The sequence below is a fragment of the Fistularia commersonii genome, chromosome 31 (assembly GCF_037954325.1).
Source record: "Fistularia commersonii isolate RoL2024-O1a breed Wild chromosome 31, RoL_Fcom_v1.0, whole genome shotgun sequence".
NCBI lineage: Eukaryota > Metazoa > Chordata > Actinopteri > Syngnathiformes > Fistulariidae > Fistularia > Fistularia commersonii.
Window position 1 is genome coordinate 4,160,861 of NC_141314.1, and position 71,449 is coordinate 4,232,309.

The 71,449-nt window shown below is 46.1% G+C and overlaps 2 protein-coding genes and 1 pseudogene across 5 annotated transcripts; 2 read left to right on the forward strand and 1 right to left on the reverse strand.

The window, feature by feature from the left end:
* Positions 1-8,116: 8,116 nt before the first annotated feature.
* Positions 8,117-54,599, reverse strand: slc36a1 (solute carrier family 36 member 1). Of its 3 annotated transcripts, none has more exons than XM_086139296.1 (13): positions 54,416-54,599; positions 52,932-53,260; positions 48,667-48,798; positions 47,027-47,141; positions 46,844-46,934; positions 45,700-45,788; positions 42,996-43,085; positions 42,547-42,631; positions 41,146-41,373; positions 39,024-39,122; positions 38,167-38,333; positions 35,311-35,480; positions 8,117-10,533 (listed from the first exon to the last, which is right to left on the reverse strand). In XM_086139296.1, the coding sequence occupies exons 3-13, from the start codon at positions 48,701-48,703 to the stop codon at positions 10,259-10,261; spliced, it is 1,446 nt and encodes a 481-aa protein (XP_085995422.1). In that variant the 5' UTR covers positions 48,704-48,798; positions 52,932-53,260; positions 54,416-54,599; the 3' UTR covers positions 8,117-10,258. The 3 variants fall into 3 exon arrangements, with proteins under 3 accessions (XP_085995422.1, XP_085995423.1, XP_085995424.1); XM_086139297.1 differs by having other exon boundaries at positions 48,673-48,798; positions 54,416-54,598; XM_086139298.1 differs by lacking the exon at positions 48,667-48,798 and having other exon boundaries at positions 54,416-54,598.
* On the forward strand, positions 15,457-31,169 carry LOC147215615 (tetraspanin-17 pseudogene; annotated as a pseudogene).
* A 263-nt stretch (positions 54,600-54,862) lies between the features above and the next one.
* Positions 54,863-58,146, forward strand: atox1 (antioxidant 1 copper chaperone). Of its 2 annotated transcripts, none has more exons than XM_086139300.1 (4): positions 54,863-55,019; positions 56,055-56,130; positions 57,055-57,190; positions 57,670-58,146. In XM_086139300.1, exons 1-3 carry the CDS (start codon positions 55,014-55,016, stop codon positions 57,177-57,179), a joined length of 207 nt encoding a protein of 68 aa, XP_085995426.1. In that variant the 5' UTR covers positions 54,863-55,013; the 3' UTR covers positions 57,180-57,190; positions 57,670-58,146. The 2 variants fall into 2 exon arrangements, with proteins under 2 accessions (XP_085995426.1, XP_085995425.1); XM_086139299.1 differs by having other exon boundaries at positions 54,864-55,019; positions 57,664-58,146.
* Positions 58,147-71,449: the final 13,303 nt, after the last annotated feature.

Genomic DNA, 71,449 nt, shown 5'->3' on the forward strand with positions numbered 1-71,449 from the left:
TCCTCATGTTTTCACACCGACAAACTAAATCATGGCCGGCGGTGCCGTGTTTTGGCTCCACCCTCTCGGCAAGAAGGCGCCGGGTTCTCCGGGTTCTCCGGGTTCTCCGGGTTCCCTCACAGGCCGCAAACATGCAGGAGGTCCCTGCTGTAGATCCTACATGTCCACAAATGAATGGATGAGGGAATTATTGTTTGTCTCTTATGACTTGTGAATGAATGAATGAATGAATGAATGAATTGAGTAAAAAGGCAAACATTGTTTTTTTTCTTTCCGGAAAACTTTTTTTTTTAATTTCATGATGATGATTATTCTTATTATCATTATTATTATTATTATTATTATTATTATTATTATTGTGATCATTACTATTGTTATTATCATTTTTATTATTATTGTTGTTGTTGTTGTTGATATTGGTGGTGGCTGTAGTAATTGTTGTAGAGGTAGTCGTAATAGTAATAGTTGTAGTGGCTATTGTTGTGGTAGTAGTATAAGATAAGATAAGATAAGAACAACTTTATTTATCTCGAAGGAAATTGTTGTGCCAGAGTTTCAAGCAAAAATATGACAATAATAGATAATCGTAGGAAGGAGGGAGAATAAGAAATACAATAAAATATAAATTGTCAAGGTTAAGGCTATAACAGCAAGCGTTGTAGTAATAATTGTAGAAGTAGTAGTGGAAGTAGTCATAATACCAATAGTAGTAGCAGTAGTAGTAGTAATTTTTGTAGTGGTAGTCATAATAGCAGTAGTAATTGTTGTGGTAGTAGATGTAAAAGTACTAGTACTAGCTGGTATTCTGGAGTCGCTCCCAGCTGACATTGGGTTGAACTGCAAGATTCAAAGCAGGTTTTCTATGAATCGTTCCCCTTCCTTGGAAACGAACCGGACTTAGTCGTCTACTTCCCGCCTCTCGTCTCTACAGCATGAAGTGGCTAAACGGCGCCGGACGTGGCGAAAACCCCGGCCGCGTTGGTCGGGGACGGGCTTCGACTATCCCGGTTGTCGGAACAGACGGACGTTGTTTGCCGTCACCTGACCGTCATGTAAGAACAAGATGGAGTCGCTCGTTCGCCGCTCCTCCTGAGGCGACCAGCTGCGCCTCCCCCTGAAAGTAAGCTCCGGCTCGACCTTTGACCCCACTTTGATCCCGACGAATCAACACAGCTGGTCAGCCGGGACGGTTTCACGCCTCCGGATAGAGAAAAATATCTGCGTTGCGCCCGTTCTGCCTCACCTCTCATCAAGAACAACCCTCACCGGAGCGACAGCTGTCGGGTTCCTGCGCCGCGACGCGCTGCAGACCGTCCGGCCCGTCGCCGCGGCAAAAGGCGGAGGTCCTATGAGGCCTCGAGTCGGAGTAAGGTGGCACTGTTGCCCGGGAGACAAAAAGGAAAAACAAGGGAAAAGAAAACAGACCGAAGGTGGGGGAAGAACAGAGGAAGGGTGAACTAAAAACGGTTAGCGGTTTGATTCCCGCATTCTCCTGTCTGGGCGCCGTCAGGCAAGACACGATTTCAATTTCAAAGAGCAACAGCTCACGGACGCGTCGACTTACAAGTATCCGAGATACGAGCCGTGGCTCTGTCTTTGTCGTGATCCGAGTTGAGAGCGAGCGGGATGAGCGTTTGACACCGACGTGGCCGCCGCTGTCCGTGTAGCGGTGTTTAAAAAACAAAACAAGCGGAGAAGTTGTTGAGATACCGTGAGCGAGAGCATCGTCTGTGAGAAGGCAGGAGACTTCTGGGTTGATCATTTTAACGAAGAGGAGCGGCGTTCACTCCGTCGCTAAATGAGGTTTTGCCATAACATGTAACAAATAGCGTTAAGTATGTAGCCAGTACGTTAAGTTAAGCAATAGAGGACCAAATGATAAACTCCCCCAGCCACCTCTACCTCCAACGGCATCTTCATCCAATCTTCAAGGTTAATAAAACTAGTTTATTTCTGTACGTTCACTTTCATTTTGTAATACTAGTATTTTAGACATTATTTGATATTTAAAAAGTACATTTTTCTGATTTCAAAACAGGTAACATAACGGGAGGCTGGAACGGATTATAGCATTTCAAGTCATTTTAAAAGGGAAATGTAATTTAATAAGAGCAAATTGAGCCACAAGCTCAGTCACAGAACTAATTAAAGTCAATGTATTATTTTATGTTAGTGGAGATCTGACTTTTTCCTCATGCCCCAAATGTCGCCCCGGCAATATTTTAAGATAAAATTCTGTGTTGTATTTTTAACATTGATACTTGCAAAACTAGCACATTAGCTATCAGCCTGGTCAAAAAGGGGCGGGTTTAATCAGCAGCCATCTTTATCACTGAGCTGCAATGGTTTGGATAATAAAAAATCCCAATCACCAAAAAAAAAACAAAAAAAAAAAAAGATTTCATTCCCTGGAAGGACCGAGACCAAATTTGGAGCTTTGATAAATAAACAAAGACATCATCTGCATAGAGAGAGATCTGACAGTTCAGATTGCCGACTGCTCTCCTTGTAAGAAAAAGTGTATTACATGTGTGGAGGGCCAGAACACACACACACACACACACACACACACACACACAGGCATGCACGCACGTGCACACACACTCACACACAGTCCAAGGTATCTCCCTGGACAAAGCTAGCTTCCTCCGTTCCATGTAGCCGTTCATACCGTTGATCAACCTGTTCTGTTAATTTGAAAGATGGAAGTAAAAACAGTGAGTTGTCTTGGGAACAAGGGTCGTCCGAGGAGCTGAAAGAAACTACTCATCGGCGCTCACTGTTGAAACACTCGAACTCATCACACAAGCAACGATACCCAATTACAACCAGCTTTAGCAACAACCGACGTGTCAAATTTGTGTTTCTACGCTCTGTGCTTAAAGGTCAGGTTGTCCAGCATTTAGAATTGAAGTTGAAAAATGAATGGAAAGCGAAGCTTTAGAGTCCAAAACGCATCTTTGAATGACGAAACCATCAGCAGGTATTATTGAAATTATTTCAACCGGGAATTTTGTCCGGAGGAGGAGGATTCTGTTTTTTTTTCTGTCCCTGCTTCCGGGTAGGTGCCAGAATGGAGCCACGTGGGACAGAGAAGAAATGGATTGATTCATTGATTGATTGATTGGAGTCAATACATCCGATCGCAGGGGTAAGCCGATCGGCCTCCTCATTTTCCGACCCTCTGATCGACGAAGCTTTTGCTTTCTTCTCATTTTCCGTCCAAACACAAGCTGAAGGACGTTTCTTCCCGGCTCCCCCGCTTCCTCGGCGGAGATGCGGCTCAGCGCTAAAGCCAGAAACGTGAGACGAAACACGAAGCAGAGATTTAAAGACGGCGAGTAGAAGGACAGAACACGGAAATCTGTGAACTGAGGAAGACAAGGTGTGTGTGTGTGTGTGTGTGTGTGTGTGTCAGTGGGGTTCTCCCATAGATGACGGGGGGGAACCAAAAAGTCCGCAGGGCATTAGATGACCGGAGCATGAATCTGTCCTCTGAGATTCCAGGGGTTTTTGGAAACCCTCCGGTGGAGTTATTGATCCGGTACAGCTGTCAATCAATCTCTTTCCAGGTCAAATAAACCAACAAAACTATATATACAATTTAAAAAAATTATTTAAGAAAAAAACTTTCGATAGCCGAGTCCATACTTGGCAGTAATTATGGTCCGGTTAGATTAATAAAATAATAAAAATCACAACAATGCAACGTCATTCAAGGATTAGAAGTCTGTAATTGAACATTTCATTATAAAAGCTTGCTCACTGCTGGTTTGCTGTGTGTGTGTGTGTGTGTGTGTGTGTCAAGCAAGAAGTGGGTCAACTATCAATATCAGGTCCACATAGACGTCTGAACATTCACCCTCTCATTTCCACACGTATATGGAAAAACTTGATCCTTCATCCTGTCATTCACAATCTAGACTCGAGAATAATTTTATTTGAGAAACAAATGCCATTGATGTGTTTTTTTTAAATTAAAAATTTGATTTTGCATATGTGCGCAATATGAAGTTATATGCTATACACTAGTATTAAGCTGTTTCATTTTTTTCAAGAAAAACCAATGTCGGCCTGCGACTTTGTTCCAATTTAAAATTTTGGTCCACTGTGAATTTGAGTTTTACATCCCCGATCTCGAGTCTTCAAGGGACCTTTGTGTTTCTGGACTGTTGAGGAGCGTCGCAGAACCTGGAGAACCCACACCGGATTACAACCTGAAATCTTCCTGCTGTGTTGTCGTCGGTCCGACCAGGAAGTGGAAAAAAAAAAAAAAACACATTCGAAACGCACCTCAAATCGTGTCTCCATGACAACAGAGTGGCTTTATTTTTGTCAGTGGTTCGAACCTCAAATCCCCCCCAATTTCATGCCACTTGATGCCAATTTCATGCCACTCCCCGTCACACACACTCACACTCCGCTATCATTGACGTGGCTTCCCATCAGGCCTTCGGGGCGTCGGGATGAAGGACGACTCCGGGGTTGAAAGGTGCCTCTCGTCGGATCGGAGAATCGCAGAGCTGGAAGAGATGGTCGGGTTGAAGAAGGATTGAAGAAGCGCCCGACCCCCCCCGAGGGGAGGGGGGGTCGATATGAAGAAACGGTTCAATACAGATTAGCACGAGAGAAACCCCGAGACGTGACATTCGGCCGGTACCTCCGTACATATTAAGTCTCTGCCGGGGAGAAAAAGGTTCGTCTATCGATCCGTTCCGTCGGCACTAACGGGGAGGAGCCGGCACGTGGGCGCAGATGGGGAGGACAACCCCGAAGATTATTGAAAGGAGCCCCCGAGTCCGTCGTCCGGACAACTTCTGGAGTTGGAACACGGCCCCCTGTCCTGACTCTGGAGTTTGGTGGACACCTGAGCGCCCGCTGCCGACGAAGATGTAGGTCTTCTCTGGAAGTCGGGTCTCCATCCCGGAACCTCGGTTACATACAGACGGAGCTGCTCCACGTCCCCGACCACCTTGAGGTTCCTTGATGAAGTTGAGTCGGAGGTTGGGGGTGTGGAACGGCTCTGCCTCCTGCTAGTTTTTTTTTTTCTGGTCTACTTCACTTTGGGATCGGTCAACTTTAGTTTTGGTTCAGTCTACTTCAGGTTAGCATCAGTCTACTTCAGGTTAGCATCAGTCTACTTCAGGTTCGCATCAGTCTACTTCAGGCTACCATCAGTCTACTTCAGGTTAGCATCAGTCTACTTCAGGTTAGCATCAGTCTACTTCAGGTTCGCATCAGTCTACTTTAGGTTCGCATCAGTCTACTTTAGGTTCGCATCAGTCTACTTCAGGCTACCATCAGTCTACTTCAGGTTAGCATCAGTCTACTTCAGGTTCGCATCAGTCTACTTTAGGTTCGCATCAGTCTACTTCAGGCTACCATCAGTCTACTTCAGGTTAGCATCATCTACCTCAGTTTTGGTCCAGAGACTGAGCTCAAACTGGAGGAGACTGGCTAAAAACTGAAGTAGACTGGCCCAAAGCTGAAGTAGCATGCCCAATACCAAGGTACAGTGGCCCAAAAATGAAGTAGACTCCATAAAAAAGTTGTTGCAGATACTTCTGTGTTGGTTCTCCATCTTCTCACGCCTGGATTCTTCTTCAGGTTCCCTGTCTACTTTAGCATTTTGTTTGGAGTCTCCATGTTCTCCTACTTACTGCTCGGGTTGTTCTCTTCCCTTGGTCCTCTATGTTCTCCTGTTTCTAAATTGGGTTCTCTTGGACATGTTCTCCTCCCTTGATTCTCTCAAGGATCTCCTTCTTCTTGCCGTGATCCAAAAATGGTCAGCAGGTTCACTGAAGGCACTTAGGTGGTCCCTAGGTGTAAATGAGAGGGTGAATGGTTGGGTTTCTCTGTGTGTGAACCCTTTGATTGACAGCTGACCTTTGATTGACAGCTGACCTTTGATTGACAGGGGTCCCCGTCCAGGTTAAACCCTGCCTCTCGGCCTAATTCCGTGTGGGATTGGCTCCCTGCTCCCAGATGGTGGTTAGCACTTTGTTGGAACTTCTGCCTTACTATGTAGCAAACTAGCATGATGGCTATGCTACGCTTGACTGGAAACTCCTTAATTTTATCTCACTAAATGCTTTAAAAACCAGACAGAGAACACTAGAGGTCAACTTGTTAAAATAAATTGCTTCCTGTAACTGTTTGTTATATTATCTGTCAGTAACTTATTGCTGCCTCTTGGCCAGGACTCCCTTGTAAAAGAGGTTTTTAATCTCAACAGGACTTTTTCCTGCTTAAATAAAGGTTAAATTAAAAAAAAATAACTTCCCGTGGCCATTGTGTCTCATGACCTAGATCAAACAAGACAACTTTCACAGCGTCGTAGCTTCATCCATAACACCGAAATTAGCAAATAAACACGTTACGTGATGTGAGAGCACGACATCTGCGTCATGTCGCCGTCAGGACACAGGGAACACCATTACCCGAGCAGAGACACGACAGCCTTTTCGTCGCAAATATTGTTACTTAGCCAGACGTCTTTTTGTGAGGCTGAAAGGAGTTATTTAAATCAAATTAGCCAAAGGTGTGTAATGGCGGGTCGTCTGGGCTGCGCCAATAGGCGGATGGACGGAAGAGTTTGGGCTCCAAACTAACATCCAAACTCAACAGGAAGTGGGCTTTATCTGCGTCCCAATTTCTCTCAGTCTATTATTACCATTTAACAAATGTCTTATACAAGTCCCCGGCAATTAATTTACACAACAGCAGTTTTCTATTTCTTTAACCTTAGAAACGGAAGGCAACCTTATCACTGGAAAGTCATATGTAATAAAGCTGGTATTACTTATATACATACGTATTAAAGGGAACACGGCTGTTCAGTTAGCCCATCCTTCTTGGGGTCCCTAGAGGGGGTGCTTGAGAGCGCTCCAACCTGGGAATTCCCCCATTTTTATACTTGGAGACTTTAATGCTCAAAAAAACCTGGACTCTGCCAGGGTTGCCCTTTGTCACGGATTCTCTTCATAACGTTTAAGGACAGAATTTGTAGGCGCAGCCAGAGCGTCGAGGGGATTCGGTTTTGTGGCCGTAGGACTGAGTCTCTGCTTTTTGCAGACGATGTGGTTCTCCTGGCTTCAGCAGGCCGTGAGTTCCAGCTCTCACTGGAGCAGTTCACAGCGGCCGGGATGAGGATCGGCGCCTCCAAATCCGAGACCATGGTGCTGAATCGGAAACGGGTGGAGTGCCCACTCCGGGTCGGGGGAAGAGGTCCTGCCCCAAGTGGAGGAGTTCAAGTATCTCGGGGTCTGAGCCAAAAGGCAAAGCTCACAATTTAGCGGCCGATCTGCGTTCCCACCCTCACCTATGGTCATGAGGTATGGGTGGAGACTGAAAGAACGATGAGATCGCAGGTACAAACGGTTGAAATGACTTTCCACCTCAGGGTGGCCGAACTATCCTTCAAAGAAAGGGCAAGAAGTTCGGTCATTCGGGAGGAGCTCCAAGTAGAGCCGCCGCTCCTCCGCAGTGAGAGGATCCAGATGAGGAGGCTCGGGCATCTGGTGAGGATGCCTCCTGGACACCTCCCGGGGGAGGTATGCCCATCTGAGAGGAGACTACAGGGAAGACCCAGGACACACCTGGGGTCGCCCAGAGGAGCTGGAACATGTGTTGTGGTAGAGGGAGGTCTGGGCCTCTTTGCTCCGGCTGCTGCACCCAATAGTTACTTGGCGAATCAACCCTCTCCATCTGACCCTATTCTCTGTATTCTCCTCTCCCACACCAACTGACTTCATATCCTCTCTCGCTAAATCTTCTCTTTGGTCGTCCTCTAGACCCCCTGACTGGCAGCAAAATAATCTTGATAAATAATCAAATGAATATTTATAAAGGGAATGACCTGTCAATCAATTGAGTGTGTGTGGGTCTCACCATCATCTTAGTTCTTCATGGCCCCACTGAGGTTTCATCTGGATGTCGGCATGGAAACGAGAGAACGAGGCTCCATCGGCCTCTCCGGTTCCTTCCGGACACGATGCTCCGGACGCTAGAACCCCAGCCAGCTCTCTGTTGCCGATTCCACTCACAGCAAAGCAAAAATGAGACTCGCAGATGAGAAGACTAACCTGAGTTCAGCAGAAAAAACACCCAGAGCATATTTTCTACCACCATCTTTTATTTTCCTGATGAGCTACAGACGGTGAGTTCCTCCAACAAATAATTTATTGATTAAATGGAGAGGTTAGTGAAAGGTGGTGGACTTGCACGTCACCCCCCGGTGGTGACAGAGAAGACGCGTCTCTGATCCTGTCGGGTACCAAAAAAACCACTCGGGTTTTTTTTTTTTTCAAAATAAAAGCTCACAGACAGAAACACATCTCGAACACCGAACGGATAGGAAAAGTGTTTTGATTGTTTGTTTCTTTAAAACTCCCTCTGGATATTTTTTTCTTGAGGAGCCTACTGCTGACGAATACTTGCCCCGAATCCCAATAATACAAAAAAAAAAAAAAAAAAAAAAAAATCCGACGACAAAACAACACCAACTTAGCATTAATTTAGTAAACACATTCCAATGTAAAAACATTAGAAAATAAAATCGACTTTTCTTAACACGGATGGGGAAAACAAAGGGGTGTGTGTGAGTAAAGAGGGTCGGACGTCACTTTGTCCGTTCGCCAGCTTGTCTGTTAAAAAAACAAAAATCAAAAGTAAAAAAATGTGCAAATAACAGTGATCCCTTTTTCCAACGGTGAAATAAAAATAAAAATAATAAAACGCCTCTCTGTTTCATTCATTTGAAATGTGTTTCATTTGCTGGGTGATTTAAAATAATTAAAGAAAAATAAATAAATAAACAAAACTTTAATTTGCAAAACCCACATGAACTCTTTGAAATGAAAAGGAAAAATAACATTGTCCTCTGAATAAAACCCAAGTGATTTTCTTTTCGCCCTGAAATGGGATTCATTTACAGGGTGATTATATAACAAAAAAAAAAGGTAATGGAAAATTAACCGAAAAAATATTTAATTTGCTAAAAACGTCGGCTCTAGTGATAGATGTAGATTCTGTTTTCATTTCACTTTATTGGACATAACTTTTAAAAATCAGATTAGTTTTACTTGGTGCTAGTTTTCTTAAACTGTTTGTGTGTGTGTGTGTGTGTGTGTGTGTGTGCGCGCATGCGATCTGACTGACAGTGGCTCGGCTTCGGACTTTCAGAACGATCGCTCAATGCAAAGTTAACATTCTGACTTCTTCACTTCTAACATCGTCCTTATTTGCCCTTAAAACTGATTTGTTTCTCAGACGGGGCGAGCCGGGGAGGGGAAAGCACGCCATAAGTGTTTGAGTCCTTTACCCCAATAGTTTTTACGGTTAATTGATCATCCATCAATAACTTTCAGCAACCCCTACCGATCCAGGTAGCTTGCTGACTTTTTTTTTTACCAGTCTCCACCGGTTTTCTGTCAAACTTTGCATCTCATTTCATGGTCACCTCGAACAGTTACTTTATGAACTGCTACTTTAGTTTGTTTTAAAAATATAAAATAAAAACGCAATTAAAAAAAAAAAAAAAAAAACGTTTCGGCGGTGCAAAGCTTCTTGGGCGAATCAAATACTTGAACTGGTCACTTCCAGTTCACGTCAGTGCCCAACCCTTCGTTTTAATTTTTTTTTTTTTTATCAGTTCAGATATAATTATTTACAAAAAAAAAACATGGCCATGATGAATGAATAAATTAATGAATTACAGTGGACGAAAACGGTTTGCAAATGGCCGATGCGGGTGGGAAATACTGCGCCGTCTGGCCGAGTAAGGCATAAATCAAAGTGCAAAATAAGGTAAAATAAAATAGGGGATTCCTTTTTGTGTTGTTTGTTTGGTTGGGGGTTGGCGAGGGGCGGGAGGCGGGGAAAGACCCAAGTGTGAGGTAGTTTGAGTCTCTGACTGAAACACCAAAGGTGGCATTTTGTTCAGGCTGTGGGGGGAGAAAAAGGTTAAAAAAAATAAATAAAAAGGGTCGGGGGGGGGGGGGGGGGGGGAATGGCGTCTGTTCTCTTAAAAAGCGACGGGCTGCCCCTGTTTCCGAGATGTCAGCGGAGACGGGCTCCCTCTTGGGGACCAAGAGCCGGGAAATCTGCGTGACGCAGCTGTCAACGCTGTTACCTCGTCTTAAAAACGGCGGCCAGATAAAACATTTAAAAAAAAAAAAAAAAAAAAAAGAAGAATTAAAATCCCCTTCCGAGTCGATTGGTTGGCTTGGTCCGGTTGTCCCGCCCACCCTCGGCATCTTCACTGCACCAGGTAGGAGGAGAAGGTCTCCTGGTGTTTGGCGGCACTGCGGGCGACAATCTCCACCACGGAGATGTAAGTCCCGGTCAGGAAGCCGACCAGCCCCACCACGCTGATGACGGTGTTCTTGGCGACGACCAGCGGCGACAGGCCTTCGGTGTGGAACGCCAGCAGCTGCAGGACGGGCGGGAAGATCAGCGCCAGGAAGCTGCTGCTCACCGAGCCCACCAGCGAGATCACCAGGTCCAGCTCCGGGACCAGGATGGCCAGGGCGCCTGGTGGAGACGGATGGAGAAACAGGGTTACAGGTGGAGCTCCAGGTGTTGCAAAGATACCCATGACACCCCCGGGGGTACCGCGGCATTCACATGGAAAGTCAGCAAGGATCGGACTAAAGCTAACGGCGCGAGTGCGTTTAAATTCCAGATGCCTGGCACAAGGAAGTGTTGAGATTAACTGACACACACACACACATACACACACACCATCCTCAGCTGGCCAAGTCTGTGTCGGTTAGTGTCTCCAGGGCGAAGACAAGCTGGGTGTTCTCATTCTTCTGCGTGCTTCAGACACCGAGGACCAGCGGCTGATAAAAGACTCTTTTCAACCATAATCAATTGCCGCCCGCCGCACACTCACAAAGTCTGTCAAATTAATCTGCGGGGCGGGGGTGTCGGAGGGGTGGAGGGGAGTAGCGGCGGCGGCGGCGTAGCGCCAAGGTCGAACTTTCATGTGACAAGCAAGGGGGGAGCACCTCACAGCGACACGTGCTGAGGGAGTAAACCTGTCACTTGCAACAAAGAGCCGTCGGCGTTGAAGGGGTCCTCTTCAGACTGCGTTTAAAGCTTTCCGCCGTTAAACAAGACGGGCGCCGCCGTCCGTGAGAGGTGGGGGTGAGCGAGGCGGTGCCGGTGGGTAAAGGGAGGGAAGGGGGAAGAGGCGGTGGAAGGAGAAGTCAGGGTATACCTAAAGAAGGAGCCGAGCTTTCATGGCAAATAAAACCCACAAGCGTGTAAAGCTAAAAAGCTCACTGTCGGTCCCCTGAGAGAGCGAGGCAGCGCGTTGATCATCGGGCGGCTTCAAACGGCTGAAGGAGGGCGGGGGCGGTGGTTGTGGGGGGGGGGGAATACTGCCAGCACACTAATTTGGCCGTGCAACCTTTGATCCAGCAGAAACAAAGAGAAAATACTCCACTTTCTTCCCATAGGCCCACTGGGCCTCCGAGCAATGCGAAGCGAGGCTCCCTTCACGGATTGACAAAGATGTTGGGGGGCGGGGCGGCGTCTGAAGGGTTGATCGTATCGGCTGCAAGATGCGCTGCGCCACACCTCCTGACCCCGACACAATCTTTTCCCAGCCTTAAACTAGCATGGGTGGAACAGCACAGCGGAGCATACGGGTCAATCGGACGCAAGTCTGCCGGGCGGGTTGTAAGTGAGTCGAGGCCAGGACCCGGTCACCACAACTCTAGTCGAACAACTACATGCATAGAATGTGGGGTTCGTTTGCTGTGTATGCAGACGATGTCGAAATTTCCCGAGTGATGTCGGGCCAAAAAAAGGAGTTGAACTAAAACCAACACTCACAACCTAAACTTTGGGTTCCACCAGGCGGAACGAGAGGCGTGGAGGGCGGAAATGAAAGGAATCCAGAGAGTCAAAGAGGAACGGAAGAGTTCGGAAAACTGCCTTGTTGCTGGCCATTTAAGTCAAGAAACAGACACCATTCACAATGTCATTTAGTGGTATTAAAATATTGTTTTTTTTTGCTGATACGCTGGGATGTTCACACAACTGATCTCAGAAACTCCAATAAATGGGATGTCACAAAAAAGGAATGTATCAAAATTTCTGAGAAATTTCCTCATTTAATCAATTTACTCAACAGTAGCTAAGATAAAACTGCTCCAAATTTCCACTGGGGACACTGCACTTTTTATTTCTAATCATTTTGATGGTCTCCACCTGAAGAACTCTGGACCCCTTTTGTGTGAAAGGACCCTCAGATCACCTTAAAAAAACGGATGTACAGCTACATATATTTCAAAAAGTACTTTAACTTCCTGTGAAAAGTTGTTAGTGAATAAAAAAAAAGTCTCGATCGGCCGGCTCTGTATGGAAGGTGAGATAAATCCTATGAAGTTGCGTTACATAAATGGAATTTAATTGAACAGCCCTTATCTGAGTTGCACTCTCTGTGTGACACGGAGCTTAAAAAAAAAGAAAATAAAACTTACGATTCATTGTATTGGTTGAATGAGGAGAGGAAAAGGGATAGAATTGGTAATGAGACAACAGACGGCCTGAGCCGACCCGCTCTTAACTCCCGGGCCGCAGCGGGATCTCTCCATAAATCATACAGAGAAAGACTTTCCTGACAAATCAACCATGTCTGACAACACTTGATCTTGCCGGGATCCATTTGATCCCCTTCCCCGGTCGTCGGCCGTCGCGATGCATCAAGGTCTTCAACGGTGGAGGAAAAAAAAACAACCTGTGATGACTTATTGACGGGCTTTGAGGCTTTTAAATTTAGCAAAAGGTGCTAATTCCATGAAGATATCACCGTTCTGATCTGTTTGGGGGAGGGTTTGCCGGTTCAGGTGAAGGGATGTTGGTGCAAAATCCCCACGTGGAGGTCAAGTCGCTATCGGACGACTGAAGGCCTCGCGCTTTTATCTTAACACCCCCCGGCGTCAACAGAGGAGCTGGCAAAGGCCGGCGGCCTTTAAATAAGCAGCCGAGTAAGGAGAAAATACAGGATGGGCTCCAAAGGGGGGGGAGCGATGGGGGGTCAGAACCGCCTGCGGGCAGTAACTGCACCCAACGGACAACTTCTAAATCCACTGGCAGAGGCAGCATCTCGACCAGGTGGAATTTATTACCACAGGATCTACAGAGCGGCAACCTGCAGTCAATTTTTGTGTGTGTGTGTCCTCAGTCAACAACAACATGCGAGAGGCCCCTCATCCCCTCCCTCCCACCACTTCTCTTTCGCCACCTTGCCGCCAGCAAAGGCAGGAGGAGACCACCCTGGTGGGCGGTGTCCACCTCGAAGCCGACTCTCCATTGACTTCCTGGCTGCGTTCAACAAGGCCAGCGGCCAATGAACAGCCTCAGTCTACATATGCTAAAGCTAATTAGTGGAGAGTGGCTTTACTCAGCGAGGAGCCGGCACTCAACGGCAACCCTCAGTCAACTTTGCCGACCAAAGGGATGAAAAGCTAAAAGGAGTGTGTCCTCCGCTTTGCAATTGAAACTGCGGGAGGATGCTGGGACAGGCAAAAAGTCTGGAAGAGAACAAGTTAGTGGTTACAGGAAGTGAAAGTCACATGACACATCCATGTAACCTGACAGACTAATGGTGCTTGTAACATTTCCGAAATCCTGGTGTTGTGAAAACCTCAGTGAAGCTAGCGCCTCGAAACCTCAGAAACACCGCCGGGCTGAAGTAGTGCCTTTCCAGAAGAAACCCTCAATCCTAAAGAAAAATCTTCCAAGGATGAGAAGTGACAGATCGGATTAACGACAGTGTACGTCGCTAATCGGCCATTTGTCTCCTGGCCTCAAGTTTTATTTTCTGGGTTTGTATAACAAGCTTGCGATGGCCCACCGCTTCTGGAAATATCGCTGTGTTCCCAAAAGAATTGGCACTGTAGCGTAACACTAACATACCCCCTGAAATAGTCTGGCTACATCATTTAACATTAGTGGTACAACATCAACATGATGGACACAGAACTGCTTTTTAAAGTGCTGTAATTTACTAACTGTCAAGATATTCCAAACATGGGACGTTTTATTTGGCGCCTCCATCCCATCAGTGACAAACGTGTGAACAATGACAGCGGAGGAAAATAAGTGATAAAACTCCTCAATATGCTGATTTTCAATTTTCTGACAATCTCATTACAGCCAGTGGAATGGATCACCCGGACCAACAGCACCCCCGGCTAATGCTAATTAGCCTGGCACCGGCGCGCTGCCTGCCTAAACTGAAATTCCCCCTCCTGCTCTGCTCACAGTTGCGGACAAATGAATTCACTTTGACACAAACCCTTAACGTCAATTACCCCGAGAAGTCGCTCGGCTAAAAAGGCAGGGGGAACCTGTGCTCCTGAGAGGAATTTAAATTTGCGGGCTGATCAATGGAAGCCCGGTGACCCTAGAGCTAGTGTTGACCCATGCAAATGATGGGAATTCTAATGCACCGTTGGCGCAAAAGCCGTATAGATTGTAAGAGGCGATGCTCCGGTGGCTCGGTTATTAGAGTGGGCGTCCCTCAGAAAGTTAGTGGTTCGATCCGCGACTCCTCCAGTCAGCATATCGAGGTGCCCTTGGGCAAGACCAAGAACCCCAGTTTGCTCCTGATAGCCTGGTCAGCGCCTGGAATGGCAGCTCAACTGCCATATATCTAAAAGGTGTCTTGAAGTTTCTGAACACTTAACAAGAAGGAGAATCTAATAAAGGGGATATAATACATAAAGTTAAGGTATGATTTAAATTTTAAGGATCAGGGTTAAGGCTAAACACAGCACATTTATTTCCAGCGCTTCTTCAAATTAATATTTGGTTCTTGCATTTCTGATCAATCATAGTCTTGGTATGTGCTTATTTATAATACGTCAGCACTGGATAGTAGTTTTTAAATCTTAGGAAAAATAGTGTTGTTCTACAAAAGGTTGTGTTTGCGTCGCCATGACTCATACAGAATTAAAAAAAAAAAAAAAAAATCACCAGAACGCAGGCATTGGTGGCTGGGGCATCAGGGGCTGAGAGCAAAAGTACAAACATGTCCTTGTGGTGCGATTACACACTACTGTCTTTTTGTCTTTTTACAGGGCTTTGAAAGTCCTTGCCTGGCCTTTCCAGCTTCCACTCTCCCAACCAGCGCCCCAAGTTTTTCTTGGATAATTAATCCGGCTGCTGCGGCCCTTAGGACACATTCCAAGTGCAATTATAACCTCTCCCCCGCATGGAGACGGAATCTGCGCCCCATCAATGTCGACAATTCAATTTATGGTTGCTCATGGTTGTTTAAAATGACAAAAAAATGGCAGATAACAAGGGCCTCCATCGCAGCCCTTTCCTATGGGGCTGGGCGAGGATTAATTTAATCAGGAGTTACCAGCTCCTGGAGGGGCCCATTCAATTTGGACCCGCAATTATTTATTCAAATTTCACCTGAGCCCGGTAGCGATGTTCGACTGGCAGTTCATGTCCGCTCCCAAATACACAAGTTTTGTTTTGGAACGTGAAGCCGAGCAATTGGTGTCCACCGGATCCATCCTGGTGGAAAACCTGCAGTACAGTTCTGTCAGAGATTCCAGCAAGGACCCGGAGAGAGTGTTGGCCTCCTGTTGATCTAATGTGTAGTTCTACTTTCTCTCCACTATCCCTATATTTGTCTTGGCTTAGTGTTTTCTGCCTTTTCCTGCTCTGTTGACTCAAAGGATTATACAGATCTGTCACTCTGTGTCTGCAAACTTCAACGCAAAAGTCCAATCATCCAGGATGACTCTCCTTCCGACCTGTTGCTGCAGCCTCCTTCACACCCATCTTGCTTGATCAACTGCATCAGAAATATGGATGACCGCTATTTGGAACTGGGACGCCATTCTGGGAATGCACCTGGAACTCTTTGAGCACTCTTCCTTTCCAATCTGCACTCATGTCCCTTCATCAATGCAGGAGAGTGACCTCCTATCTTCACCAGAGTCTCTGGTGGTTCCCAAGGGGTTGTAGCTTGATCCACTGCAGTGATCTGGCATCCTTTTTCTTCTCTGGCTTCTTGTCTGGCTTTTCCCTTCAGGGGTCGTCACAGTGTATCAACCTTCTCCATGTAACCCTAATCTCTGTATCCTTCTCTCTCACACCAACTACCTTCATATCCTCTCTCACTACATCCATAAATCTCTTTGGTCTTTCTCTAAACCTCCTGCCAGGCAGCTCCAATTCCAGCATTCGTCACTGACGAATGACTACCAATATATTCTCTATCTGTACATGACCCAACCATCTCAGTCTGGCTTCTCTGACCTTCTCTCCAAAACATCTAACATGTGCTGTTCCTCTGATAGACTCATTCCTGATCCTATCCATCCTGGTCACTCCCTCAATATCCTCATCTCTGCAACCTCAAGTTCTGCCTGCTGTCTTTTTGTCATTGTTACAGTTTCTAGTCCATACAGCATCTCTGGTCTCACCACTGTCTTGTACACCTTTCCTTTCATTCTGGCTGATAGTCTTCTATCGCATCGTACCCCTGACACTTTCCTCCACCCATTCAAACCTGCTTGAATCCGTTTTCTGCTTGAACCTCTTTTCCACACTCCCCGGGCATCCAACCTTAGTTATTTCTTTTATGAATAATAAAGCTATTATTGTATCATTTCAGCTGTTACCATGTAATTGCCAACGCTACTGGTATAGGTAGTGAGCTCATTAGTGCCCTTTCCTCATATCCCTCATACCCTCCCCTGTCTGCATCACACTCTTATGCTAGGCTTACACCTTAAAACTTTGAAAAGAGTTTGAAAACACTCGTGTAAAACTATCATCTCACACCAGCTCACATCAAAAGCTACTTTTTGGACTTTGAAGTTTCAGCCTCGTCTCAACGTAGTCTGAGACTAAAGACTAGATCTTGCATCTAAAGGCTTTGCAAATATTTGCAAAGACTCGAGGAAGACTACAACACCTGGTGTCTAGTGTTCAGATTTGTTGGAGCTCATTGGTTGTTTATTCAGTCTTTACAGTGATATAACACAAATATCATTGATATTGTCATGAGCCCCAAGAACAGGCAAAGACTGAGCTGTGTTTGCGGTACAAATGCAAGACTACAGTCTTACACTTAATGACCCAGATGATGAGAGCACGCTGTGACCCACCTAAGACTCAAGATTTCCTTTCGACCTCCAGTTTTTCTGCAAAATCGTACGGTGTAAGCCCGACATTACTCTCTTTCACTTTGTCTTTCTCTATAGGTCTTTCTTTATCTATCCCAGCTGGTCGAGGCAGAAGGCCACCCACATGGTGCTGGGATCTGTCGAAGGTTTCTGCCTGGAAAAACACAATGTTTCCTTGACGAAGTCTCCAATTGCTTGCTCCGGGAGACAATGTTGCGCTCTGTAAGGAACCTCAGAGACTGTGATTCATGTCATCAAGACAACTGCGTTGTGATTCTGTTCCTATCGTCATGACAGTTGTCGCAGAATATCAAGGACAACGTTCAGTTCCCTGAAACAAAAAAAGCCTGCAGTCTGATGTACACAGGCCACCAGCCAAATCCTGCTAGTCTTGGATAAATCGCAACAAGCATGTGCCGACTAGTATTCAAAAATGAATGAATGAATGAATTAATGAATGAATAAATGAATAACATCAGGGGATACCCTTCTACCATGTTGACTACCTCTCTGGAGCAGTGCGCAAAGCTCAGATAAAGGCAATCAAACGCATGGATTTACTGCTGTGCTCAAATCAGTGCCAGACCGGACAAAAGAGCTCAAATTAAACAAGCAGTATGATCTTTTTTTTCTTGAAAAAAAAAAAAAAGGAAGAGTGAACATTTCTCTTTACAGCATTGTTAAGACAGAGAAGACGCTCGGAATATGAAAATATGGCCCTCCTGTTGATTTTAGAAAACAGAGATTTAGCTTTGTATGGCTGGCCAGATTTATTCTATTTTTTTTCTGGACAAAAAAAAAAAAAAAAAAAAAAAAAAAAAAAAAAACCCTGAGGGGGGTAATGAGAGTGCCATGATGTGCAAACACGTGTGCTTGCCAAAATAATGCAGTGGACTGTTTACCTCATGTTCCAAAGCCAACAATTGTGGGAAATGATTGCCCTGAATTGTATGTCTGTGAGGTAATGTATGATAAAAGATGTTTGCCCCCTGTTTAGTCTGGTTTCATGAATAAATCCATACAAATCTCTCCTGAAACTATGATTTTAAAATAATTGACATGGGCCCAGGGCAAAATAGAAAACACGCTGCCAGAGTGAGTAATCATAGTTCTGGGAAAAAGAAGGGAAAACGCATAGCAAGTTATGAGGACAATCTGGTAATGAGCGGGCAGCGGCGGCCTAATCGCAAATCATTTCTCATCACGTCCTGATACAGGGGTGAAGATAACCAACACAAAGATTTTAATTGACTACCTTGACTGAACTGAGAAGAGGAGCAAAGGAGGTTTGAGCCTTGCCAACCGAGATGAGGATGGACGTCTTTGGGATGAGGGGGAAGAAGAAGAAGATATCGGTCTGAAGGCAACAGAGGGCAGTGAAAACATCTCAAATCAAGAAGGGCCCACACTCTTATCTGGTGGTAGACATGGTTCTCCATTCATGTTAAACCCCACCTCTTCCCCAAGGTGCAGCCGAAATAACGCGGAGCCTGTTATATTTGTTTTGTTCTCGCAAATCATCTCGGCATCAAAATCAACTTAAACCAATGTCGGTTTCTCTCGGGGTGGCTGCTGAGAATTCCAACAGCACGAATTATACGGTTCACGAAGCGCTGATCGATCAGCGAGGCTGCCGGTGAAAGGTGAAAATATGGATGAGGCGCAATGAAATGACTTCCGGGACCCTGACAGTCAACTGATTAACTTCTTTGTACACTTGAAGGTGATTGTTTGCCCGGGGTTACGACTTTCCAGTCTCCTTTGGGCTGCCACAGCCAATCACCTGCCTCCATCTCACCCGCTCCTCAGCATCATCTTCTCTCTCACCAAGTAACTTCATGTCCTCTTTCCTTCCATTAATACATCGCCTGCCTGGCAGCATCCTAGTCACACCTTACCCATCACAAACCTTCTCAGTCTGACTTAATCTCCGGAACATCTAACATTCCGCTGTCCCTCTGATGGACTCATTCCTGAGCTTACCCATCCTTGTCACTCCCAAGGAGAACCTCTGCAACCTCACGTCTGGTCAAAATCAAAGATCACGAGGTCATTAAAATCAAAGTACTCACCCTCTTAGACGAGGGTCAGGAACTTGATGTCAAAACATGACCTGACAAAGGCCCGTATGAGCTTTTATCTTCGGCGGGCTGGATTACACCGATGTACATGGGTTCGTCTGAGAGCTTCGGATGACCCAGAGGTTTCACGACTCCTTTCTCAGATCCCTTAATTGGCCACCATTTTCTCTAAGAATCTGCTTCGACATCTGACCGCTCATGTCCTTAAGTCCGTACAGGTCAGGACAGTAATCTGTTATGTTTTTTTTTCCCACAACCTCCATGAAGTCACCTTCTAAGGTCAAAGATGGATGCAGAAGGAAGATACCTTTTTTTTCCTGTTGAAATGTAGAAATACACTTCCAGAAAGGGTTCCCCAAGGGATTGGAGGGGGATTTAATAGGAGGTAAATAAATCTCAAAGCATCAAAAACGATCGTTTTTTTCTGGAAACAGAGGGAATTCAAATCAAAGTTCAGGGCAAGGTAAGATAGATTCTGAAAGAATGGACTTCTTTGAATTGTCTCTATTTTTTTCCTGGCTGACTCCCAAACACCTCAAGGAGGGCTGAGGTTGAAGATCAAAATTTTCGCCTCCAGGGAGGACCAAAAAGCCACGGCAGGTGTCCTCCATTGACCTTGACAAAATCAAAAAGGAGCCCGGACCGGATTGTCTGGGCAAGAGGGCGGAGCCGGAGAAATAACCAGGATTCATCCTTCAAAGATGGAGAGCTGGAGAGTCAGACTGACCCACCAGAGCAAGATCTGGACCAGAGGGTGATAAGATAAGGTTATTTTGTTGTTTAAAGCAAACTATGACTTTATTTCCACCTCTGGCCAAAAAAATGGCTTGCCTTTTGGGATCCACACGTTTTATGTCTTAATCGAAGAGAATCACCTGGTGGATTTCCGTCAGTTGTTTGGCGAATATGCAGGTGCTTTTCAGTGCAATGTTCTGTGTAATGGCCCTTTCTAGAAAAGTTCTTATTCATTTCAAACAATTTTTTTTCAGCGATAAGCCAAGTTTCCTGTTGAGTCAATTAGCAATAAAACTAAATTGGTTCAAAACAAACAGTGGAATCTTTACTTTTGCCTCACACCAGCTGATACTAGTTAATTCGAGCATCAAGACTGGAGCTCGCTGTCTGTTCACGCGCAAACGGCAGGCGGCAAATAAGCGTCTAAAGAGTCGGCCGACAAGAGCGGTCGTCGCTGGGAAGTCTCGTTTTTCTTTTAACTCCCCTCCGCGAGTTTGTCGAACGACCTAAATGATAAAAGTGGGAGAGCTTCCTTTGAACAACAAATGCATTACGGGGTAAGCTCCTCCAGGAATACTACAATGAAAATGCCTGACGATAAATACCAGCTCTGCCTGCAAAGACGGCTCCCATCGGACACTTAACTTTTTCTACGCGCCAAACAAGCGTAAGAATAAAGTAAAAATGGGATCAGAAAGGGACTATTGTCCTTTTCTGGCCTGACATGACACTGACCTGTCGCTACATAAGAGCCCTCGAGTCCCTCTAAAGGTTTTTTGAGGGGAATCTGAAACAACAATATACATTTAAATGACACCAGCACTTCCCAGAGTGTCATCCCAGATGTCCTTTTTGAAGAATAACTTTTTTGTGTCGTCTTTCGGGGAGGGTTTCTGTGAGTTGATGAGCTTAAACAGAAAAAGTTTTAATAGGCATTTTTATGGATATGGCTGTTTTCTATTTGCCTTTAACAGAAAAGAGTTTGCCAGAACAATAAGGAGCCGAACTGCCGCCTTCGGCAGCAGATGAGCAATGGTCCTGTGCGCTGTCTAGTCTGAGGGATTAGATCTCACTTGTGTTGCCACTGGAAGTTCTAGCTCTTGACCTTTTCTGCAATGAAATTTCCCAAAGAGCCCCCCAACAACCTCAAGTTCTTGAGGGACATCATTTTCATTTGCAGACAACGTTGGTGATCTTCGTCCCATTTATTGCACCAAACCAGGGACGAGCCACTTCTAGACAGAAACTTCGAAGAAGTTCTTAGTCCACAGATCTAAGTCCAGCCCAGTCCAGCTTTTAGAGCTGCATTCCCTCAGGCAGAAAAGGACCATGGCAGGAACCGGTGTGACGAAAGAATCTGCAGCATGCTGCTTAAGCACTGCGGTCAAAAACAAACCACTTCGAAGAAGAAAAGACGACGACACGGACATCGTGGAGAGCGAAACTGCCTCAATGTTCAAGTTCGGCATGCCGGAAATAATAATCACAAACTATCAAATGGGTTAAAGTGTTTTTATCTTCCCCTTGCGCTGCTTCGCCGTATGAAGAACCCTGTTAGCCATTAGCTAACGCCAAACTATTTTTGGCCAGACTGTCCATGTTCCGGTGCGAGCCCTGGAAACCCCTCTGTGGCATGGCGGGCCAGAAGAACTTGCCGGTTCTTCAGCTGACCTGCGACTGCCATCATTTTTGAAAACATCGCTCGGCAGTCCCCAAGAAGTATCTGAAAATGGGTGTGGCTTATGAGTTCCTCCAATGCCCATGCCCCAACATTACAAGAGTTCTGATGGAGCGGTAAAAAGACCCTGCTTTGGAGTAGAAGCTGAAATGGTTCTAGGAACTAAGGCCTTAGTTCCTCCGCTGGCCCAGTGCACAAAGAACCGGCCTTGCTCCTGACAAGGTTCCAGGAACTGCAAAAAGTGCCTGCGGGATAAAGGGACTGATCACCAATCTGTAACAACCCTGAATTCCACCTGCGGAAACTCTTTAAGGACCGTCTTACGGAGTGGAATAGGAGACAGGAGAGGATTAAGCCTTAGTCCTCGAGTTCCTTTATTTGGAGCCGCGACAATAGAATGGGCCGGGAAACATGCTTGTCCTTGACATGACGAATAAGAAAAGAAAATGTCAAAACCTCGGGAGACGGAAAAACAAGAGAGGAGGCAGGGAAGGAGCTGGTGGTGAGGGGAGACGGCGTTGGAGGGTGAGGTTGACCTTCCCCGCCCGGTGGACAGCGGTCCCTAAAAGGTCCGTGCTGAAGATGGGAATCCTCGGGGCTGGCCCGCCCGCTTTCAGCCTGGTCTTTTCTTAGCTTGCCCGACACGCAAAGTGCGCTGCGGGGCTTGAATGTCCGGGGCCAGGGGTTGCCGCTTACAGAGCGGGCAGGTTTAAAAAATGTGGCACAGACGCTTGTGTTTTCGGGTGACAATACGATTTACCGCTCGGACGTGACCTTTAGGGGTTGACCGCTCCTCCCCATTATTCTGCAAACGGCCAGGTGAGGCTATCAGGAACGGTTAGCTAATCTTGAGAGGGTGCCGTGATAATGGCAGAGGCACGTGTGGTCACTGCACACTCACGGAGGGCTGATTCGGGATAAAGGATGGAGAAAGAGCGTTCAAGACATTATGTAAGGAGAGCGAAGCAACGCTGAAATTATTTAAACACGATCATTTACTTGGTCAAAGAGGGTGACCTTTAGCGAAGTGGGAACCTCCCGGTGAGCTCAGGGGCTAAATATGGCCGAACCCTCGGGTTCCTGTTAGGTCAAGGTCCCCCGTTTCCTGGCCAGATAAATATTAATGCCACATGATCCATCCGCGATGTGGATAGACTGCGCGATTTGCCAGCTTGGAGGCAGTCCTTCGGGTTGGTTCTCTTACTCACTTCAACGTGACAGCATCACGGTGTGGGAGAGGGGGGCAGAAAAAAAAAGAAAGAAAAAAAAACAGAGTGCGTGTTGTGGAGAAGGTGTCAGACCCATCCGACACCTCTGGGGGGAAGAGGAACACCCAGCTGCACGTTAGCGGATCTCAACAAGGGTTGAATCATCTTTAAAGCAATGTTCCCACAAACAAAAACACAGATGAGTGTTTCTTTCTTTAAGGGCTTTGCTCAAGTGTTTTTTTAATACAGCAATGGCTGAATCCCGAGGTGATTTCCCCGCGAGCTGGTGCGGACACGTGGCAAAGGCCGAACAATGAGGAGTGAATCGGCTCCGCCGGACGCAAAGGTGAATGTGTGCACACATCAAGTTCCTGAAAGGGTAAAAATCTGACAAGCGGTGCAGCCCGGCAACATGCGGCGTGCATTCCCAGTGGCACGCCACCTTTAGACCGTATGCACGCACACACTAAGACAGAGAGGAAACAAAGAGAAGGAGAGGAGGCTCACGCGACGTCCTCACGTCCTCTCTTGTTCCCGTCAACAGCCTAGCAACACACGCTAGCTGCTTGGCTCGTGCCCATGGCCAAGTGACTCAGGCCGAGGAAAGCGGCGGAGCCGTGATGCGGGCAGCTGGCGTAATTACTGCGGCTGGTGACCGAGCAGGAACACTGGGATTTTACCCCCCCCAAAAGGATGGGGTAACGTGCTTGTTGTTTTGAAAACCAGGTTGGGCTTCCGACGAGTCGTCTCGTGAGGATTTTCTCCTGAGATAAAAGCATTCTCCGGATCGCTCTGAAGAGATTAGGTGTTTTAAGTGCGAAAATATGTGACGGTGGCGAGGAGCGGCGTTGCTTTCAAGCGGGTCATCGGTGCAGATGAGTGGTCACGGAGCGAGGGTTAGTCAGAGCCCCCTCCACCACCACCAGGTGAAGGACACTTAATTAGCTCGTCGCTGTCAGCTACACCGTCTTGTGATGCTACTCCTCACGTCGCTGCCGTGATCAGCTGACACGCTGTCGTAATGTCCCATGACAAAAAGGGCAGCGTTAGCAGCTAGGTTGTATCATGAAAATAATATACTGCACAACCACAGGAGTTGTATGCATGTCAATCATTCCTTCGTTATCGATATCGCCTATTCTGCCTTTGCCAGTAGAGCACAGGGCCACAGAAAAGTCTAGAAGGAACCGAGGACCTTCTTGCCGTAAGGCAGATGTGATAACCATGACGTGAACATTCTGTACCGAAACCAACCTTCTACTGCATCGGTGTGCGAACATAAGTGATAAAAAAACAAAATGTTCCAAACCCCCCCACCCCCAAAAAACGAGGCATGAAAGCATGTTCTCAGTTTAGTCTGCCCATGTTCCCTTTTTGCTCAGCCTGAGGGCGAAGGCAGCAGTCACAAGATCGTCGTGATACGGACGCTAGGTACAACTCAGCCCTTGGGTTGGTCATTAAATTTGTGTCCAAGATGCAGCTTCTTTCAGCTTTTTAACTTTGAAAAAGCAACCAGATGCAATGCAGACAGAAAAGTTCCACGAACTGCCCAGGTTGAATTTTGTTGGAGGAACTCCCCTCCCCGAGGGGATACCTTTTAATTATGAAGTTGTAAGAAAACAGCTGACCAGTGACCACAATAGCTTTTCAAAAACTATCTGATGATGGCCAATGGTTGTGGCTTATGAGTTCCACCGATGGCCAACGTCATACAAGTTCCCGTGAAGTTGTAAAAAGATAAATGCTTCGAAGAGCTGAGATCCATGATCCCTGGTTCCTATGCTGTCCCAATGCACCTAGAAACGGCAGAGTTCCTGAAAAGGTCTTAGGAACTGGAAAAAAAGTTCATCATGTGCGGAGGGCGCTATTAAGATTCTGGGTTCATGAGCACAACGATGGCCTGCGGCGGTTGTTAAATTGTGAAAATGACATCGATCCCAGGATTCCTTCCTCCTTGAGATTATTCTCAGGCATTCTGGCCCCGTAACTCACGACCGGCTGATAAACTGAAGCAAGAGGCCCCGTTGAGTTTGAAACCGGTAAACTGACCTTCTCCAGCTCGGGGTCCAGAAAAAAAAAAAAAAAAAAGCTTATTCAGCTTCTCGAAAGGGATTAAATGGCGATTAAATCACCTGTCAAACCCCCAGGAATTTAACAACACTTGGGCCTTGATGGGTCAGGCAACCTCCCTGCAGCTGCCACTCAGCACTCTTTGATTCGAAACTGCGGTAACAACAACCCCCGGTCCCCCCCGCCCGAATAAATTTGTATATATTAGATTCAAACGGAGCCCTCACTGCACACGATCCTGGTGGTGAAATGAAGTGACCTTCTGAATGAGGCGCAAGTTGCAGCGCCGCTGTGAGTTCGCCCCGGGCCCCCATCCCCGCCTTCTCTCCACTCTTATCGCGCTCTTTCAGTTTCTCACCAAAACAATTGACGGGGAAAATGAGTATTTGTTGTCTTAGCCCGCTGCCAGATGATTAATTTTACACTTCTGGCGGTTAAAAGCCCTCATCAGCCACGTCAAAGTAGGTCTAAGCGAGCAGCATAAATTCGGGACATCAGTCGATTCCGCACTTCCAGTGACATTTTCCGCCGCGGTTTGAAAGCCGTTTTGACGCGGCAGATCGTCACCGAGATGATCTGCGGGGCCGACTGATCCCACCGCCAAGACATTTGCAAATGTTAAACAATCAGCGGCGGGTAAACAAACATGTCAGGAGAAATTCACAGGTAAAACAGGAGAAGAAGGACGGGTGCGATTCTGCCTGGCATGGGAAGTATGAGATGTTACACTTTTACGTGCTATTTAAATATCAGAGCAGGGTGTTTGCAGCGGTTCAGGGGCCTCTGGAGTATTTATAAGTCTTCAGCCAGAGAAGGAGAATCACAAAAAAATGAAAAACCAATAATCCAACTCCAACGCGGCAATAAGGCTGTGGAGGTGTTGGAAGTGTTTGATGTGGGTGAACTTCATGAGGTGGTTCTTGTTCAGTGGTTGTTTGCAAAGTGTCTGCACCAACGCAATCGGACGGATTTGGTCTTTCAATACGCCAACCTGAAGCCACCTAAGGCAAAGAGAGTACCAGCAAAAAGACAGGAGTTCCACCACACACCTGTGACGAATATCCCGCAGCAGAATGATCGATGGATCGAGGGGAACGTACAATAACTTTGTGTGTCATAGAAATGCTTTTGACGTGGCTGGATGAAAAGTGAGACGTCCAGGTTACTTCAAGAAAAACACCCTCGTCTGCGAACCCCCTTTCGAGATTTGCGAAACGTCTCCCACTCAGCCAAAAAAAGGGCAATAAAGCTGAGATTGGCGTCGAGACGATCGGGCGCCTTAGGTCCCGCTCGCTGTCTCGCTCATTTTCGGTTCCTGTGACTCCACACCTTTTACTGCTGAATAATGCGGTTAACACATTGTGCATCGAGTCACTAAAAACAAACCATCGCCCGCACCCTTATGTTTAATGGCCCCTTGGAAAGCTTTTTGCTCGGTTTTCCTTTGTCTGCCAAGCTTCACCGATTAACACTTCAGTACAAATACCCGATGGCATTAAGTTGTACGATCTTTTAAAAACTTTGTCCTTTAATGAGGCTCCCCCTCGAAACAGCCTACCTGAGGGTGACAAAGTGGGAAGTTCGCTCCTGGTCTTCTCGTAAGGCATTCGTTAAAACCTAATTTCATGAGAGGGGAGTTTTACTGGGTTCGGGTTGTGACTATTGAGAGGTCATACACAATTATTTCTTGGCCTTCTGGCTTTACCTCAAGATTTGCATCTCCCTTTGCATTCCTCTGCAAAAAGCATATTATGTCTTGAATCCTCTTAATTTGCTCTTGCTACTTCAGAAAAGTGTTCCCCTCCTAATTTCAACTCCTGCTTTTGGTTCTGGGGAGCAGATTGAAAGACCATCAGAAGAGTGATTCGCTCATTGGTTGCAAGGCTTATTTTCTTTTTGTTTTGTTTTCTGTTGTTTTCTACGCCGTCTTCTTTCACGGCGCGATCAGATGAAACCCGCGGCGCCGTGCGGCACGAGCAAACTGGCTGCATAACTTAAAAAAGACAAAAGGTTCTCCCTCCGGGCGGCCAAAGACCACTCCAAGACGAAGACTCTCGGGGGTATTTTCTCCCAGATTCGTTCCACATGTACACAGACGTTGCGCTGCTTCAGCCTCATCTTGCATTCTGATTCAAAACCAAAAGCAATCTCCGCCAGATATACATGTGGAGGCAACATGCGCCCCCCCCCCTCCTCCTGTCCCTCACTTCCTTCATTGGAGCATGCATCAGTTGGGTCCCACTGGAAACGAGCCCTTTCTTGTTGCTACACCACTTCCACATTCAGCACACACTCCGCTCTGCGTTAATGAAACCACAGGCTGCCTTGAAAATGACCCGCAGACATGAAGTGGCGCATGTATGCATTTATTCCCTTTTATTAGCTTATCAACATGCATGTGCAGAAACCTGTGCATCTTGGCAAACTCCATCTGCATAATTCTCTGTAGGCGCCAATCACAGCTAATAAAGGAAATGAAGATCCCGGGGCTAACAAGCACCACAGCTCTGTGACTCCATAACGCTGCCGCGGTTCGACGATGACAGGGGGAAAGGGGGTGAAGCCACGCTGGACTTGACTTGTCTGCAATATTTATGATCAAGAGTGCATAAGACAAAGACTGTGCACAAAGCTGAAATTGAACAGCATGCAAATATTTTCAACGAGATGAAATGAAGTGCGGTGGACAGCACAAAGCACGAAGCTGGACCACTTTGTGCAAATTAGCCTGATCTATCCCTTGAAATTAATCTTAATATTCGCGGCTGTGGTCTCAGCAGTGTAACGGTACCTAAAATGCCCATGTGGGCGAAAGAAAAAAAAATGCAGCAAGACACCGACAATTCAACCAGTCATGAAAACTCCATCTTTGTGTACTCGTCCCTCACGCCGCAGTAGAACGGCCTTGTAGCTTCCTCCCAAACGACGACAGCCAACTATGTACAAAAGAGGCTTTGGGGCAGAAAAGTTCTAAGAACTCAGTTCTAAGAACTTTCTGGCTTGAATTTTATTCTTGGGACTATTCACCAGCAGGGGAACCTTTAGGTTTTGCAGTCCAAGAGACAGTACCACACTAGGGACCAGCTAGGGACCAGCTAGGGACCAGCTAGGGTCCATGCTAGGGTCCATGCTAGGGTCCATGCTAGGGTACATGCTAGGGTACATGCTAGGGTCCATGCTAGGGTCCATGCTAGGGTCCATGCTAGGGTCCATGCTAGGGTCCATGCTAGGGTCCATGCTAGGGAGAGGTATGACATGCAGCTTAAGTATGCACTGCTTCGCCAGTTGAAGAACCCCTCTGTTAGCCAACTCCATACCTATTTTGGCCGAAATGTTGACTTTCTGCAGTGAGGCCTGGAAACTCCTCTGACGTAGCCTGCGAGAAGAGCTTGGACCTCTTCTTTGGTACATTTCTTAGCCAGTTGTGTCCATTTTGTCCCAAGGAATCAGCTGTATGCAAGTGTGCAATCACAGTATGCAAGAACTGTATGGTAATAGGAGTGACTTATGAGTTCCACCAAGCACCTGCATGATTTCCTATGGAACCGTAGTAAGAAATAAAATGATTCAAGGAGTGGAGGTTCATGGTTCCTAGTTCTTATGCTGTCCCAGTGCACAAATAAATGGCCTACTTCTTGAAAGGTTTCTGGTAACTGCAAAAAAGTTCCTTCAGTGCAAAAAGAGGCTCAAGACAACTGAGATAATAAACAACCTTTAGATCCAATTGGAGTCCACTGGAGCTCCGTCACCGGAGGGGAAATAATCAACCGACACGCCGAAACCTCCAATTCGGCTGGTCGCGGCAATCTCATGTTCTAGCCCTTCTTACAATGCGAAAAAACAAAACAACTCTGACGACGGACGAATGCACTGGGGATTGATTTATGATTAAGAGCTTCAAATAGAAGTTTATTCTCAACAACAACAGTTGGTGAGGAGAAGGATTAAAGGCATCGATCAACAACATAACGGTCTGTGGCTGATTTACTTCCTGGGACAGCGTGTGTTGTCCATGGGAACATAATAGCACGTGGACTGCAGCTTCAATTCTCCTTATTATGTGGGGATTGGTCATTGATTTCCCTGTGCCTGCTGCAAACTCAATTACTTCTTCAGTTCCTTGTTTTTGACAAAGTAAGCTGTTTTGAAGGCCTCATTTAGCACGCTCTTAAAGCATGGCGAGAACAGCGATAAGCCACCGCTTAGCTGCAGAACGTGTCGCTGGCTGGCGTCAGTCAGGGAGCCCGAGCGGTACCGACGCGGTCAACTTCTAATTATTTCAGATAACGTCATCAAAGCAACATTGGGGCTCCCGGGAAGGATCAATGGAGCTGTTTCAGTGGCGCTTTTAAAAATCATCTGAGCCACTTGACAAGCTTTAATTATTTAGCAGTTGCCTTTTTTTTGTTTTTTAAAGAGCCACCTCCACATTAATTTTTCACCACTTTTCCAGGTTTAGTTTTGACAGGAACGACAGGAAAAGTTGCAGTCCTTTATGGATATCCTGGGATGTCCAGAACTGAGCATCCGGAGGGAGGCTTTTACTTGGACCTCCACAACTGACTTATTTCAATCTGACTGTGAGCTGATCGCACATGTTTTGGGTCTTCTTGGCACGCACCCTAGGCTGAGCCCAGAACCACTGTGAAGGGATCTTATTTGTGAAACCTGTATCAATCTTTGTTCTAGTCACTTCTTCAACTTTGGCAAATATTTTCACTGAATATTTTCATAGAGTAGAAATAGAGTAGTGTTCCAAAACTAGCTTTACGTATCCTAAATGGGGTTTGGATCTCATGTTCCTCTACAACTGAGAAAGAGGAAGCCGTCATGCCATAAAAGTTGATCCGGGGAGCCATATCCCTGGATAGTTAGGGGTTTAGAGAAAAGTTCTCCAGTCTGCAGGGAGGACCTTAAAAGAGCGCTTCCCAAGATGTCACATAGGGGACACAGGACACCTGTGATATCACAGAGGGGAGGTATGTCCGTGTTAAAGACAACTATCTGATATCAATAAAAGGAACGACTGGTCCAATCACAAGGTTTTAACCATCGGACAGTTTGGGGCTTAGTGAAAAGTTCTCCAGTTTGAATCGGGGGCTTTGAAAGAGTACTTCTCATCATGTCACACAGGGGACACGGACCACCTGTGATGTCACAAATGGGAGGTATGTCAGTGTTAACGCCGACTATCTGATTTCATAAGAGGAGCAACTTGTCCGATCAGAAGGATTTAAATGGTTCTGAGAGGAGATGGGACTTTGACATCAGAGAGCTGTGACCGAGTGTGCCAGTGAACGCTGGTCGCTGCTAAAGACGAAGACAATTCAGTACTCTGAGACGGAGTGTCGCAACAACATAAATGCTGAGTTCTGTAGGGCCTAGTCGTGGACTGACACCATCTGAAAATCCACCAGGAGAAATGAATGAAAAAATTCCATTCCGGGAGACCCTTGTCACCCGCCAACAGAAAATCCCCTTGTATATCTTCAACATTATATTCTGGATAATCGGGGCGTGCTTCCTGGCCACAGCCCTTTGGGCCTGGATCGAGAAGGGCATGCTGGCCAATCTGTCAGCCATCACCAACCTGGGGACGTTTGACCCCTTGTGGTTCTTCATTGTTATAGGATGCATCATGTTCATCGTGGGCTGCGCTGGCTGGGTTGGAACACTGTACGAGAGCACCTCCCTGCTGAACTTCTTCTCCCTGTCCCTAGGTTTGATCATCCTTGTGCAGGTCGCTGCAGGGGCCCTCGCCTTCTTCTACAAGGACCTAATCGGTGATCAGCTCAGCTTCTTCATTAAATACAATGTGAAGGCCTACCACAACGATGTCAACATAAAGAAGCTCATCGACATCACCCAAAAATACTGGTTGTGTTGCGGTGCAGATGGACCCGCCGACTGGGATGTCAACCCTGTGTATGATTGTAACGCGACGATCATCACCAACGAGAGTTGCGGGGTCCCACCCTCCTGTTGCATCAAGGACCCTGCAGAAAAGTACCTCAGCAAGAATTGCGGTCATGGTATTCGGCGTTTACCGCAGAGCGACCAGGAGCAGTACATCTCCAGCAAAGGGTGCGTAGAGCAGTTTGAGAAGTGGCTAAGGCGGAACCAAGTTATTGTAGCTGAGGGCTTTTTCGCTGTTGCGCTTTTCGAAATATTTTGCCTCTGCGTCGCTCAGAACCTGGTCTCTACCATCAAGGCCCTCACAGACGGATAACTACTTGACGTCACATGACTTGAAAAACTACCTCTACCCCATCCCTGGCCAAACCCCATCTCCTGGTTGCCACCAGATAATGACGTCATGGCCGTGCAATGCTAGGAACGCCAAAGAGCTACACAATACCTACATCCTGAGTGAGAAAAATCCAGCAAAAGCTAAATCAAACAGGATGTGCATCAGGTTGAAAAATTAGGATATTCTGATGACGAGGGAGCTACTAGCGCAAAAAGTTTGTCCTCAAGAGGCTTCCACTTTGACCGATCCGCTCGGCTGTTTCGTCCAGAGATGGATTCAGTTTTGCACCAAGTGCCTGCATTTTCGAGCAAACATAAGGACCACGAGGCCGGATCCAAAATGCTTCCTCGGAATAAATTATTGTTGTACCACATGACCAGAGCTGATGGGAGTCTGTCGCTCCCTGACCTGCGACGGAATGGTGAGCCACGAGTGGTCCAGCAACCCAAGCGCGGCGGGAGCCGGTGTCATCGCGGGTCAGACAACAGCCGGCTCCCCGTCACCTCCCGTATGCTCTCCTGTTATTTGCCGTGCGATCTCTGGTCCCGCATGTAGTCGATGGGTTGAGGGGCGGCCGCAAAGTTGAAACAAACTTTGTTGTTGTGTGAAAAGTGCCGGAATGAATCACCGACGGCCGCGTCAGGTTCACGAGGTGTCCCGCCTCTGGCGCCACGGAAACCATCCTGTTAAAAGTTTTCGTTGCGAACACTTCTACTTTGTGTTTTTACTTATTCTCCTCAATGCTTGACTTTTTTGACATCCCATTTTCCGAGTACTTCCAATTGATTTCTTCACTTCTTTGGAAACGCCGGCACCCGTTTGCGATCTCCCGACTCGCTTCACTGTCCGAAGAGGTTCATTTGAAACCGTGTCCTGAGAACCGGCTTCTTATTGTCAATAAAACAGTGAGAAATGCTTTCCTCGGTGTTGGTTCTGTGTTCTGGAAGACCTTCAGTCATCCAGGTAATGCGGTTTCCTGATAATTCTGATCTAAAGACAACCTGCTCAACTCAAACAACTACGTAGCGGAGTACAGATTCAAGCGACTTCTGTTTGCAATTCAGAGCTTTCCAGTAGCTAGAAACACTCAGCACAGCAATCTAATCTCTGACCATTTTCTGAAGTTCCCCTCACACTCATTCCCACCACTTGGTAACTTTATGCCTAGCTCTCACTCGGGTGTTCTGCTGCTCGCTGGGGAAACTCGCGCCTTCGCACGTGGACAATCGATAACGCGACATGCATCCCCCCATCATGAATAATGCAGCGGCTTGTTTGAAAGGTAAATAAAACGGTGCTTTTCTGTGCTTAGTGTTGAGGGGGGGACGGGGATGGTGTTGGTGATGAGGAGGGAGCCACTTTGTATGTGCCAATGTTTTTCTGCTACACCGCAGAGAGTAAGAGAGAAAGAGCGAAGGTGAGCCGCTGCGCTGCATACCGACAGCGAAACGCTATGTTGATATTGTCGAGCCGCAGCAGATAAATCAGTGCTGGAGAAAAATTGCTATGTTTTTGTTCCACCTAATATGGCTGGGGGGGGGAGGTGGAGATGGGGTGGGGGGTGCGGCTAACTCCACTTGTCAGGAGCCGCCGCCAACATCTGTATCACAGGACGTATTTCTGCTGTTTCTCTATGCTGAGGAAAAAAAACAAACAAAACAAAAAAAAGGAAACAACTTCCAAGGTCATTTCAAGCAGGTGTGGCGAGTGAGTCACGAAGAAACTCGACTGGGAAACTTTTAACGCCTCGATAAAGATCTTTGAACGGGAAGAAGTCGACCGACCGACCGCCCGCCGACCTCGACGTGTCCCGGCGGCGCCGTGCCAAATCACAGCCGTCTTGACGAGGACGGCGCGGTACAACCGCGGACGCAGAATGGAAATCAATAGCAATTGGACTGGACTGGGGTGGGGGAGTATCGGTGCTATTAATAGGCCTCGTGCAGCTATTTCAGGGAAGTGTTTGCTGCTGCCTGAAATTGAAAGAGGAAGGACAACAAATTGGGATGATCTGTGTTTGTGTGTGTGTCAAGTGGGCACGTGGCTGTTTAAGATAACGGGGCTCACGTGAGACGCTGCTACGTCAGCGAGAGTTCCGAGCTGAGGGTCTTGCAGAAGATTCCCCCCATAGCGTCGGAAAACACTTGCAGAAACATGCTCACCCCCCACTTCAAGATACAAAAACATGATAAACCACCGGGACCGCGGTGGTTAAAGAGCAGCGTTCCCTCACGGTCAGCGGTTCCCGTCAGATTTCCCTGAAGCGAATCAGTCCAGTCTGATGCTGCCTTGGTTCAAACAGAAGCGGGCTGAGGAAACTGAAAAGCAGCACACACTTGACTCTGCTCTGTAGAAAAACTCCCTCACTGAGGGAATAAAAGTCAGGGTTTCATACCAGAAAATCAATTACTGAATTAAAAGAAATTATAGTTATTTTGATGGCCGGACATTCACGTAGTGATTTCACTGAATTAAACCCCGTGGAAGAGATGATCGAGAGAATCCCAGTCTAATGTGGATGTCACAGTCGCGGCTAATGGCTAGCTTTGCAAGCACTTATCACTCTAAAGTGTGTGTAACTGTCAGAAAATAATAACAACATTAACCTTATTCCCTGTATCCACCTCTCTCACACCAACTACCTTCATATCCTCTCTCACTACGTCCATAAATCTTCTCTGTGGTCTTCCTCTAGACCTCCTGCCTGGCAGTTCCAATTCCAGTATCCGTCCACCAATATATTCATTATCCCTCCCTGAAGGGAAAAGCCATAGAAGAAAAAGAAGAGGTGTATATGCATGAAGCTGGACACCGAGATGATGCTAAAGTTCATGGAGCAGGGTTACCTGCTTGATTGCTGGTGCTAATACGTCACCATTCGCATTACTCTTGCTTGTGGAGGAAGGACGGGGTATTGTCACACTGTGCTACTGAAATTATTTGCTAAAACCCTGGCTTTTCTTGAAAACCCTGTATACCGTTTTTTAAGGCTTGGTGGTTACTTGGACTGCAGCAGAATCAAAAAAAAAACACTGCTGCATTCAGCAGATCGGGAGTACGGACTAGAGTCTCTGCTTTAGCTAATTTTCACGTCCGTTCAAAGATTTAAACCAGCAACCCACGAGCAACCTCTGATCTTAGGAGCTCTCCCCTGGCGTGTGAGTGTGTGTGTGTGTGTGTGTGCAGTAAGTATAAAACCCTTATTAGCAAATAATGGTATTAGTCTGTTAGACGCTGCCTGCTTCTACATTGTGAGACGCTTGTCATTTAGTGACTACACACACACACACAGGTTGATAACCCTTCAAAGTGCCTCGCTGGTGTGCCGGCTGTCGCTGCTCCATTTTCCGTTTAAACGAACCTAATGAAAAATACAATATAAGAAAAGGAGGCCCCCTTCAGAAGTACGCTCCAAAGCTCCTCAGCAGCTGGGGAAGGCAGCGCTAGGCAGAAACCAATCTCCCCTTTGGGCCGGGGTATCGGGATAAAGGCGCTAAATGTCACCGCCTGGGAGGCAGTCGGACTAACGCCGGCTGGAGGAGGACAGTCGTAACTGACGTGAACCTGCATAAATATAGAATTCTGCCGGCGGACAGCGAGGGCTGATTGCAGCCAGCGCCGCTTATGGGCAGGGTGTGAGGGAAGGGAGGCTGTAACCGAATGAGTCCAGAGGAAGGGGAGTGACGCAGAGCACGTATTGGATTGGATTAGATTGCTCCCTCTGGCATTTCCTACATCCTTTCGCTGATAAATGTCTGTTCCGGAGGAGGCGGTCGCTCGGGGTGAGCCGGCGGGACTCGTCTCGCTAATCAACTCAACGCGTCCTCAAAGGGCAGAAAAACACTGCGTCCATGTTTCCGTGGCAAGAACGGCTTAAGAAATGGTGTGACAACTCAAACACACACACGCACGCACGCACACACACACACACACACACTCTGCTGTGCCCACTCTGACCAACAAGGGCATCCAACAATGAGCAGAATGTTGCAGGAGACGTGACCTGCTGTGGGATCTTTTGCAGCACCAGGGTCTAAATCGCGTTCACCGATTGTTATCATGGTAAAACAGGGTGGAAGCGGAAGCGGCTCCCTCTGGCGCCACCGCAGCTGCTACTTACACGTGAAGATGACCAAGACGGTACGGAGCAGTAGGTCCACAGCCCTCTCCCACCTCTCGGAGACGCGGGCCAAGAGGGGCGGGATGAGGATCTCGGCGGGGACGTAGAACTGCAAGGCAAAGGTGATGAAGATCCCAAAGCAGTAAAGCAGCTTGACGGCCTGGTACGTCCTGGCGGCGAAGAGCGGAGAGATAATCACAAATGAGAAAAGTGGCGTCTGGAAATCACACAAGAAGACTTCCTCATGAAAAAAAAAAGTCCATTGAGCCAATTCCCTTTTATAAAACCAAAAGAAACATTTCAGCCTGCAAGGAGAACATCCACTTCCTTCGGTTTTCGTATATATATTTGCTTTTGAAAGGCCAACGCTCTCCTAGATTAGCAAATTATCAATTAAGTCCTAATAGTACGAGGATTTTTTTTGGATCCATTTTTGGCCAAAATAGGTGTGAAAAAATACCTATATACAGTCCCTCGTTGTGTTACGTTCCAGAATCAGCAATAAAATTTTAGATATATATATATGTGTTTGTGTGTGTGTGTGTATTTATATTTAATGTATCGTTTATATATTTTAAAGCGATCGATGTGACCATCGACGTGAGACAGACACAGTGAGATGATGAATGCAAACTATGCGCAAGAGATGCCGTGAATGATGCTACAGTCACTGGGCAAATCAGAGCCCAGGATACAGAGGGAGGAAAGTGTGTGAGTGTGTGTGTGTTCCATAATTTAGGTGTTCCATATTTAAAAAAAAAAAAAAAATCAAGATATAGCAAGTGAAAATCTGTAAAACAATCAAGGCTGAAGGTTTGACCTGAGGAGGAATGACGGTTGTGAATGAGAGTGACCCAGGGGGAACGTTGAGGCTACAGGGAGTGGAGATGAAGAAGGTGGAGGATTTGAAGTATCGGGGGTCAACAGCTCAGAGCAATGCAGAGGGTGGAGAAAAGTGTGTGCGAGCAGGTTGAAACGGTTGGAGAAAAGAATGAAAGGAAAGGTGTGGAAGATGAAGTTGATGTAGAGACACGGAGGAAGCACAGCTGGAGGCAGCGGAGATGAAGATGTGGAGTGAAGAGGATAGAGAGGATCAGGAATGAGTCCATCGGGGGGGACAGCACATGTTAGATGTTCTGGAGATAAAAGTGAGACTGAAATGATTGGACAGAGGAGGGATGGTGGAGATCTGGGTAGAAGGATGCTGAGGTTGGAAATACCAGGCTGGAGGCAAAGAGAGGAGGTTTACGAACGGGAGGAAAGAAGACGGGACGTTAGTCGGCGTGATGGAGAGATTCAGAGGAGAAGGTTAAATTGAGGGAGATGATTGGTTGTGGTGACCCCTGAGGGGAGCAGCCAAATTAAGATATGTCAAATAGCAATCTTAAATATGCATAAAATTAAAATACAGAGATTTATAGGCACAGTTGAAAGAAGTCTATTAGCTATGTGAGCCCCCATCCTAAATAGTAATTTCATGTAATGGCAAAAGGTGGCCTGTGCTTCTTCAAGTCGACCGGTTGTTGTTATCGCTGCGGAAATGTCCCCAGGAATTTTGCGGCCCTTCCACTGCTCATCGCTCCCTATTTTCTGGGTAAAGGATTTGGGCCAGGGGAGGGCTGTCCGGGATGGACCATGATCAAAGATTCATGTGAAGTGGTTTATAAAAGAAAAAGTGCTTCATTGTGATGAATGAGAAGGAGGACTAGAAAATATGGAATGAAGTCCTGCCTCACAGAGAAAGGTGCTAAAAATCCACTGACTTCTCTCCAGGCTCTTTTCACCATGCGCTGCCATTGTACATTGTACATTTTGTATATTCCCCTGGGTAGCATCTATGTTTATTCCTCACCTGCCCACAGAGGTCTGATTTAAGGATTTGCAGTCTGTGGATTTAACTAAAATAATCTCTTTCATGATCTCTTATGAGCAATTTATTACCCACAGACTGATATTAGCAGCATTCTTCATCTTGGAGGTGGCTTGTTGGGTCTGAAGATGCTTCTTTGGAGGGAAAGCCTTCTCAGCAGGGTCATAAAAGCTGCTAAATGTATCAATGCCAAATGGAAACTAGTACAAATGTGATGTACTAGTTTTACTGGCAGGTAGAGTCACATGGAGCCGCTGCACCGGCTGGAGGCGCTGTGACTTGACGTCACCCATTGAAGACAGTGGGGCCACAGACGTGCACGTCTTTTCAAAGATATTTGACCTTTTCCAGGACTGTCTTACCCCCCTTATTTTCCACATGTTTTCCACGACTATAAAATTGGTCAATCATGTTCCAGGTTTTCCAGGACACATGGGAACCCCGAGTCCACATGTGGCCTCTAGATAGTCAGGTGACCCAGCCGGGTTAAACAGCACCTCTCACTACAGTGTTAGCTGGAACTGTGCGCAGAATTTCAGGTAGACTGGATCCAAGTATTATTTTTAATAACGGGCTGATCTCTTAAGATGATTTTCAGGACTTTTTGATTTTTCAATGTTCAACTAATCCATTAATTTTAGGGTGATTTCATGATAATCTGTTGGTTAATCGTTTGGAGTTCTGAAGTAAACCTTAGCACTGCGGGATTCATCGGGGTGAGATGCTAATTTCTAGAGAAATGACAGCCTCGTCCTTCGTTCTACTGACACCTAGTGGACTGGGAGTGTACTGCAGACACTCCGCCTTGAATCTTCAGCGAACTTTAAGCTCCATTCGCAAGTAGGGGTCCGGCACTTTAGAATTCCTCATGAGGGCAAATCTCCAGATAAAATATCCAGGTACTTTTGGTGGAAGTGCACTCTGAACTACAGTTCTATTCCACCCTGAATAAAAGCTGGCTTGTGGCTCGGAAGGCGCTCGCTCACCAGCAGTTGGGCAGGTTGAGCGTGATGCTGCCGCCGATGTTCTCCTGGAAGCAGAGGTACCCGATGGTCCCCAGGCTGATATAGAGGAAAGTGACAATACCCATGCCCACGTACAGGACCAGGGTGAAGCTCTGCGGTCGCTGCATCTTGTTCTCCAGAGGAAGAACCTGGGGAGACGCGCAGACACAGTCGGGGTGTTAGCAGGAAAGCGGGAGACGTGTATGTGTTCGTGATTTGTCTGCCGTCCAAAGGAAGTGAGAAAGCAGACTGAATTTACTGTGTTCCTTTTTGACAACTCACGGAGTCACCGTCTCGCCAGCGGGGCCACGGCGGAGGCGGAGTCACGGATTGTCGGCGGCGCCGCTAACAGAATACCAATGGCGGGATTTAGAGGACTTACGGCGGGTGCGTATGTCAGAGAACACACTGGAAAGAACAACCTAACAGAACTTCTTTTGCCGTCAGAATATTTGGTGTTCTACTCTTTTGCGGGAAAAGCACAAAAAATAAAGACAATCCAAGTCTGCTGACACACAGTAAAGGAAAAGACACATAAAAAAAAGGACAGGGATTTTATACTTTCAAATTTATCTTTTGCTTCAGAGCAACTTTTTTCTTTTTTTTTTTTTTTTACTTTTTTCATATATAGTTTTCGAACGAGAAAAAAAATGAGGAAAAACGCAAAACGTTAGTGCAAACCAGAAAACCTTTTTAACTCATTTTAAGATGTTTAAGTTGGTTTATTCTACTGGTGATTCTCAGATTCCATAAAATAAATGAGATACATTTTTGGAAGATTATGTCAAAATCGTGTGTGTGTGTGTGTGTGTGTGTGTGTCATGTGGTCGGACACGCACCACTCCAATCCCTTCAAAGGCAAATATGGCCGTCCCGAAGAAGAGGGGGTAATCCTTGGCCCGGCCCACTTTGGGCAGGTTGATGGGGTAGGTGATGTTCTGTGAACATAGAAACGCAACTGTTAACAGAGAAAATGTCCGACTGGCCTGGAATGGGGTGCCGACCTGGAATGAGGTCGCTGACAGGATTGGCTTATTTCCTATTCTTGAAGCTTCTAAACTCATGGACGTCTTTGGAAACCTCTCGAGTCAACCTCAAGGATACGCTGACATTCTGAAAAACCTGATGAGGAGCTCTGCCCCCTCCAGTCGATGAAGAACAACTTACAGCATGACGATTGGCCATGACTGTTCACACCTGAGATCCTCTGATATCTACATCATCTACATTGTCCTCCTCCCTGAGTAGAGACTGTGTGTCCTTTTGCAGTTTTAAATCGAGGCGCAACAGTCAAGTCTCAGCTGCAAGTCTCGGGGCGGCTTGCCGCAGAGGGTTAGAGCGGTTGTCCTTGGAACCAAACATTCACATTCATGGTTTGATTCCCGACTCCTCCTAGCCTGTGTTGTTGTTGCCGAAAACATACCTCTTCACCAAGCACTACCCCACTAGTCACACTTGACGATGACAATGACAATTGACAATAAATGCATTTCTTCTTCTCCTGAGATATTTATCAATACCACTTGCTGCCACTCGGGGGCAGTGTCTGTGAAAGCCTGGTATCTTTGTGACGAGCATATGTGCGTGTTTGAGCGTCTCCGTGCTAAGAAGGGTAGTAGCTGCTATACATGAACCTGTTCGTGTCATCATGGAGAAAGATGGGGACGAAGCTTCAACGTTGCCAAGAGGCTCCGCCTCCTGGTCACCTGATCAACGCGGCAGGAGTTTTAATCCGAGAAGGAACAAAAGCAATCGCGGGCTGCTTTTCCAATCGAATATCCCGTCCGCTTCGCTTTTCCCCGAGAATCCTCTGCTGCTGCGACTCATCAGCCACATGGAGACACCCCTTTAACTCCACTGCATGTCTCCTCAGAAGGGATTCCAATACCAGAGATTGCTTTTACTTTTGCTCAGTTCCTCGGGAGGGCATCGTCCCTGCAGCGGCGGGAGGCCCAGACGGAGGGGGAAGAGGAGGCGGGGTGATGAAGGTGCGGGCATCCGCAGAGCAGGCAATCTGGAGACTCTGTCACCGCCAGTTGGGCTGTTATCCATTACAACAGGCAACACAATCAGCCTGGAGGGACACAGGTGGCGGCGTAGGGGGCCGGGGGGTCGCCGCAGGAGGTGTGAACGGTGGAGGGGGGGGGGGGGGGTTGGGGCGAGGCTGTTTTTACGAAACCGAATGAAATTAGGATCACTTGGGGGTTTGAAGCCGGACAGGAGACGACCGACCTCGGTGACCGATGATGGACAGACAGGAGGAGAGAACAGGAACAGTGAGTAGGAGGAGCACATAGGAAGAGTGAACACAAAGAACACACTAAAGTTAATATGAAGAGTGAATGAGTGAATAAGTGATCAGCAGGAGCACTAAGAAGCAAACAGGAATAGTATGCAGGGAGGGGAAAACATGAATAGTGAGCAGGAACAGTGATCAGGAGGAGCAAATACGAAGAGCACACAACGGGAGTGAATAAGAAGAGTGATCAGGAGGAGAGAACGGGAATAGTGAGAAGGAGGAGCAAACAGGAGGAGTGTGCAGAAATCGGGAGGATCACAAAGGGGTCAGGGAGGGCGGAGGCGTCTGACCACCGTCCGTCTGCGACTTCAAACACCGTCTCTGTTTGCAGATCAATCAATCAGCTGATTCGGAATCGGAAGCCCGGTGATCTGTCCGTTAAACGACCCGATCGGCATGTCGTTTCTCCACTTCCAGGTGGACAAACAGGGTTGTTTGGATGTTGACATTTGGTTGAGAGCAAGTCACCACGTCGGCATCGGCATTGCATTTCAGACCCTGTTCACCTGCTGACCCAGACGCCAGATCCTTTCCCAAGTTGTTACATAACAGGAATGCGAGGTCTCAGAGTCGATGTTGTGATCCCATGCCGCGACCCTGATTTCGAGCCTGATTTTCTCATTTAAGCCGAAAACAAAGCATGCGCACGCACACACGCTCACCGTCAGGGAGTAGAAGTAAATGAGCACCAGGCTGGCTGTCATGACCAGGTTGGCCACCAGGGACAGCGGCGCCAGGTACTTGAGGTTGGGGGTGAAGACGAGCAGGACGAAGGCGGGCAGGAAGAAGAGCATGTAGATGCGGGAGTCGAAGCTGGGCACCAGGACCTGCGTCTGGTTGGTGAAGTTCACCTGGCAGTTGAAGGTGGTGCTGTTGGCCGCTTCCACCACCTGGAGTTGCGTGGAACATGGGAGAGCAGTCGGACGGCCATGGGGTCAGAGGTTGGCATTGACTCCAAAAAAACTCCAAAGTGAGAACTTTTAATCAATTAAGATCGCATTTAAACAAATCAATTAGTCATTTTTTTCTGTCTCCCAAACCAAACAGCTGGAGTTTCCCTGCTACACAAGGGTGATCTCAGTATTTCTGTATAGCACCCTGGGGATTTAACAAAAAACAAGGAAATAATCAATCAATTAATCAATATTGATCGCCCAGAACTGTGTCTTTACCCACATCATCATTTCCTCCTGCCCCTGAACCTGTCTCTTGAACATTAATAAAAATGTAGTTACACCCCCAGAACTGACTGATTATGAAACTATTGATCCATCAACTAATCGTTGAAAGATCTTAGAAAATAACACACACACACTCTCTGGTTTATTCTCACAGGGCAGCCGTAGAGAAAGGCGGATGGCGTCATCTAGTGGTCAGTGGAAGTACTACACCCATTCGGTGCTCTGAGAAAACAGTAGCTGTTTCAGCCTCATCTAGATGTTTTTGAAGAGAGAATTGAGTGTGAACTGAGGGTGCAGCAAGAAGGAACTCTTTCAGCTTCCTATCCCCATCCCCTGGTACCAAAGACATCAGGGGTCAAAAGTCACGACTCTTTGAGTTATGATATAAGTTCCTGTGGTCGGAAAATGGATGAAGCTGAACATCCTGGTGGCACTACTTTCTCAGAAATCCTCCTGCCACCAGCGACTTTGACTTTCGTTTTGCCATAAAATTATTCCAATTTATTTAGAATTGATTTCTTTGGCCAATAAAAACATAAAGACATCAAAGATCATTTTCTGGTGGTTGCAGCTTTAAATATGTAGCCACAAACTAGGAACCTAGACTGCCCCTGCCAGCCAGTGAATCAGCCATGGACATCGCCATGAAAACACAGCCATGCGTCCAATTTGGTTTTTATTGGCCCACGGTGGTTGTGGTGAGCAGGAGACGACTGGGCCAAAGGTCAGGGTGATGGACAACGTGGCAGTGGGTTAGAATCTGACATTCTGGATTTTTATATCTTTATATTTTTAGAACACTGTGCAATTACCACATTGTCGATTTTTTGTTCCCGTTTGAAAATGAATATTTGCACGTTTGTGTCTGAGAGAGATCGGTACCTGCTTGATGTTGTCACTGAGGAAGACGAAGTAGACGCAGCAGAAGCCCAGCTGGGTGATGATGAGGAACAGGTTGACCGTCCGTCTGAGGCAGAGGAAGGAAGAGAGGAAGACATCTCAGACCAAACCAACTGGGGTCAGACAAATCAAGTACTCTGAATCCCACAATGCCACAGTGTGAGTCCATACGAGACTTTTGCTAGTTTACATTTTCAATAAAGGGAAATCATTGAGAAAAAAAAAACACTGGTACGATTGCTAAAAATGAGCCGAAAAAGGGTTCACATAAGATTGAAAAGAGACATGTCAGATTTTATCTGAAGCAACTGAATGCGGCATTAACATTCATCCTACTTATCCTACACTCAGACTGAAGAAGCACACACACACACACACCACAATGCAAATTGCTGAGGAAGGGTAAGAGACGGAAGCGGGCCTTTTCTTACTTTCCCCACTGCGAGTGCCTCCTGAGCCAAGACACGTTCTCCATGCTGTACTGGACGACCTCGCCGTAGGTCAGCGAAGGCCGATTCATCCTGAAACACAAACACAGAGAGGCTCTTTTTTAATTAGCTCTGTAAAATTGTGGAGAAAAAAAAAAAAAACGATCAAAAAGTAAATGTTGGGCAACATTCTCCTTCCACATGTCCAGATATCAGACCGATAGAGCGATATTGTGTGAACACAAGCACACCCAGTGCTGAAATGTGAGCAGCCCGAGATTGGGGGGGTTTAATGTTGTGAAAAGATAAGCTGTCGAGATAAGGAAAAAAAAAAAAAGACAAACAGAAAAAGAGCTCATGCCTCCGGCGGGCGGAACAGGTGGAGTCAGCGAGTGACAGATGAAGAAGAAATTGAGGAGCTGATAGTAAACATAAGATCAAAATCCCGACATCAAACTGATGGTGTGTCTTTATTTCCCCGAACCACAAAGGGAAGGATAATTACACTTTTGCATGCTAGCCTCTGCCGCGTCGAACTCCAGCGATCAGCCGGGTACCAAGATCAGACCAAGATGGGAACGACAACAATTCGTCAAAGCTGAAAATGAAGGCAGGGGCACTGAATGCAGCTGCAACCCGGAATCAGTCCTATTTTTTTTTTGTTTCCATGGTAACTTGGTAATCTATTCCATTGGTGCACCACGACATGCATTGTGAGTTAAAGCCCTGTTAATATCACCGAAAACAGTCTGGTTGTTCTGAACCCGGTCATCGAGGTGCTCAGCCCTTCTCTGCGAGTTCTCTCCACGTTCTTGTGCCCGGATTCTGACGTCTTCCTCCCACATTCCCAAAACACTCAGCAGGTCCATGGAGGACTCTGAATCGTCCGAAGGTGTGAATGAGAACGAGTGGCTGGATGTCTCTAAATGTGCGATTGACAGGTGACCCATCCGAGTTAAATCCCTTCTACATTGTTGGGTTTGGCTCTATCCAGCCCTTGGTGAATGAAGGAACGAGAGAGGATGTTACCATAAACCCTCTGAGCCCTCCCGCTCCAGAAACACCTCTGATCCAGACGTGACTCTGAGCCCGGAGGTTATTTTTGACCGAGGCTCCTCCATTCCAACTCTCCATTCCAACTCTTTCTCTCTCCATCTAATCCTCTTAAACGTGGCGGTGGGAGGCGGGGCTCCCATGTGTTCCCACAGGAAACAGGAGAGGAAAAGGACCATAGACGTTTATATCCATTGCTTTTAATAAGTATAGACCGCGGTGACCTGGATGGAAACACCAGCAAGTCCTCATCAGTTTAAATCCTACGGGAGCCAGTGGCTCTTGGTTTGGGCTTTGAAAAAGTCGGCAGCGAGATTAAGCCCAAAACTAAAGAAAGAGGCGGAGTTCCCTGCCCGGTTTACAGCCCGAGGCCTTTGCTTATATAATCCATACCATAAAACTCCAATAGATCATTCACAGCTCCGCCAGCCGGATTATACAGCAGGAACAGGAGGAGATAAATAAAGAGCACGGCTCACTCTGGGTTCTCTGTCTCTGAAATAAAACCTTGAAATAGTTAAAACCTTTCAGAGCCCGCCGACGCTGTCACGGGACGCAAACGTTGCCGGGGAGGTGTAGCCGGCGGGGATAATCCTCGGTGCTGTGTTGAAAAGAAAAAAACTAAACAGATTTAAGTCTTAAAAGAACTCTTACAGCAGCGACAGATTATCTAACAAACAGCAAATAGATTGTGATGTTCCTCAGGGTTGGGGTTTAGAGCCTGCTCTTTCTGAGAGCTCTTTTAACTTTTAAAATCAAATCCAAGATTAATCAATCTCTTCGATGGCTATTATGGACTCATGTATTGATAATCTATTATGCACTTCAGCTGGTTTTCCAGATGTTAGCCCCTTTCGGTGGTCCCTTACGGTCTGAGGGAATGCTAAAACTTTCCGAAGGACGAAACTGGACTGGACACTTCTTACAACAACATTGTTAAAACTGTTCTGTCTGAAATTGGCTTATATGTCAATTCTTGTGCAAGACTTGCTTCAAGAACCTTCACATTGTACGTTTGACTTTGCGTAATTCAATAGAGATCTCCCTGCCAGCGTTGAATATAGTGGGTTCATTATGTATCTGTCTGTTTCCTCTGGTCTGGCATCACCGGGTGAGTCTTCAATGAACCTACTGGCTGTTACCTACCTACTGTGGGAGGAAGACCGAGAACTTAAAGAGCACCCAGGAGAACCCAGCGGAGAACCGGACCAGCGTTCTGTGAGCTGACGGTGCTGAGCGTGATACCATTTCTGTGATTTATACCCTCGGGTTCTTCGAGCTCCTTGAGACAAAAGGCTTCCTGTTACTTTGTGATTTCTCCTCGGGCCAAAAATGTTTTGGATCAGTCAATTTTTGAAGCTGCTCTGAGCTAAAAAGAAATCTCCCCCCTTGGAAATGATCTCCTCGTGACAGCCTTTCATCTGACGTGTTCTTTTTTTCTCTGAAATTATCAGTTAAAAAAAGGGGGCCGGATTCCATCAAGATCAGGCGGCAGAACTATTTCCTCTGTTCTTCAAAACTTCAAAAATGCCACGTCACGTTCACCGATGCCATGAAAATTCCTTCGTGACTGTGGCGTCTGCGCGAGTCCGCAGGACAGGCGTGAACCGCCGGCGACGCCTGGAACACAGGAGGCGGAGGGGCGGGTACTCACTTGGCGCTAAAGTGGTGGGAACATTTGACCAGCAGCCGCATACAGTGGACGGCGATGACTCCCATGCAGAGCAGACTGACGGGCCCGACCTGGACGGGGGAGGGGCAGATGGACGTCCTCTTAACAGGGTGTACCCACAAGACATCGTTCCACAGAAAGATAAAGGCCATGTACAAAAGTAACAATAGAAACCAAGAACATGAAGTCAAACCTGATAATCATGTGTCATCATATTAAAATAGAGATTGTAACTGAGTACACACACTGGATGGATTTAAATACATAGTTTGTTGCCTGAAGTATTTTAACTTCATCTGGTGACAGAGGGGTGGTTGAAGTACTCACATTCCAGTGGAAGTCACAAAAGTAGTACCTGTTGTTTGTATCTCGAACTTTCAGAAGAAATACAATCTGTTCCCAAGTAAATCTAGGATTTCACAAAGCATCACCGGACACTTTCACCCTGTAAGAACTTTCTGCAATTGGATCATTTCTTGGTGCATTTGGACATCAGAAGACCTCGGCTCTGAGGACATTTGCTGTTTTATGGTTCCATAGGAACTCATTGGTGCTCGTTGATGGGTGGGAGTCATAAGCCGCGCCCATTACCAGGCACCACTTACCGATTGCAGGGGGACATTTTTAAGACCTACTGTGATGGTTCTCTACTGCTCAGCTCCTTTCTTGTGACAGTATGGATAGAATCGTCAAGAAATGGAGCAACAAATAGGTCCAAGCTCCTCTGACCGGCTACGCCAAAGACGGGTTTCAGGGGCAAACAGGGTTCTTCAGACAGCAAAGCAATGCAGAAAGAGGGTAAAACACTTAAACCCGCCATGAAGAACATGAACCCTGTTGCAGCTTCGCTCTCCATACTGTCCGCGTAGTCTTCCTCCTCTTCTTTGTGTCGGTTTGTTATTGTGTGTGATGCTAAAGGCGCAAATGGTACCCATCCGTACGGTGGCCCCTCACTGCCTGTCAGGATGCGAAACTAAAATGTTCCCCTGGAGGAGGCAAGTTCCTGGAATTATATTTGCACTAAAAAGTTTTCTGTCCCAAAGCAGCTAAAGTTGCTTTTCTGCTCAGTGTAGTTTTTGGGAAGTTTTGCGTTCATTCTTTGCAAAGGGAGCAGTCGGACACCTACCACAAGGCCTGCATTCTTGACAGCCAGAGGGAGCCCCAGGAGACCCGTCCCAATGTTCCCCTTCAGCAGGTGGATCAGAGTCTGGAAAAAACTGACGGGGAGGAGGAGGAAGGGAGAGAAAAGAAAGAATCAAATGAAATCCTCCCTTCCTTGCCGAAAGCAGATCTTTTTTACGTCACATACGAGGTTCCCGTCCGCCCGCCAATCCTCTCGTAGTTACGCATTGGCCTGGACGGTCCTGGAGGGGACGGACACAGGGCGTCCATTTCTGATGGATTCTGATCGGAGAAGAGGGAGCCTGGGGAGGAAGAAGAGGGAGGATGGGGAGGTCAAACCCCTGATCTACTGTCATCCCTGATATTGCATTCAAATCAAAATAACGTTTGTATTGATTCAAAGTAGAACATGCTACTTTTTAACACAATAATAAACAAAAACAAACACTACCAGTACCAGTCGCCCCGCCACCGACTCCTATAACAGCCAGAACCGTAGATCACTTTTATGTGAAATTTAAAAGTTGAAAAATAAATAAACAAAATTAGCAAAACAAAACAGTTGGCAGAAGTTTTACTCCACTTTGATGTTCCCTGTTTCACCCTGAATGTCATCCTGCTTTGTAAACACAAATCCCGCCAAGATGGAGACAGACGATTTGCCGTGAAACCCCTCACTGGGGACAAGCCAGAAGAAAAAGAGAAGAGGAAGGAGAAAAAAACGGCTGGGTGGCAATAATTTGTCTCGCCGCGGTTTGTTTGTACAATTAACTTTGTGCTGCTTCATCTTTCCAGTTGGTGAAACACAAAGGCACTGTTATCACTATTTCAGCAGTGACTGAAAGGGAAGTCAAAACATGAGAATGGAGGCAGGAAATAAAACCATCCGCTGCGATGAAAAAATTGTGATAAATTGTGTCCAAGTTAGAAAAAGCAGAAATATAAAGTCAGTCCAGATGGGAAGTGAGAGCAAGTTGATTAAACGATCAAAATAAAACAGCCTGAGAACTAGATGGATTGATGAACTGCAATTAGGCTTATGGACATCACGGGGAAGAAGCCAACGGGTAGAATGTTCAGTCCCCGTGGGGAAATTAGTGTCGGGGTGGGAAATGGGGCCCGGCGCCGGAGGCCGCGAACCCGCTGAGCCGACACACAAATGAAAAACACACCCACAGACATCTGTAAAGTTTTGTTTGGACGTGTAGGTTCGCCAGGACTTTCTTCCCTAGATACTTCCTGTTTGGACTTCTTTCTCTCATCCCAGAAAAAAAAAAGTTTAGGCCAGCTTATTGTCTCCAACGTGACAAAGTGCAAGCTGCAGAACCTGATTTCTTGTGTATTGACTGACCGGCCTTCAGTCAGAAGGAAAAAAACAGGCTGTAAAAGCGGTATCTCCTGTGGCGCTTTTCTAACATTTTATTTTGATAATGTGTCCTTCGCGTTTGCATCCAAAGGTTGCGCAGAAACACATTTTTATGAGTCCTACTCACCACTCAGCACACATACACACAAGCACACACACAAAGCTTCCCATCCTCCCCCTTGTGCCTGTGTGACAGTCCCATGGCTGGGAGGGGAAAAAAAAGAGGGCAAAAGATGAAACCGTCAGCAGACAGCTGATATGTTGAGCATTGCTGTGACCTAGAGACACACAAAACTACGCTGTGAGTGTGTGTGTGTGTGTGTGTGTGCGCGCGCACAATATGAAAGCAGCTTGGATGACTCAGTGTCTACCTGGGAATCACTCTGGATTACATGTCTGCAGACATGGGTTATGCTACGCTCCCCTGGATTATTATTGATGCAGGGGCGCCATCCACCTACCATCACCTCGGACGTCGACGTCGCTGGACGCCATCATGTCTGTGCGGAGGGCGGGCCCTACTGGTTGCGATCTCTCCCCACCTTCAAGGGTGCTAATGGCGCGGGGTCAAAAGGTCCTGCATCGACAGCCTCCTGTTCAACACAAACACCGCCCCAGATTACACACTACACAACCCTTGCACCGTTACAAACGCACTACATGTATACTTTCGCTGAAAAGCGTACAAGATGGTGGCAAGAGCGGCCCTGGAGGTTGTGACACTGAGGGGAGGACAGGAGCTATCTCTGATGGATGGGGAAGATCAGGAACGAGTCCATCAGAGGGACAGAATGTGTTAAGATGTTCTGGAGATAAAAGTCTAACTGAGATGATTCAGACATGGACAGAGGATACTGGGGTTGGAACTGCCAGGCAGGAGGTCTAGAGGACGACCAGACGGTATGGAGTTTTGTAGGTAAAGTAAGAAGGACAGGGGTTAGTTGGTGTAAGACAAGAGGCTACAGAGAATGGGGTTAGATGGAGGCAGATGAGACCCCTGAGGGGAGCTACTAAAAGGAAAAGAAGAGGAAGAAGACTTGTTTACTTTTATTTTTATCCGGGCAAACAAAAGTAGGGGAAGGGCCTCATCATTTGCAGTGTTTAAAAAAAAAAAAAAAAAACTTCATCCAAGGCCTCCTTCCCCTTTAATAATATAGAAGACTGAAGCCATGATTTATAGCTCAATTTCAGTCAGTAAGGAGTATGAAAACACAATCTGAAAGTAGCTTGCAGCAATAAAACAAAACTTGTTTAGACAGCAATTGAAATCAAACCTAAAATCTATTTACTTTTTTTATTCATTACTTCTCTATTTACTTTTCATATTCATCATAAGAACTGAAACAGATGTCATTAATTCTGATGGCTGGGCTGCACTAAGCAAGACAAAAAAAAATAACAAAAGAAGAAAAAAAAAATTATATATATAAATATATAAGTTTTCTAATTAAATGAAAAAAAACAACAGATTTCTTCCCCCCTAACCTGACCAATAGGAGAAATGTGAGGCAATGAAAATAAAGTTACGGATTTAAAAAAGTCTTTGAAAAGATCTGATTCTGGTTCTTGACCGAGGAGCAACCTGATAATCGATGCAAATCAGCCACTGAGTCCAGACACTTCGGGGTCAAAAAAAAATCAATCAATAAATAGGTCAATAAATCGAGCAGTGATGGACAAGAAGGAGAACCCACTGAACTTCCACTCTTTTATTATTCTCTTTTTTTGGGGGGGGGGGGGGCGGCATAATAATAGATAATGAAATGGGTATGTTGAGCGCAGCAAAAGTGAAATATCGGTTGAGTCCAAAGAGCCAGAACCAAAGCAGCGTAAACACTGCATATTTTTAAACTTTCATAAATATTTAAAACAAACATTTGAGGGGCTTTCAAAAATATGGCCTTTTAAAATGTCTTTTTTTTCCTCATAGTTTGTCTCCTGGTTGTTTGCTGAATATCTGACGGTTTCCATGACACTTTCGAATGTGATATCGACACTGTATTTAACAACATTTTTCCTGTGAAATCATGAAATTAAAATAATACATTAAATACAGCTAAAACCAAATTAAAACATATAAATCCATCTCCAGGAAATATGTCTAGATTTGGATCCTGATATTCTGAGTTGCTGTTTTTTTAAAAAAAATCAATTGTCTGGTGTCCCAGCAGAAGAATATTACAGGATGTAAGCTGAGATGTTAGTCAGCACAAATACTCCAAGACCAATGTTCCATTACCGCACAATTGTGTACATTTCCAGCCTGTGACAACCGCCCAAACATAAAATCATTAAGTAGACACACACACACACACACACACACACACACACACACACACACACACACACACACACACACACACACACACACACACACACACACGATTCTGGGTGGGGATGTATGGCGTCACAACTAACACAACCTGAAGCTACATAGAAGCACAGTTTATACACGGTGATGCTTCCTGAGCAGACTGATGGGAGATTTAATCTACAAAAATGAGACAATGAAGGCATCTTCAATGAAAAGGCCAATCAGCTGCCTGAAGGAAAAAAAAAAAAAAACAGGACCAGGAAATGAACATGAAAAAGACTTGTTGCTGCTTTAACCCACAGGAATTGTTCATACTTTTAACACTTTGCCAAAAGGGCAAGAAGCAAATTCAGTTTGAGGAATGACTAGAGATCAACAAGACACAGCTTTAAAAAGATCATATAACTCTTTTAATTTCACTTCTAGCCTTATTTCACTTCTTTTGATTTCACTTCTGAATCATTTCAGCGTCTTCAGCCCCTGGAAAGCAGCGATGGCCGCTTGATTTTGGATTATTTTCCCCCCTCAGAGTCTCCCATCAATCTAATATTTTCTCAGCGAATGACCCATTATTTGGGCCAATATAAACTTTAAACGGTGACACATCCTTCACATGTGAACTTATTGGCTGCCCTCCAGTCTCAGCGTTTCCCTGATCTAACCATGTCCATTGGGTGTGTGTGTGTGTGTGTGTGTGTGTGTGTGTGTGTGTTTGTGGAGGCCAAAGTGTCTAAATTATTGGCCAATCAGCAACTTTTAAAGAACTGAACTCAAGAGAGAGAGAGAGAGAGAGAGAGAGACAGACAGAGAGAGAGAGAAATGAAAGTGCTAAAGAAGCCATTGGCTTAAAAAAAAATTCTACAGACATTAAACCGTTAAAGTATTTGTACATGCAAACTACGAGCCATAAAATAGTATTTGAATAAAACAAACAGGCAAACAATGGCTCCCTCTATACTCTGCATGAAAAAAAAACAAGTTAATTTATTAATTTATTCTGGTCACACACATTTTTTAATAAACAAACTGAATAAGTTGTGTGAAAGTGTAACAGTCACGTCCTTATAAACACATATATACACCAGATCTTTACAATCCCAAAAGCCTTGCCCCCCTCCCCCAAGAGCCAGGGGCTCGCGGTGCGTGGAAGCTGTATTCGTCAACACAAATAGGCCACGTCTTGTCTTTACAACTTGGATCAGGTAAATAGATGCAGCCACAGTTGGCTCAGGTCTGGATGACTGTCGCTCAATCCTCACTGACTCCCACTCCTCTTTCAGTTATTTGTTTCATGACTAAGCGAGAAATTCTTGCATGTTTTCTTTTACATACATATGTATGTGCATACATACATTACATGCATACCTCCCATACCTGAAACCCATCAACACTTGGCTTCAGCAAAGCAGTCACTTAAATAACGTATAGATTGTTGTGTTTAGAAAATGAAAGCAGAAACATTATTTCGCCAGATTGCTAGAAGCACGATTAGCACGGCTTTATGAAGGTTAGCCTGTCAATATTAGCTTGATTGCGGTTTAGGGCTGGAACCTGCAGCCAAAGATGATCCTTGGATGACACTTCCCCGACCCTTTTAGACTTACCACTCAATTTCAGATAATTTGACACTATTTCGAGCTTCAGACTAGATTAAACAGCCAGTGATTCTCTTACATTGTAAAGATTGTGTTGTTGTTTTTTATTTATCAAGACACTCTGAATTCATGGTTTGACCTTTTCTAAGCAAGAAGTCATTCACACAAGCAAAGATGCAAAACGTCCCGGAATGACTGGCAGGTTGCAGTATCTGCACATACATACGCACACACACGGCTGAGGATGAATCCTCACTAGGCTAGCTGTTTAAAATCATTTATTTATTTATTCATTTTAAATGCTACGAATCCCCGAAGCTAGCACCACCGGCCAGACAGGACAGCCGATAATCCCATCAGTTTAAAACCAATCTTTGGCCGGGGGACGTGAGAGTGTCACTGTCCGGCCCGATGGACGCCCTGATAAGACGGACAACCGGGGGGAAAAAATCCGGCTGCCCCTGGAAGAAGACCGGGGGGAAATGACCTGTCGGTAAATTAGCTTGCGGTTAATTAGTGCGGTGGCAGGACACATCAATGCGGATGCCGCTGTTACTAGCATCCGGGGGTGACGCGGCTAGGGGCGGCTCAACCAGCACGAAAGCCTTGGCTTAGAAAACGCCGAAAACCGGTACTAAATGTAACCCAGGAGGTTCGAAAAACAAGTATAACGGTGACTAAATTGTTAATTTGTGTGTGTGTGTCGCAGCGAGGCTAACGCTAGCTTCAATGCTAGCCGCTAGCTTGTGTCGTCTTCGGGTACGTTATAAAAGAACAACACCACCACAAAAAAAAGCATTTCAGTAAACGGGGCTACCTCGAAGGGGTCCGTCCGCTTTCTCTCGCAGGAGTCGCTGTCCGCCGGGGCTTATCCTTGCCACACACTCGGTGATCTCATACCGCTGCTCGGTGACCAGGACGGCAGCGAAGCGTAGCGCCGACGAAACCCCGCCGCGACACCAGAGCAGGACTCGGCTCGGCGGCGTCGGGCGGGCGGGTTGACTCTCAGAGCCAGCGGCGTGGTCACATGACCGCCGGGCACGAGCGGTGTCGCGCTGTTAGACGTGTTGTTGCCATAGCGACGAATTATAACTCGGGAACGGAGACGAACATGCGCAGTGTGGAACTGAAAACAAAGCTGCAAATCTGTTGATAAAAAGAGATACCCCTTTTACACTTTTACACTGAACACTTATGTAATTGAAGCACGAAATTGTTAATGCTACTCCCGACACATGAATTCTTAAAAATATAAAGAAAAAAATGAAGGATATGAAAATATACAAAGATATAAAAGGTAAAAGCATGTTTTTTTGTTATTCTGTGTGTTTTGTGTTGTTCGCAAGGGGCTGCAGGCACAGACACACATTTCACTGTACATTAGATAGATAGATAGATAGATAGATAGATAGATAGATAGATAGATATGCATTGATAGAGATTCAAAGTGTTTCAAATAGTAAGCAAAAACAAACAAACAAACATTGAGTTCTTGTTGATTTGTTAAAATCTTCTTCTCGTGGCAACTGGACTTTATTTTGTTCCCTTGAAGATGTTTCACCCCTCATCCAAGAGGCTTCTTCAGTTTTGGACAGGTTTTGAGAGGAAATGACTAGAATCTGGATGACTGAGAACCTCCACGGACACATAAATAATAAGCATATTATTGCCAGAGATGAAGATGTTGACATTCTCTTTAGGAGTTTCGAGGATTGATAGGATCAGGAATGAGTCGCTCAGAGGGACATCAAATGATAGATGTTTCAGAGAGAAGGTCCTGAGATGGTTTGGTCGTGAACAAGGGAGGGATAATTAATATATTAGAAGGAGGAAGTTGGGGCTGGAACTGTAAGGCAGGAGGTCTAGAGGAAAACCAAAGAGTACATTTATGGATGGTGTGAAAGAGGACATGAAGTTAGTCGGTGTGAGAGAAGAGGATACAGAGAATAGGTTGGATGGAGGAGGCTGATTCGCTGTAGCGACCTCTGAAGGGAGAAGCTCAAAGGAAAGGGAGAAGCATATCATTGCAATGAGATGTAAACAAAGCAAAGAAATCTTAACAGAATATAGATCCTCAACTAGATTTGATGAATTAACTAGAGAAATAATCATAGAGGGAAATTAACTTGTCATAGCAGCCAGATACATTCACACATTGCTAGAGGTAGCATAACCTAAAGTAAACAGAGTGGTATCAGCACAAGAAAAGAATATAGCATGAGTACTATGTATAAAATGTTCATATGACAAATAAGTAATACCTTATCTTATCTTATCTTATCTTATCTTATATCATCTTACCCATAGCTGCAGCTCCATCACATTTTAAGCCTCGAAGGGCAGGCTTTTATTTTGGAAAAAAACACGTCTCTCGTTCACCGATGCGTTAGCAGTCTCCGTGCACTTTTATTTTTTATTTTATTTCTTTTTTTATCGTTCTTCTGTGGCATTGTTTATTTACCCACCGTGAAATCTATAGCATACCAAACAGCGTGCCACGCTTTACACGGAAAGATGCTAGTGGTGATAAAAAGAAAGCTAGCTAGTTTAAGTGGGTAGCGATGACACCGGAAGTAAAGTGGAAGCATAGTCTTTTTTTACCTTTCGGCATTTTATAACGCTTACAGGAACACTTAACGGTATGAATATGTGATTAAATTTTATTAAAACCCTCGATTAAACGGCAGACACACGCACAAAGAGCGTTCGCGAATGTTTTCATGACCGGAAGAACCGGAAGTTGTATTGCTAACTAGCAAGCGCTTGACTCCGCTGCGCCGGTCTACTGTCAGGCACAAGTCACGGGTATTCACACACTAAATCTGCCTAAACATCCATTCAGTCAGAGGTAAAAGTCCACAGTTTGGTGACGACCAGGTTGCGACACATCACTTCAAACATGACCGTGAGTTCTTTTATGGACAATATTTATTTATCCATCTTCCGAAGTTAATTCGCACCGGCTTTTTTTTGGACCGCTGACGAGCAAGCTAACGCTAGCCATGGAAGTCGCCGGAGTTTGCAGATTTTCAGTTCCCGATCGTCGTTAAGTGACTTTAGAATCCATTTAATTTGTAAATGTTTTTCATCTCTCTCTCTCTCTCAGAGGGAGTTGTAAAGTATTTCCAAGTTCGTCACCTATGTACCGTTACTAGCTACGTCATAATTTGTCCATCCTGAAACCCAGGAATCTTGTCTTTCGGTTCACAAATAAAGTCGTACTTTCGATCAAACAACAACAACAACAACAACAATGTGTTCCATTTCAAAACTCTACATGTATCTTTACAAATCCCCCCTTACGTAACCACAATCAATGTAGTTATTTTCCACTTGTTATGGGCGAAATAAGTTGTTCAATTGGAAGAGTCACCTGATAGTAACAAAGATAAGAATAACTTCAATATTAGCTAAATATTTCTAAAATATAGAAACTGTGTATTCTGGTCATAACTCGCACTTGAGATGTGCAAATTCCCTGCTGAGGGACCCTGAAAAGGATTATCTTAAACATAAAATGTTGGATTGAAAAAGAAAACATAAGTAGATTTGTGTGTTTGTGTGTGTGTGTGTGTGTGTGTGTGTGTGTGTGTGTGTGTGTGTGTGTGTTTCATAAATACTGATAACAAATCAAATAAGACAAAAGGACTGACATGATCAATGGTTAGAAATTTCCCCCTAAATCAATAAAGACCAACCAAAGTCTAATAAAACCTACCAGACTTGACCTGCAAGTCATATAGATCCCAGCAAAAATATACTCTCAAAATTGGAACAAATTTATTTTTATTTACAACAAATCTATATTTGTAACTGGTAAAGCAATTCAGCATCTGATTTGTTTAATTTCAGTATTCAGTAGACCGAATGTCCTGTTAATGAGCTGAATAGTCAACGCATGTTAAAAGATAATTTTTGTGTGTGTGTTGGTGTGTGTCAGAAGCACGAGTTTGAGGTGGCGATGACGTGTGAAGGCTGCTCCGGCGCCGTGACCAGAGTCCTCAACAAGTTGGGAGGTGAGATTAGGGCGACTCCTCTCGCCTTTCCATTTCCTTTCTTTTTCAAAGTAGGGAAGCGCCGAGGAACAATCAGATTAAGCTGATCTGAAACTCAGATTATTCCGGTCTCTGTTCAAACGTAATTCGTTTAAACCCAGTTAAAAAGTTTAAATTGGACAACAGTACAACGTTATTGTGCTGTTTTTATTTTTGTTTTCATAGACAAGACCCAAACCAGGGACAGGGGTTGCAAATTAGCTATGGCTAGAAATTCGTATGCATGACATCTGTTTTGTATTTGATAATAAATACAGGACTGTCTTAGAAAATTAAAATGTTGTGATAGAGTACTTTATCTTCTGTAATGCAATTAAAAAAAATGTCATACATTCTGGATTCATTACAAATCAATTGAAATATTGCAAGCCTTTTATTATTTAAATATTGCTGATTGTGGCTTACATCTTAAGAAAACTCAAAAGTCCTATCTCAAAATATTAGAATATCATGAAAAAGAAATGTTGTGTTTTTTAATTGCATTACTGAAGATAGAAAACTTTATCACAATATTCTAATTTTCCTGTATAATTATAGAGCATGTTGCATTAAAGTGGCATAGAAACGAGAAGTGATTTGAGTCGCAACAAACATCAAATGTTCAATTCATCTTTACCGCCTATCCTATGCCTATGTCTAAATAAGTAATATAAATAAATAAAACAACTTACAGAGTCAAAAAGCGAGCTGGAAACGAAACCGCCCTGTATTCCTCTCTGGTTTTGTTTTGCATTTAAAAATATGGTTCTATTGCATATTCAGTTAGCTGTAATTTATGTGTGCGAGTGTTTGTTTTGGGGATGTTGATGGAGCAAATAACCACTAGAATGTCAGGTATCTGAAGGTGCTTCGCCCCTTGTTTGTTCCCCACAACCCGTCTCTCAGATGTCAAGTTTGAGATCGATCTGCCAAAGAAACTGGTTTGGATCGAGTCGGACCGAGATGTGGAGTCGCTGCTCGAGACGCTGAAGAAATGCGGGAAGGAGGTGAAGTACAACGGCACCAAGTGAGGAAGATGAAGGTGACTCCCTTTGTTCACTTTATCTGTCTCCTCCGTCGGCTCTGAAAAACCATCCAGTAACATTACTAACTGGATCAAATGGTAAAACCTGCGGGCCACCTACTCCCTTCTTTGATTTTAATGTTTTATTTTATTTGATGAATTATTTCATTTTATTTAGCCGGTAATTCATTTCTAGTTTAAAGTTACAAATTTGATTGACATGTTTTTTCTCTTCAATATAATGTTTTTTTTTCCAATTTTCAAGGGTGATAATTGCTGCTGTTAAAACATTTTGTAATTTTTCTGACGATCATGATCATTTCCTGGTTAAAAGCAATTAATTTGTTATTTTCATTTTTGGATAACTGATAAATCTTCTTAATATTTCAAGTTATTTGCTCATTTAAATGTCAGTTGCAACATAATACAAGCGTAATAGCTGAAATTGAGACGCATTGTCTTTCTACGTTTCTGTTTCTGCCCTCACAAAGCTGTAGGTGAGAAGATGAAGATTTAACCCCCGACTCGTTTCCAGCTGTTTGACCCGTAGAGGACTTCCCCTTCCTCGCTCAACCTTGACGCTCATACGCACAACTTGGCAAGAACCCGGAGGGAACCTTAATCTGCTTTCAGTGTCAGTATTCGCCAAAACCGCACCCGGGAGACAACGCTGGCGGTTTTGGTCTCTTAAAAAAAGTGGAGAAGGCTCACATTTTCCTCTGAAAGAAGGAAATCCCTTACCCTCCTCATCCCACAAGCTACACTAAAAGTACTAGAATATCACACTGTCAGTATCAACATCACTGCATGCATGGTGTTTTGTGTTGATCCTTTTTAATGTTTTTTTAATTTTCAATGTGTATTAACTTTATCACCAATCAGAAGAACCTTAGCGTCACTTCTCTGCAGCAGTTAAAGCTCAATTAGATGTAATAATAAAAGATGGAAATCACTTCCTGCTAGCAGGATGATAACTTGGCTTTGACGACTCCGTCTTTTTGTGTTTATTTGAAAACAATCTCTACTGTGTCCTTTTTTCGGTTGTTGTTGTTTTCCACCTGGGGAAGGTGTCTCCAACTCAACGGACCACAGGCTTGGTTGGAGGATCTTTGGGTACGAGTACACTGGGTTCCTTCCATGTTCTCCTTCTTGGGTTCTCCATCTGATTGAGAGGAATGAAAGGGTGAATGGTAGGATGTCTTTATATGTGGGCCTGTAATTGACAGGTAACAGTTCCAGTTCCCGCTCTGTGCAGAATAACGCTCTCCATACATTAAAAGACTTAGAGGATATTTGTAAAAGACTTGTGGAAAATTATCATCCCGTACCTGCTCACATCTAAAGACTAGTTTTTAGAGTATTACGTCTCAGACTGAGATTTTGAAAAATCTTCTCTAGGCTCTACCATCTGCTCCACTTTCTGGACGCTCCACACTGATCGGGACGTCCTTTGGCATTCCCGTTCATTCATACCGCCAACAAATACCGTCTCTGCTGCCAATTCCGCTCTGCTGATTGTTAATATTGGATTGTGTTTCGTCGACAACGTAACTCCGGTTTAAACCAAATACGTAAAAGTATGTGCATGTTTTCCTAGGCTTTTATATAGATATGTATACAATTGTTTCAATGCGTTTTGGCCCCTGATGTCAGTTCTGATGGTTTTTCAGTGAAATATTCAACACTGCCAAGGTTGCATAGTTTCTCTGGGCTGACAGACTCCAGCAGGTGGTGCAGGTTTTGCTGAATTGACAGTGCTCAGTAGAAAACGGTATTCACTGTGGGAAGAGCTCAGTCCCAGAAATGTAAATCTCAATCCGGAAAATAAAACAACAAATTGAAAGCACGTCCAACCTCACTAATCCGTTAGATCAGGTCTGCCATCAGGTTTGACTTTTGAGCGATATCTAACGGTTCAGCGTAGTCTCTGCAGTGACAGACAGCTACCACTGCGAGGCACTGTATGATAAACATTCCCTCTTTCCTCCGCAGAGGTGGCGTGTGGTTTGATCCTCTAATAGCTCCTGCGGTTTGCCATTTTAACAGTCCCTCTTTTTTTTTCTGTTAACCCTCAGTCACTCCTCTTTATCTTCACACCAGCTGTGCCTCTTGCTTTATTTCTTTTCCGCCCTGCACTTGAGACGGAGATGTCAGAAGCACGATTTCACCTGAAAAAGTAACCTTTTTTTTTTTTACCCCTAACATTGCCCGAAACCATGTGACACAACATTTTGGCATTCCCATGACCCGTGTCTGGCCTTTTTTTTGTTTTTGATTTTTGTCTGAATCACGCTAAATTCCTCCCCAGGAGTCACGTTGCCTCCCTTCCGTGCCAGGTGATAATGTGCCCGAGCAGGGCACGGACATTCCCTTAAATGGGTGTATATCTGGAGTCTCTTTATATAACGCCTTTATTTTGTAAGCGGCCAGCAGCAGAGAGTCAAACAAAAAACCTTGTAGAGAAATATGTCTCATTTTCTTTCATCTCCATCCAGGATAGAAGAACCTTGGGCTCCTGCGGGGTTTTTACGGGTCCTCCCAAAGAAGGCACCGCTAATGAAGGTGGAGAGGAAATGAAGGCGACGACGTGACGATAGATATACACTCGACCCGGGGCGGCAAGTCTTGATTTAGTGAGCGAAAACCAAACTGTTTATATTCTGATTCAGGCTGATTCAGTGCTCGCGACCGGGGGAGAACGTCACGGATGAGGCCGCCCCCCTGAGGCCGGTCGAGGGGCACCCTGGATTTGAAGCTGCGGCGAAGTCATTTATAGACATGAAGCGGAAGTAGTTGAATTTTATCATCGTGGCTGGAGATCAGCGGTGCATATTCAGAAACAAAAATAAAGAAAGGAGCCAGGTGCCAATGCAGATTTCCCCCCCGGCCGGTGGCCCGAATTTGGATTTTCAAGTACGGCGTCATTCATTTTGGCCCAAAAACGCTCCTCCGAGAAAGACGCAGCTGTTTACCCCCTGGAGTCATAACTCACAAAATGACTAGTTTGGTCCGATTGTGTTTTGAAAGCCTAGAAGAGATTGGAGATTAACTTGTTTATACATATCTATGTTTTAATCATATCTCCAACAAAGGAGACAAGGGTTCAAGTGGATGTTAGCAGAGGAAACTTTGAGTGATTATTGTTCTGTGGACCCAGAGTCTGGACAATGACATCAGTGTTTGATAATTCATTGATTTTGTTCTTTAATTTTTTTTTTTTTTTGATTGATTTATTATTTGCCTCATGTGATACAGAGAAGCTTTTCATAGACAGTATAAAAGCCCTGGTCTAAACACGATATCTTTTTGATAAACATCCAAACCAAAGATTCAATTGGAATTGGTCATTTGACCGTAAGGCGCAATGTAAATGCAGTGGTCAGGAATAGGAGTAGTATGCGACATGATACAAACAAATGATGCCTTTTCCAGATATTTGTTGAAACATTTTCTACTAAAGACGAAGTAAATCGCGAAGCTTCACCAAATAATTCAAAGGCGATGATATATAATGTCATGCGAGTGTTTCCCATTAGGCTGCGATCACAGCCAGATCCGAAGTCCCCTGGCCCGTGTCTGGTTCGACCCGGGAGCGGCTTCCGCGGACGAACCCCAGCAGACCGCTCACCAGCAGAGCATAGAAGAAGGTGGCGCAGCAGAAGTAGAAGGTCCAGTCGAGGCGGTGCAGGAGGTCGGGCTCCAGCTGGCTGACGGACACCAGGAAGGCGATGAGGCCTCCTGCACAGAAGACGACTTTGACGACGCAGGAGGGAGACAACGTTACAAAAACGTTAGCCTTGTGTTACACACCAAACCAAAGTTCTGGGTCCCTGGATACCCACTCTTTTAAAACCCTTAACTGGCCATGGTAAATTTCGGTATGCTCCAATTTCAGCCGTATTATTTGCATATTAATTGTGAATCAAGGTGCTACGGGGCGATAGCGTGAACAACTAAGCATACGCTTATGCATCTGGAAGACTTCATGTCCTGCAATTCTGTACATTTTCAGGAAGCTAATGGATGCGGAGCAAAACTCTGCAAAAGGAGCAGTACCACCGGATGTTCCGGTGAGTCGGTGTTGCACTCTATGCTGTATCGCAACCACCAAAAGGAAGAGAAAAGAAGAAGATCCAGGTTATTTTTTTTCTTTTTGTATACAGGGAGGTCAATTGTGTGTACACATGCCGCCATGCATTTGATGGCCACAAAGACCACCGTGTGTCTGCTACTGTTATCTGAAAAAGAACTTGGAGGTGAGGCCTTACCTCTGCACCGCCCTCAAGCAGATGTATTGCTTAAAACCATGGCAACGTGAAAACCAACATAGGAAATATGCTCACACATCGCTTTCATTACTAATCAGAAATCGCATACCTGATAAAGGGTCCACACCATGGATCTAGATGCTAGTAGCTAAAATCTCAGTGGAGGTTAATGATTTGAGTCCCGCTAATCGGTGCAGCATGGCTAGCTAGCATCAAGACACAAAGAGGTGATGCGGTGACACGCTCTCGTTCGGCTTCCTTTCCGCGTTGCTTGTGTAAAGAATGCAGAGAAACTTGAGTGGCCTGGATGTTTTACCTGAGCCGATGTTGATGATGGCTACGGTGCCGGCCTTCCTGCCGCCATTCAGCGCCGGCCGGAGGAGCAGCAGGGACAGCAGGGACAGTAGCCCCGAGGCAGACAGACATATCCACGACAAACTGTAGTTACCTGAAGGAGGAGGATGGAGATCTTCTATTTTTATCGCATTCGGGTCAGTAAAATATGAAGCAGAAATCTGCTGCAGTGAAGACATGAAATACAAAGGAAATGTGTTTTTAATCTCCGTTACGCTCACACATCCCATCTAAGGAAATCCCGGATAAACCCCCGGATAATCCCAGGACGGCAGTGAAAGTGGCACGCGTGTTAGCTTAGTGTTGATTTTATCGTTGGCGGTCTGAAGCCGCAGCTTTTCTGACGGCAGGAGTTTGATCGGGGGTGATAAGGCCAGCACTTTGAAGGAACGGCTGTGGTGCACGATGGGAGGCTGGCCTATCTGAGTTTCATGAGGGAACCGATGTGCCGTCATCGTGGAATTTATTTGCACCGGTTGCGCGTGTGCCTTCTGGGCTCCTTCGGAAAACTGATGTTTACGCTAACCCTTTGTCCTCGTCTTTCATGCACAAAACCTTCAGTGTCAGTGTTGGGATCGGAGTCGTAGCGGGCGACGGCTCGGCTCCTTAACGCACAACTGTTAAATGTTTACGGCGACAGAATGTCGGCGCATGTGGTTTGACTCGGGATTTAAAATAAGCCTTAAAACACGTGTTTTTACATGCTTTTATGGGTCGAGTAGTAAAAACCTGCAGTTTACAGCCGGTGTGTTCTGTATCCTCTTGATCAGAACCAGAGTCTGAGGCCTCGATTACACAACGGTTAGGGGAAAAAAACGCCATCCATCTCTGGTCAAGCCCCTGGGGTACGACTAACACCTTAATGCATGTAGAAATTACCATGCGCTGGTGGGTCGACCATAACAACAACGGCTGACTCCAGAGTTCTGCTCGTGCTCTTTACTCTATCGACCAGAAAATGTCTCCCCACTTGTGCTGGAAGGTAGGCCGATTCCAAGATACTGCTCTTTCTTTGTACTCTATCGAACAGGAAGTGTCTCCATGTATGCGTCGTTTGGTCGAGCATAATAACAACATCCGAGTCAAGAGTAGCGCTCGTGCAAAAGTATGGAAACTGCCTTGTAGTAAATCCGTCACCCATAACAGTAATGGCACCTCGTCAGTCCATACAAATACTCCACTGCTTGCTATTGTTGATGTTTACACTCCCCGTAGTACCTATGCTTTTTAATTGCATTTTTTTGGGTTTTCATCAATCAGCTAAAACCATTGAAAAGGTTTACAAAAACACTAAGAGAGGCAGACCGGGGTTGGAAATTGATTACTTTCCCGGTTGTAACAAAAGACATCAGAAGCACAGACTCAATCTGTCTGAAAGGCAGGTATTCTGAGGCGAGGGACTCTTACCCATCCAGGCTGGGAACAGGGTGCAGGTGGACAGGCCTCTGTAGTCGCTGCAGAGGGTAAACAGTCCCACGTTGACCCCCCCGGCCTCCAGCAGCCAATGGGGCGAACACAGGCTGATCGCATAGAAGACGAACTCCGCACTCAACAGGGTCGTCATTACGATGGCTGGATTCCACATCCCCCCCCCCCTCTCCAACCAACCCAAGCACCTCGCCAGCAAAGGCTGTCAACTATCTTCTGGTAGTTTAAGGGGAACCCGGCTAGTTTGGATTATTTCAATTTTAATTCTTAGTTTAAGAATCCGGAGAAGCCTTTGTCCACCTGTCCTAAACCCTATTTCTGATACTCGGGGCTGGATTTATGCGTAAACGCTGTATGCTTCCTCTTACAAATATTAGCTTGCGTCTTGCCACCGTTGATACCATTGGGGTAATATATGGAGGCAAATACGGTCTGTTTACTCTGGTCCGTGGACCGGTTGCCGCGTCCAGTCCTCCCGCTGCAATCAACACGCCTGCTTCTTTCAGTTGGTGTTTGCCGAAGGAATCCGACATTGTTTCCTTTCACGCCAACGGGCGGCAGACTAATCTTTGTCCTTTTTTTTTTTTTGAGCAGATAAGGTTCTTCTGGAAAAGACGGGTAGTCTCGTCTTGTGTCCGGTGTCAGACGGTTTGCCTGGCAGACCATGACATCTTGCAACTCGCATTATCTATACCGCTTGTATGCTCATTGGAATCAGAAGGATATTCAACTTATCAAACTATGCAGCATGGTTGACAGGTGTCAAACATATCTGAACATCAGCTGTTGGTGGCGCAGCCAAGCCACCCGCACGAGGCAGCAGAGGGTCGGATTTCGGTGTTGCAGTAACAAGACTACCAACAATGGTGGCAGCTCCTGCAGAGGTCTGCTCAGAACGAGATGCAAGAGTCGCTCCTGAGAACGCTCTCGGTCATGAACACTTGACCACCCCTCATCCCGAAAACCGCAATTCGGACATTCGTTACTACAGATGTGCCACTTTGTCGCCTCGTGCCACAGGGCCATTAACCTGTCTCGTTCCCACGCCGTCCTCAGCTCTTCTTCTTCTTCTTCTTTCAGGTTTTCCCGTCAGGGGTCGCCACAGCGAGTCAACTTTCTCCATCTAACCCTATTCTCTGTATCTTCCTCTCTCACTCCAACTACCTTCATATCTTCTCTCACTACGTTCATTAATCTTCTCTTTGGTCTTCCTCGAGACCTCTTGCCTGGCAGCTCCAACTCCAGCATCCGTCTACCAATATATTCACTATCCCTCCTCCGTACATGACCAAACCATCTCAGTCTGGCTTCTCTGACCTTCTCTCCAAAACATCGAACATGTGCCGTCCCTCTGATAGACTCATTCCTGATCCTATCCATCCTGGTCACTCCCAAAGAGAACCTCAACATCTTCATCTCTGCAACCTCTAGTTCTGCCTGCTGTCTTTTGGTCATTGGAACAGTTTCTAGTCCATACATCATGGCTGGTCTCACCACTGTCTTGTACACCTTTCCTTTTATTCTGGTTGCAAGTTTTCTATCACATAGTACCCCTGACACTTTTCTCCACCCATTCCAACCTGCTTGGACCCGTCTCTTCACCTCTTTTCCGCACTCTCCGTTGCTCTGGACTGTTGACCCTAAGTACCTGAAATCCTCCAGCTTCTTGATCTCAACTCCCTGTAGCCTCACCGTTTCACCCGAGTTCCCCTCATTCACACACATATATTCTGTCTTGCTGCGACTCACTTTCATTCCTCTCCTTTCCAGAGCATACTTCCACCTCTCTAGATTTTCCTCTACCTGTTGTCTGCTCTCACTACAGATCACAATGTCATCCGCAAACATCATGGTCCATGGGGATTCCTGTCTAACCTCATCTGTCAGCCTATCCATCACCATTGCAAACAAGAAGGGGCTCAGAGCTGATCCCTGATGGACTCCCACCTCCACCTTGAACTTCTCTCTTCTTCCCACGCTGCCCTCAGCTGACCAGGAATATTTAAAACACTACATGAATCCATGTTTGTATGTTTGTGCGTGTGTGTGTGTGTGTGTGTGTGTGTGTGTGTGTGTGTGTCACCACTGGGCCCGGGGGGGCGGGGGGGGGGGTTATGGGGTGAAACTGTGAAGCCGTCAGATCCTGTCCAGCGCGCCAAAACAAACACACCCATCAGCCCGGAGGTTAGAGCCAGTCAGAATAATGAGCAGTTTGACGGACAGGAGCAAACAGTCGGGCGTTGAACCCGCCCAGGAGCCGCCGCCTAATATTTCCACTTTATTTGTTTTCCGGATGGAGATTTATGTACAACTTCACCCACAATAACAAACCCAGAACCAGAGAGGGACCCAGGAGCCCCCCCCCCCCCCCCCCCCCCCACACACACACACACACACCCCTAGAGGTTCAAAGACTCGCTAGCTATTTAGCAATGATTCACTCCGGTTGTGAGGAGGTTGACGGAGGGTTGGTTTGATATGAGAACCCTCTGGTGCCTTCAGACGGGTAGGACTCCCTGAAAACAAAATGACTGCCAAGTGTTATTATATTATCTCCTGCACAGCAGGCGTGTTCGTGGACGTCTGGCACATTTATCTCTGTTCTGCCTTCTAGTGGTTGCGGTTGATAACAGCGCCTTAAAAATCACTCCTGTCACATGCAGCTCCCCTGGAGATGCCGGGGTAGAAATTTCAGCCACGTTGAAGAAGAACCTCCCAATGCCTCAAGATTCTTTTTTTCTCTGTTTTTTTAACATTTTATTTATTTTCATTCCAAAACTACAAATGTGGTTCAGATACGTCTCGATCTGTCCGATGAGGACGCAGATTACCTCGGAATGCGAGGTCGGATTGTCTGGAAAGGCCGTTACACCGACACCGTCTCGCGCCGATACGTACGCGCACGGGTTGTTTTTTTCTCCCGTGCGCTGTGCACGGAGGAGCAGGAAGCAGACGGGCCGATAAAGAGATTAATGCAGGTTTAGATCAGATTAAACGGCGGGCGTCTCGTGTCACGCTTAACTGATTCAGAATTTGTGGTTGTTGCAGGAAAACAAGGAGGGAAATGAAACAAGAAGGCCCAACGAAGGGGAAAGAAACAATAGCGTCAGAGTCGATGCCGGGTCAGCGGCAAGTCTGTGCCCGCTAGGACGTCTTTAGCGTGGCCCCACCCTGCCCCCGCCCATCCCCCACCTTCCCTGGAAGTTTATCCTGTTCCCCGCAGGCCCCGACGTAACTGCTGTGACCTTTTAGCAGCCTGTCGGCATTTAGCAGGAGCCCGCGAGCCGCTAGCATCGGGTGGAGCGGTAGATGTTTGTGGGGGAGGGAACTCGCGAGAACCCGCCGGGGGAACACATGCAAAGGCGGGGGGGGGGGGGGGCGTTCAGGTGCGCAGGTTGTCTCCGGAGCCGCTTGCGAGAGTTCAGCTGGTTTACCTGGTGGCGGCAGGTGGATGTGCAGTCCGGCGAAATCTTCTGACAAAGGAAGTATTTCTGATATACAGCAGTGCCGTGCAGTCAGGGGAGGCAGGAGAGGCCGTGCCTCACTTGCCAATCTTGGGAAGAAAAATAAATAAGTCAAATAAAATAAAATAAAATAAATAGATGTAAAATGAAAGAAACAATTACATGGTTGTATTTATCAGGGATTTGCACTATAAAGGTATTTTTCATTTAACTTTACCTGTTTTAGATTGCTTTTTATTCAATTTTGTGTATTTTCACATCTACTGTTTAAATATTCTAAGAGACCTGCAGTGAGGCTGCGGACAGTTGATTGCACAATGACGACTGTCTCTCTGTATGTTGCTATTAAAATGTGTAAACCCCTTTGCTGTAAAAAACTACATTTCCAATGTATGGTGTTTTTTTTGTCAACAACTGTTTGTTTGTGTCATTAGCTGCTTCTGCTGAGTGATCATAAAACGGCTGCAAAGAGCCACTAAGTGAGGCACGCAGTTCTCCTGCCTCATGGAAGGGGGCGCTGCTGGTTCCAAAGGAGTCTTCTTGTAAATCTGATTGTGATGAATTCAGTGCCTCACCAGCCATGAACCTGACCGCACATCACTGGTATACAGTATGTATCATTTAGGGTTTTGATAGTAGCAAGGAAATTATTTTTAAAAACGGGGGAAAAATCATACAAACTATTTTAGGTATATATGTATATTCACAGGCACATATTTTATATCATAATCCAATTCTGAAGTGAGCCATAAGTGAAAACGTGAAAAGTGCAATACATGTAGTTTATATTTGAAATGTTGTGGATAATGTTTTCAGATGACACTGTTAATAGCGGGGGAGCAGGTGGCGGTATGACCTCGAGAGGGAGGGGTGCTAGCCGAGGGGTGCTAACCGTTAGCATGTGTGTGAATGAGTGGGACGCAAGTTGAATCCTGAGGTTACAGGAAGAGGAGATACTTTAAGTGTGGAATAGCGATGGATAAATGTGTGCAAGCAAGTCGGAACAGGTGGTGAAAAGGAAAGGTGTAGAAGTCAGAGACCATGTTGTCTGGTTTTGAGGCGCTGGGTTGGCAGAGCTGGAGGCAGCAGAGATGAAGATGTGGAGATTATTTTTGGGAGCGATGGTGACGGAGAGGCTCGGGAATGAGTCCACCAGAGGGGACGGCATGTGGTAGATGTTCTGGAGATAAAAATCAGGAGGCCTAGATGAGGACCAGAGAGGAACAATATGGATGGAGTGTGAGAGGAGGAGGAAAAGTTGAGGGTTAGATGGAGGCAGATGATTGGCTGTTTCGACCGCTGAAGGGAACGGCGTAAAGGAGGAGGAGAAGACGACGACCAAACAGTCACTCAATTGTACTGGAGACAAACACCAGCAGCAAAAACATGTTGTTTTTCTTGGTGTGTTTTGTTTTTCTCTCCTACCACTTCTAACTCCTCTCTAAAACTCCCACCCACCCCCAACACACACACACACACATATTTGTAGACGTTGTTCAAGCACCCATCGCCGGCAGGAACCCGTCTTTCCCAAATCCAGCCAAATCTGGATTGAAGTCATGGCGGTTGGGCCGCCCTGCATCCGTGCAACTAACCCTAATTACAGCCTGCAACTCTGTCGTCATGTCTGACCGCCGTGTTTGGACAGAGTCTCTCTCTCACACACACACACACACACACACACACAGTCACACACACAGCACTCTAAAAGGGACTGGACTCCTCTGTTCATCCGGGAAGGGGAGATGATCTGCATCAAAACACCAAAAGCAGTCATTGTAAAATGTTGACATGAATCTGAATGTGTTCCTTGAGATGGTGCTCCGAGGTTGAGTTCACGTTTCCGTCTTTCCAACCATTATTTTCTCAAAGTGAAAAAGAAATATCCCTTTCTCTTCAATTTCCGCAGAGTCTGCAAATGGTGCAGCCAATCCCAGGGGCGAGAGGAGGGGTTAACCCAGAGAGATCAGCTGTCAATCATGAACATACACGCCTGCACCCAATTTAGTCTACAATGAAGACTAAATCGCTGACTGTTTTTGGACTGTACGTATTAGCATAGCGCTAAACAGCTCCTCAGACTTAAAAACCTCAAAGAAGAGGAAGAAGAAGCAGCTTCTACAGCAGTGATGAAACCGGAAGCCTGCTTCCCCGTTGTGACATCACAGCTTACCTCTTCGCAGGATACATCCCATGTGTCATCACAGTGAGGTTGCCTGTGATTGGTGTAGCAGTTGATTGATCATGTCGCTAACATCACTGACATCTGGTTCCGTTGTATAAGACGGCCTGCGAAGTGCGCTAGGGGAACCTCATAGGCTGACGTCCTGTCAGGCCTGTGACCGCTGGGGTCCGCTCAGACTTGGAGACTGTATTAGGGACCCGCAAATCTCCAGACGTGTCAGGGTTTTCCTTTTTTTGGACGATATTCATGGATTTACCCCTGCTCAACTTCTGGAAGGACTTGTTCTCGCACAACCGGCGGCAACCGCCAGGCAGTGAGTCCGCGGCTCACAGGGCCAGTACCAACCAAGGCGTGATTAGACCCCTGGTCCAACACTCTCGCAAGCACAGTAGGCATTACCCTCCCCGTCGGATACATCACGATATTGCCCATAATCCTCGCCAATTCGCCCCCAGACCCCATAGAAGCACTCATGAACACCCGAGGTTCCGATCCAGGCCGCTCGGATCTGGCCCTCCGGTACCGCGTGAGCTTCCGCCTGAGTCAGCCAATCACAATCCCAGGGACATGTTTAATCCAGCCAACGGGAGGCCCCCGGGGGACTCTCCGTCTCCATTCAGGGCCAATGACGGTATGCTCGGGGTCAACCCAGAGCAGCTCCAACTCATGGCACCGCCCCCAAGGGGCAGTATTCAGAACGCTTGTGCTACCGGTATTATCCTGCGTAGCGTTAGCGGCGAGCCGCTGAAGCTCCCCATGTGGCCAGTGGGAGACACCCTGCAGAATGCGCGAGGGATCGGGATCATCCTTTGCACTGACTCCGGGGAGCACTTCCTGCTGCCCTCACAGCCACCGATGGATGGTGAGTTGATGCCAGAAAAGGACGGTACCATTCTGGACGACTTCGACGAAGCGTTAAACCCCCACGAGGTTATCGGTGAGATGGTTGAGCTTCCCCCCACGTCTCTCATGGGAAGCTCTCAGAACCCTCCCGGTCTCGCCATTGTCCTGCGCGGTGTCAGAGGAGAGCACATCGAGCTCCCCATGTGGCCGCTGGGCGACAAGCTGCAGAACACCTGCGGGATCGGTATTGTCCTGCGCGGCGCCAACGGCAATCACTTCCTGCTCTCCATCAGGCCGCCGAATCAGGACGACACGGTGGATGTGTTCACGGACGACGACTTAGAGAGCTCCCAAGAACAATTAGATTTACCCATTGGACAATCCCTGAAGTCCAGGATCAGGTCCCTGCTGGGGAACAGATATGTCTTTGGAGTCCTTGCCCTCACTTGCGTTATAGGTTTTGTCATTGCTTACCCCACAAAGGTGGCGGAGGTCCGAAAGAGCATTGGCGAGTTCCGGTGGAACCCTCAGTCTCTGCGGAGCGGAGTGCGAAATGGGCTGGACCGGATTATCCTCCAATTGAAGTAAAGACTTCCTAAATGGCGGCAAGGAAGATATTCTTCCAAACCATCCTTGGATAGTGACGGGCATGATTTCCCCTAAGTCATTGCACCCTTTGGTCTCGTCCGACCGTTGGACTTTCCTGGCTGTACATAGCTAGTTTATTTTTTTTTACACCTCAAATGTCACCCAAGGCAAATAATGCCCCATTTAGACCCAGATTCTACAGTGCCACCATGATGTCTTTGGGGTTGAACCTCAAGACAGACTTAACGAAAGAAGATCCCATCCATCAAAACAAAGGACGGAGGGGAGGCCAAAGCCAAACGGACCCATCTCATTGGCTTCGGTCTCCAAAACTGGACCGGCGGGACGGACTCACCCTCCAGAACCAGGTATGAGCTTTCAGACGAGGTAACATTCAAAGTTCACTGATCTTCTCACAGAAGTCTTGCCCAGAGAAATAAAATGAGCTGCCGATCTGTTCACAGTGAGGTTCTCTGATGAATAACCAGACCTCCAGCAGTGAGACTTGACTTTTTCTCTGATTTTCTTGCTACTCATAAATTCATTTACTTGAATGCATCCATTTAATAAATGTTTATGGCACAAGGTGGATCTGTTGTATCTATACGCTAAAAGTTTACTTCATTTTTAGCAGTTTGAACTTTTAACTGTTTCACGACTCAACCTTCGAGGATATAGATCCCTGTAAGGACTCCACGGGGCGGTTTCCGTCATGGCAGAGCGCCGGTTGTGCCGATCATGAGCCAATCACAAGTGTTATCTGAAGCAGGCGTTGCAGCTAAAGCTACTCCCAGCAGCCAATGTGGTAAGCTTGACAACCTTCCCTTTGCACCGCCTCTGCTCCAGTCCTAGTCTGCTCAGAGTCCTCCAGGTTAGCCCAGGGAGGTCGTGACCACTGGCAAGACTTTCTTGGATGTAATTCCTCAGTCCATCCGTTTATGGCCGTGGATGTAGTATGGCCAACATTTAGCTTTCCAGATGTTGGCACTTTGTTGTTGGTTTGGGCCGCTGGAGAGGTGGAGTTGTCTGCGGAAAACTGGATCTGGTGCTCTGTTGCTGTACAATTGTACTCACTCAGTTAATTTAAAGTTCCTCGCCAAGATGAATGCCAAAGATGGATAAAATGCGAAACAATTTAAGGACTATT

Coding starts and splice junctions, on each gene's coding strand:
- slc36a1 (XM_086139296.1), bottom strand. CDS start 48,703: ATGATGGCGTCCAGCGACGTCGACGTCCGAGGTGATG. Junction 42,632..42,995: donor AGGCACTCGCAGTGGGGAAA/GTAAGAAAAGGC, acceptor CCTCTGCCTCAG/ACGGACGGTCAACCTGTTCC. Junction 39,123..41,145: donor TTTACTTCTACTCCCTGACG/GTGAGCGTGTGT, acceptor CTATGTTCACAG/AACATCACCTACCCCATCAA.
- atox1 (XM_086139300.1), top strand. Junction 56,131..57,054: donor AGTCCTCAACAAGTTGGGAG/GTGAGATTAGGG, acceptor CCCGTCTCTCAG/ATGTCAAGTTTGAGATCGAT.